This window comes from Anguilla anguilla, chromosome 8, assembly GCF_013347855.1.
Source record: "Anguilla anguilla isolate fAngAng1 chromosome 8, fAngAng1.pri, whole genome shotgun sequence".
NCBI lineage: Eukaryota > Metazoa > Chordata > Actinopteri > Anguilliformes > Anguillidae > Anguilla > Anguilla anguilla.
This window is the reverse complement of record NC_049208.1, coordinates 3,066,673-3,136,542: the sequence shown is the minus strand read 5'-3', so window position 1 is coordinate 3,136,542 and position 69,870 is coordinate 3,066,673. Positions and strand designations below refer to the sequence as shown.

General features: G+C 44.6%; 1 protein-coding gene across 1 annotated transcript; it reads left to right on the top strand.

Annotated features, from left to right (window-relative positions):
- The first annotated feature begins 37,863 nt into the window (after window positions 1-37,863).
- Window positions 37,864-46,117, top strand: LOC118234404 (Krueppel-like factor 6). The gene is made up of 4 exons (XM_035430915.1): window positions 37,864-38,256; window positions 40,300-40,900; window positions 42,140-42,263; window positions 43,259-46,117. The coding sequence occupies exons 1-4, from the start codon at window positions 38,035-38,037 to the stop codon at window positions 43,308-43,310; spliced, it is 999 nt and encodes a 332-aa protein (XP_035286806.1). The 5' UTR covers window positions 37,864-38,034; the 3' UTR covers window positions 43,311-46,117.
- Window positions 46,118-69,870: the final 23,753 nt, after the last annotated feature.

Genomic DNA, 69,870 nt, shown 5'->3' with positions numbered 1-69,870 from the left:
ACAACAACTACAGCCTTGTCATTTTATCTATTTATTTATTTTTTACTGGCACAGCTGCTAATACCTGCTTCTCATAAAGTAGCGATTGGAATTCTGGGATTTGCCTGTCATACGGAATGACTGGGAAGCACCCCCCCCCCACCCCCCCACCTCACCCCACCTCATGATCCACACTGTCTGTTAGCCTCAGATCCAGTCACTAAAAGGCACATCCAACTACCCGGTGACAGAGAGCACACAGCATCCCAGCTTCACGTCACTGAAACCTCACTACTGTCTGTCTGTGATGCAGGTCACGGCATTACCACAAGGGGAGGGGAGGGGGGGAAAAGAGATTTTATATGTATATATATATTTCAACAGCATCTTCACAGTAAATCAAAGCATTTGGAAAAATAAGAAAGAACAGCACTCCCAGGCGTGAAATAAATTGAACAGGAAAGTAATTAGAGACAGAAAATTAAGCACGGCGAACAGATAAACAAGCTGCATAACCTATGAGTCTGGGATGGCTCTGTTTTGTATGTAAATGTGTGCCGTTCAAAAAAAAAAAAACACGCTTTCCTTTTAAAACGTACTTAACCTCTCCAAGCTGAAAGCAGTAGGCCCTGTTAACCCCCCCCCCCCATACTCCCCCCCCCCCCCCCGACATCAGCAGGATCCATTCATTTGGGATCTCCATCTTGCCCAAAGCCAAATTCTGCCCGTGTATTCCACAGCGCATAGTAATGCGCTTTTTAACCACCACCACCCCCCCCCCCCCTCCCCGAATTTACAGCGCACTCCTGCCGAGAGAACATCCTTTTAACTTTTAACAGACACGGAGCGCACCTCTTCCCTTCAGGTACATGAAAGAGCGAAAAGCATTTAAAAAACCCGAAAAAACACGAGCCCCCTTCCTGCTGACACAGCTCCCGCTTGCAGAGCGTACGCGCCGTCCCGTACCTATGGCACCCGCGAGCCCGCCGGTCGGCCAATCCCGCCAGTCCGCCGGTCCGTCAGGGGAACGAGCTCGTTAAAATGAGATTACGTTCAGCGAAATCTCTCTTTTTTATTTAATAAGTGTTAGGAGAGTTCATATGAGTCCACACTGGATGGAATGGTAAAGTGTACTCCATCAGTGTTGAGCTGAGCATTTTGATGTGCCCCTGACATTACTCTACGTGTAGAAGAAACATCAGGCATTAAGCATCAGTGATGTCCATCCATCCATCCATCCATTATCTATACCCCACTTATCCTGGGCAGGGTCCATCCATTATCTATACCCGCTTATCCTGAGCAGGGTCCATCCATTATCTATACCCGCTTATCCTGGGCAGGGTCCATCCATTATCTATGCCCACTTATCCTAGGTAGGGTCCATCCATTATCTTTACCCGCTTATCCTGGGCAGGGTCCATTCATTATCTATACCCGCTTATCCTGGGCAGGGTCCATCCATTATTTATGCCTGCATATCCTGAGCAGGGTCCATCCATTATCTATGCCCACTTATCCTGGGCAGGGTCCATCCATTATCTATACCTGCTTATCCTGGGCAGGGTCCATCCATTATCTATACCCACTTATCCTGGGCAGGGTCCATCCATTATCTATACGTGCTTAACCTGGGCAGGGTCCATCCATTATCTATACCCACTTATCCTGGATAGAGTCCATCCATTATTTATACCCGCCTATCCTGGGCAGGGTTCATCCATTACCTATACCCGCTTATCCTGAGCGGGGTCCATCCATTATCTATGCCCACTTATCCTGAGCAGGGTCCATCCATTATCTATGCCCACTTATCCTGGGCAGGGTCCATCCGTTATCTTATACCCGCTTATCCTGGATAGAGTCCATCCATTATCTATACCCGCTTATCCTGGGCAGGGTCCATCCATTATCTATACCCGCTTATCCTGGGCAGGGTCCATCCTTTATCTATACCCGCTTATCCTGGGCAGGGTTCATCCTTTATCTATACCCGCTTATCCTGGGCAGGGTTCATCCATTATCTATACCCGCTTATCCTGGGCAGGGTCCATTTATTATCTATACCCGCTTATCCTGGGCAGGGTTCATCCTTTATCTATACCCACTTATCCTGGGTAGGGTCCATCCATTATCTATGCCCGCTTATCCTGAGCAGGGTCCATCCATTATCTATGCCCGCTTATCCTGAGCAGGGTCCATCCATTATCTATGCCCACTTATCCTGGGCAGGGTCCATCCAGGGGGGTCCATCCAGGGGGGTCCATCCAGGGGGGTCCATCCAGGGGGGTCCATCCAGGGGTACTGGAGCCTATCCCAGCATGCATTGGGTGAGAGGCAGGAATACACCCTCAACATGCCGACAATCTATCGCAGGGCACACACACACCGTTCACTCACACACTCATTCCTACACTTTCAAACCAACAGAAAGCCCCACAGGACAGCTACAGTAGGAGAGACCGACTGAGAACGTCTCATCAGAATCGGTGTGACTAAATAATGAGCTATTTTAAGACGTGCATACAACGCCGTCAAATTATTATCATTTTGCATTATGAGCCTGTCATCCTGAAATAGAGAGGCTAGCATCAAACATAATGAACGATAATGATCATTTTGTCTGTTACAAATGGGATCTTGAATGAATATCGGAAACATCGTAACCAGGGCCAGGACGCTAATTTTCGTTTTTACTGCTACGTGTCTCGACGTGTTTTTATTTATTTATTTATCTATTTATTTATTTTAAAGTAACATTCGGCGCGTTCTCTCCTCGTCAAACGAGCGTATCAGCTGAACACCGGCCTGTACCGGGAAAGGGCCCCATATTCTGCTCAACGAAGTTAGCGGTTACAGGGGTGAAAAAGCATTTCTGTATGGGGAGCACTATTTTATCATACGCGCAGAATAACAGAAAGCAATGACAGGGTCACTCGATTTCAATCCATCGAGCGGTTTTTAAAAAAAAAATGGGGCGAGACACTTCAGACCTTCAGACATTATGATCGCGTATGATCTGCAGATCATACCCAGAAGCGCCGGCTCTCGCGCGGCTATCCTCAGCGTTGTGAACCCACAGTCCTGAAATGCTTTTCAGCGTTTTTTAAATATTTTTTTTTAAGAATCGGAGTGAATCCTCAGAGAAGGTTGGCGATGACATCATCCACAGGGGTACTAACCATGAGCATTTAATACCCCCCCCCCCCCACATCTTACATGGCTACATTGTATGAAAAGGCCAGATAGCAACAGAATCAGAATCAGAATCAGAATCGGGTTTATTGCCAAGTAGGTTTACACATACAAGGAATTTGTTTTGGTCAGGTGGTGCGTAACAGTGAACATAAAATAAGATAAGACATGAGATTAGCCAAAATGACTTAGCTGTGTTTTGTCCTTACTATCTTTATTTCGGAGAGAACACCTGACCAGCATTAATATTTCTGCTCTGACCGAAATAAAATATGCCAAAAACATATTTTGAAATAAAATATTTTTAATCAAGATACTGCAACATGTAACAACATAGGGGAGAATATGAAAGCTGCAGCCTTTTTAGATACCCCAGCTATGTTTATACACAATGCATCGCAGCACTTCCTGTCTCTGTACGGATACTGACACACAGAAAGGTGAGAGACAGTCCTTTCCCATCGTCAGCTCAGCGAGTGTGGTCTGGTGCTAGCGCTCATATCTTAATGTCCCGCTATCTTCTCGATCCCTTTTGAATTCATCACCGTGCATTATTACTATTAAACAGATGCTAATGGACCTCTGTTCTCAATTTCGCTAATGCCCGCCTCATTAATTATGCATAAGAAATACCTTTCTTTTGGTCGAGGGGTGGGGGTTGGGGGGTTGGGGGGGGGGGGGTGGGTTAGCGAGCGCCAAATTGCTTCCCGTGCCCCGTAAGGCTCATCTTGCGGTGTTTGACTGTTTCATAAATGATCCTTTTGAAAAGAAAAAAAAAAAGAATTTTTTGTGAGCATATTCTTACAAAAAAGGCATTAGCCGGCTTTCTCTTCTAATTCGCAAATGTGGTCTCGTTCTATTTGTCCACCGCCATTGCCGATTTAGTGACATCCTCTGGAAATTATTATTCCAAGGTAATGATGTTTACTATGAGAGATCATGTGACGTGTTGTCATGAGCTGAGGCCCGCTTTAGGCTTAACGGCAAGGACACAGAAGAAGAGAGAACAAGAAAATATGACTGTTATCATTGCAATCATGATTCAAACACATCGGCACTAATGTTGCGGTGCACTGGTAGGTTGTTGTCTTTTCATATTACGTACAGATAAAGTGTCACTTTAACAATAAATAATAATAATACATAACGGTGTCCCTTAATAATAAATTAATTAATAAATAAACTCCCGTCTTAGAAGGCTGTAGTGTCTGCTTAATTGAAACTGCAGGCATGAGTCCACTCACCTTGATGTAAAGGCAGCCTTCCAGGACTGGAGTTAGACCTGCAGACGCTGCGGCCCTCCAAGACTGGAGTTAAACCTGCAGACACTGCGGCCCTCCAGGACTGGAGTTAAACCTGCAGACACTGCGGCCCTCCAGGACTGGAGTTAAACCTGCAGACACTGCGGCCCTCCAGGACTGGAGTTAAACCTGCAGACACTGCGGCCCTCCAGGACTGGAGTCTAACCTGCAGACACTGCGGCCCTACAGGACTGGAGTTAAACCTGCAGATACTGTGGCCCTCCAGGACTGGAGTTAAACCTGAAGACACTGTAAACACGTGATATTTATTTTTGGGATTCAAAGTACACTTAAAAATCATTACAATAAACTACATGGTAAATGCCCCCTCCTTCAGTCAAATTAGTCCCTTAAGGAACATTAATTAACATTAAAGGAAACCTCAGCCTCATGGAGACTGGGCAGTAATGTAAGAACAACAGATGGAAAAGGTTTGGAGGTCAAAAGGTCATGTGAAGAATCCTATAATGTGAAAATCCTAATGAAACACAAGAGGAACATACAGTTCTGATAAATAGCACGTTGGGAAGAAGTCACAAAAAAAACCCACATTGTTGGATATTGATTGCTCAACCGCCACCATCTGTTCATTTTAATTCCAAGCCATGATCTTGATAGATGTAAACATTTACGAGGCATGTTTTTTGCCTGAATGTTTATCAGACGATTGGGGGTATTTTTCAAGAGCTGCGTTTTTCAAAGAAAAGAAAAGGACTGCGAACAGCTCATTAGAGAGTGACTGATGACTGTCTTTCCTGCGAGCCCAATGTTATAATGGCATCTTTGGGAATGCCTGGCATGCTAAATTTGTCTTCCAATTTCCCCTTGAAATACACACATGCAGAAAACATGATACCATCGCTAAAGACAGAGGCCTTATCTGCGACTGGCTCACATCAATAATGCCAGAATCCTGACGATCCATCTGCGGTGTGCGTGTGTGTGTGTGTGCACGTGCATGCGTGCGTATGTGTGTGTGTGTGTGTGTAGGTGTGTGTGTGTGTGTGTGTGTGCGCGTGTGTATATGTGTGTGTGTGCTGGTTTTCGAGGGGGATGGGGGTAGGGAAAGACAAATTTCATTATTGGAAGTCTGAGTGTAAGTGAACACAATGCAAAAAATAAGACAAGAGAATTAGTTAGCCTTCTGCAACACCAGTCTGAGAATGAATGCTAATTGCGACATAAAAATGTCATTCTGGATGAATGGAGAATCTACCGCTCTTTGTGCACAGAGTTAATTGTCATTTTTTATTCACATATTTTTTTAACGGCAGTAGTAATATGCATTTCTTTTGTTTCCCGTAAAGAAGTGAAAACTTTGTACAAATACCGTCTCTGCCATGACAGACCTGAGGGCATACTTTTGTTACACAAGTAACGCGATTGTATGAAATTAAATGAAATAATACAATTTCATGCGTGTGTGTGTGTGTGTGTGTGTGCGCACCACCCCCTCCCTGCCCCATCCAACCCCCCCCCCCACCCCCCTCCCCCCCCAAGAAGCATGATTAGCTCTCTGCAACAAACTAAAAAAGAAAAAAGAAAAAAGAAATCCAAGAAAGTTTAAAGGCTCGGGATTCAATTAAGATCTGTCCTTAAAAAATCTGACTTATACTGCCGGTATAAATTTCACAATTGTTTTCTTCGCAAACACAGTCAAATGAATTTTGGCGATGACTGAACTTGCTAAACTATTTGAAGGGGGTGGGGGGGGGGGGAACCCTGTCTCTTACGAATATTTCTGGGACAAATTCTGGATAGAACTACTGTAGCTTGGAGGTGCAGTGGTGGAAAAATCCAGGTTCAGATAGTAAAAGTTCCTCCTCAGTATTTTTCTTCCAAGCACCTGGATTTGCTAACTGGCACAGTTCTTTGGCTAGAAGGTAGAACTAATTTGGGGAAATCAGCTGGCATTTAGTTCATTGGCAGAAGACACACACGGCAGGACTTTTACTTTCTGACCCCTGAACTTTCCACCTACATGCTTCAGAGCTAAAGTTTACTGCTTTATAAGTCTTTATCTTTTTCTTTTTTCTTCTTTTACACTTTCATTCCTTTACTTTTTTCTCCCATTTTATGCAATCATTTAAAAAAAAATGTTTTTAACTGCTTTTATTCCCTGTGTAAAGCAGAATTGCCATGGTGTTTTAAAGGCGCTATATAAACAACCTTGCCTTGCCTTATGTAAAGTTCGGAGCAACAGTGTCCTAAATTCTGTAGAGGGAGGAGAGCTGTCCGAATTCGGGAGTGATGTGTGACTGGGGGTGCAGCGAGTCGAACCCTGGAGCCGCACAAGTTTAACGGATTATAGTTTCCTCTCTAACGCCAGAGCTGAACAGAGATTTACAGCACGACACCTTTAAAAAAAAAAAAAAAAAAAAAAAAAAAACAACAAAAAAACTGGATTTATTGGACGTTTTCCTGAGAAAATGCAGATACCAGTCCAGCCAGATTTTTGTACGTCAACCATTTAAGAAAACAAAAGCGCAGTAAGGTCTGCTTAGCACTTCAAACGGTCCTGTGCCAGTGAACCGAGAAACAGCTGCTCAGATCACAGAACTTTCCCATGAAACCGTTCGAATACATCACTGGAAAAAACATTACATGACAGGCATTTAGCAAACGCTCTTATGCTGGGCGACTTACACAACTTTTTACATGGTATTTACATTGCATACATTTATACAGCTGGGTATATACTGAAGCAATGCAGGTGAAGTGTCTTGATAGCACTGTACTCCCTTCTACCTTACATTACAGGCCTTACACATTACACGGAGCAACTTACACAACTATTTTTTTTTTTTTTTTTTTTACAAAGCATTTAAATTGCATACATTTATACAGGTGGAGCGATGCAGGTTGAGTACCTTGTTCAATGGGTACAACGGCAGTGTCCTTCCCGGGAATCGAACCTGTGACCTTTAGATAAACGCCGTTGACCGCAGGTGTTAAATTTGGCTCCTCTCCGCAGTGAAACGCAGCACGTTGGTTTGCGTGAATCCACTCACATTTCCCTCTGGCTGTTGTTCTGTTTTTATCTGGGATTTAAAAAAAGCAAACATGACTATCAGCTGATTTTCAGGCAAATCAAGGAAATGCGTTCAGATGACCGGTTTTGCGTCAAAGGCAAATCATAAGGGTGACACAACGTTAAAAAAACACCCGGCAACAATGTTCCGTTACTTCACCAAAGTGATCTGATGGTGTCATTGTTTAACAACTCGTATTTTAAGCACCTTTAGTCCGAAGGAGAGGTGCACCTAGAGGAACACGGGCAGTCCCGAAAAGACCCGTTCAGGACCTGCAGCGCTCCTGTCCTGCAACAGTCCTTCTGACTCTCAGTGACAAGACTAGCAGCCATTACTGAACTGGGAAGAAAAGAAAAAAAAAGATTTATTACCACGACTTTATATATGGTCTGATGTTTTTGCGCTATGGTATGATTCATCGTGTTCTCTGCTGTCACGATGTCTCTGTCCTTATTCCTTGTCGACAGCAGACCCAAAGGGGCCTTTCGTCTAGCGACGAGGTGTACATTTCTCGCATGCCGCGAAAAGGTAGATAGTCTATCGGCGTGATTTATTTGTTTATTTCTTTATTTATTCATTTATGATTTATCACAGAACCTGGTAATAATAGGACGAAATTGCAGACAATTTGTTGCACACGATGAATATTTTCAATGCGTTAATCTCCACCCCCCCGTTCAATAATGCGCTTATGAACGACGTGGGTTTTAAGCATTTTACAGCGATTTATGAAATCTGGAGCAAAGCCGCGGCTTAAGGCTGGATCTGGATTACGGGCGATTCAAAGGCGGTAATTACCCTGACACAACGCAGCGGGAATTACGGCGTTATTGTGGAAAATCAATTTGTCATGAAATAGCGGAGATGATATTTCTCACGCGGATAAATTTTGAGACATGTTGCCTGACAGAGGGACGCGAAAATCTCAAATAACCTGTTATGTGAAGAGCCAGATGTTTAATTGGACGGATAAAATAGAGCTAATGTATGTCCTGAAACGTAATTGGGCACGGTGATGTAGCAGCAGAATCTCACTTGAGTGTTTTTTTGTTTTGTTTTGTTTTTTTGAGCTTGCTTAAATAAAGCACTGATTGGTGGTAATTGCTGACTGCCACCAGTAGGGTTGATAGACAACTGGTATTTTGCCGTAAGTATTACAACATAGCGTTCTGTGTAGACGTGCTCAGTTCCACTTTCACCCATATTCTGTTCCTTTAAATCAAACCGAATGAAAATGTTGAGAGACCACGAAGAGAAAAAGAAAATGTAACTTTAAACCTGATATTGACGCGAGCTTGACGCCAAAAAAATTCTTGTGGTTTGATTGACGGGCCAAAAACAACCCCCCCCCCCCCTTTTTTTTTGGTGGAATGCGTTCCAGAACATTCCCACAGATCGTTTGAATTTATTATGGTTAAGATCCACGCATAGGAATGGCTCTGAGCTGATATGCTTTCGCCATCTTTGGGCATATTTTGTGCCTGTGACCTCTTAAGTAAGGTTAGAATAGGAACACACACTTTCGTTTTTTTTTTTTCTGTGTTGCTGTTATTATTTCTGTGGAGTTTTGTGAGAACTGTCCGTCACGGGGACTGGGCTAATTACACAGCAAGCGCACACTGTGTTATGATTTGTCTATAAATCCTTTATGAAATGCTTTGTTATATCAATCAAAATGGGGATTGAACACAGGGGAATAAATATAAGGAAATTGTATTAATTTTTTCCTATATAAGGCCTTAGTATTAATGCTATACTATATAAGTCCTTAGTGTTTAATGCTATACTATATAAGGCCTTAGAATTAATGCTATACTATACAAGGCCTTAGTATTAATGATATTCTATACAAGGCCTTAGTATTAATGCTACACTATACAAGGCCTTAGTATTAATGCTATACTATATAAGGGCTTAATATCAATGCTACACTGTATAAGGCCTAAGTATTAATGCTATACAAGGCCTTCATCGCACATATTCAGAGTCCAGTTTTGGAAAGGTTTCAATGAGAAGAGTACCGAAGATCTCAAAGCTGCACAGAGTGGCTGCAGGTATCAAACTTGTGAAGAAAGACTGAAAACGCTTAATCCCTTGGAGCTCAGCAAACTCAGGGGATGCTTGATTGAGGTTTTTTGCATTTTAAAAAGGATTAATAAAATTTGCGCAAAGAAGCCATTTCAGGTCGAGTCCTCTTCTTCATCGAAGCAAGAGAGCATAGTCTGAAAGTTCCCACCACCCCCCCCCCCACCTCCCCCTCACACAGATTTATAAATGAATGGAACAAGGTCAGCTTTAATGGGTTCAGTAACAGGCTGTATAAACTGTGTGGTTCTTTCAACTATACCTGGGTGCTGGATTCTTTTTTTAAATGGTGCATAAAGGTCAAACATTTGCCTTGAACTATAAAACATGAATACATACAAAGTAGATGCATTGTAAACATATACATAGATATTATAATTCTGTCATTAGTGGTATGCATGTTGGCCATGTGCAGATGCGATTTAATTATAATATTTATCCATTTATCCATAATAATATATTTTGGGACACATGCAGGTAGTCACATGCAAGTATTCAAGACTGACAGTTATCATTTTGTCATGAAAACATGATAGAGGACAGGTGTCAAAAACATTTAAAGAAAACTCTAATACCATTCCTACGACAATTTCCTCCCAATTTTATAATTAATCCAAGGGATCGTTATCTGCGTCTCAACAGGTACGAAATGTTTGTTCCTTGGGGTTCACACCTGTTTGACGCCGTTGGCCTTGATCGGGAGATGAAACCGTTTTTTTTTTTTTTTTTTTTTTTTTTTTTCCCCAGTGATGTGTGATTTGTGATTTCGCAGATGATAGGTGCGATTTGGTGTGTCGCTGGGTAACCCGCACACACCTCCTGCAGCGCGGAGCCAAACGCCGACGGGCTGCATGCTGCGGCTGCACAGGAGGAGCCGGCTGGCTTCACCGCGGGGATCGGCTGCGTCGCTGTTGGGGGCTCCCTGGGGGAACGGCGTGACCTGTTTTCCACGTTCCCCCTCCCGCCCCCACATCCCCCACACCCTCCACCCCCCCTCGCACCCACCCCCCCCACCCCCCCACCCCCCCATCTTTGCCCCACGGCTTTCTCATGGTGCAGTCTCCAGCCAGGCATGTGACAACTAACAAATCAAAAATTACATGAAGTCTGATTCCCTGTTGATTTTTTAAACTTTTATTAAATTAGAGGGGGGGGGGGGATCAATTGCAATTTCTGTAGGTTTGACTAAATTGCTGAACTGGTTAAAATCATACAGTCCACCGTATTTAAATTTTTTTGTACTTCACCCAGGGGGCAAGCAGAGAGGGTCATATTCACAAACACTGTTACGTGTCTAAAACAAACAAATCAGAATAACTGGACACACAAGGTTCTTTCATGACACCGATGATATATGTTTTTTGATTTAAGTTTTTTTATGAGGCCGGTCAGCCAGTCGGGTGACTTTCTGCAGCTAAAGCGCTGATTCTTAGTGCTGTGATGGGCCCCAGGGGTGCTGGATCCTGACAGTTTAAGTGCCGAACTGTGATTGGCTGCCCTGCAGGCTGGACGCATACACTGGGCGCGGCACCCCCCAGGGAGCGAGGGAGTCGGTGGGTCTCAAGGCTCCGCTCTGTTGCGCAGCTCGGCTCCTCAGGGGGAATGGGTGCCGCCGCTAACTCGCCGCTAACAAAATGCTAATGCTCCGCTAACACACCGCTAAACAAATGCTAAAACACTGTAAACGCACTGCTAACACACTGATAATAAAATGCTAATGCACCACTAAAGAAACACACCGCTAACCGAACGCAGCCCTCCAATGTGTGATGACTGACTGCACAGCGCTTGCCTAAAGTTTTAGAGGACACTGCAGCAATGAGATGGGCCTGTAACTCTGGTTCACCATCCCAAACAGAGCTGCAAAACAGTAAAAGCGCGTGGGAACAATTGCCTTATATTTTTCTTATTTATTCTGGCAATCATTTACACAAATGACAAATACACCTAATTTATTTGGTTGGTAAGCTTCTTGATCCAAGGTGACTCTACAGGCTACTGGCAGTTTATGTAACACAGCATTTATACGGTCATTGCCCGGGGCGTTTCTTCAAAGCTGCTTCAACAAGCTCATACTACTCACACATAAATGAATGCTAATGCTATACAAAAGGACGTGGAACAATTCCAGCCTTTTCCAACCCCTCGATTTCAGCCACATAACAGAAACATAATCCACTGTTCTCCGACTCCTCTTCCTCAGCCTTATCAACACTTCGGGATTAAGTTTCCTCCCCAAAAAAGGTTTTCCATGCAGTGTATCCACCCATATTGTTTCCTCTCCAGGCAACCATGGTCTCCTCCCAAATTTTTACCTTTGAGCTCTCACCCCTTCTCCTTCTCCACCTCCACTCCCTCTCATCCCCCCCCCCCCCCCCCCCCCACACACACACACACACTAGTCATTTTTTCCGGCCTTGTACCTTTTAATAACCTCCCTCTTCATCTCCTCCTCCAAAAAACCAGCTGTTCTCCCTCAGACCTCCAGAAAGATTGCTGCGTATCAATTCTCAAAAGGTCAACGCTAGATGCATTTAGTACTCCAAAAACCAGGGACCAGCCCCTCTAGGCCAGTTCCTTTCGAAATTTAGTTTATACTCCAAGAACTACAGAACATGCAGTTTGCATATGGCTGGCCTCCTGCTGCAGGATGTTCTCAGTCCTCATGATTCGGTCTCTGCTGGTGGTGTCCAGTGGAGGGGGGGATCTTATTTCATTTTGTATATTATATACAGGGGTGCCTCAAGGATCAGACCACGGCCCCCTGCTGTTCTCCCTAAACAGCTGCACCTGAGGCTGAGCATCACTTCCCAAAAACTGAGCCATTGTTCTTTTTTCCTCTGTGACACAGGTTTCAAAAGAGCTTACCTGACTGATGTTTCTACCGGTATAAATGCCTGTATGACTTTGTCTACCTCCCTGTGAGGTCATCCACTGCAAATCTCTTCCCATTTCTCTTTCTTTTCCTGTCTTTCTGTATGTATCTTCTCTCTCGCTCTCCCTCTCTACCTTTCTCTCTCTTTTCTTTCCCTCCCTCCCTCCCTCCCTCCCTCCCTCACTTTACCTCTCTCTCTTTCCCTCCATCCCTCCCTCCCCTTCTCTCTCTCTCCCTCCCTCTCTTCCACCCTCCCTCTCTCTCTCTTTCCCTCTCTTTACCTCTCTCTCTTTCCCTCATCCCTCCCTCCCTCTCTCTCTCTCTCTCTCTCTCCCTCCCTCCCTCCCTCCCTCCCTCCCCTTCTCTCTCTCTCCCTCCCTCTCTTCCACCCTCCCTCTCTCTCTCTTTCCCTCTCTTTACCTCTCTCTCTTTCCCTCATCCCTCCCTCCCCCTTCTCTCTCTCTCTCTCCCTCCCTCCCTTCCACCCTTCCTCTCTCTCTCTCTCTCTCTCTCTCCCTCCCTCCCTCCCTCCCTCACTTTACCTCTCTCTCTTTCCCTCATCCCTCCCTCCCCCCTTCTCTCTCTCTCTCCCTCCCTCCCTTCCACCCTTCCTCTCTCTCTCTCTCTCTCTCTCCCTCCCTCCCTCCCTCCCTCACTTTACCTCTCTCTCTTTCCCTCATCCCTCCCTCCCCCTTCTCTCTCTCTCTCTCCCTCCCTCCCTCCCTCCCTTCCTCTCTCTCTCTCTCTCTCCCTCCCTCCCTCCCTCCCTCCTCTCTCTCTCTCTCTCTCTCTCCCTCCCTCCCTCCATCCCTCCCTCCTCTTCTCTCTCTCTCCCTCCCTCTCTTCCACCCTCCCTCTCTCTCTCTTTCCCTCTCTTTACCTCTCTCTCTTTCCCTCATCCCTCCCTCCCCCTTCTCTCTCTCTCTCTCCCTCCCTCCCTTCCACCCTTCCTCTCTCTCTCTCTCTCTCTCTCTCTCTCCCTCCCTCCCTCCTTCCCTCCCTTCCTCTCTCTCTCCCTCTCTCCCTCCCTCCCTCTTCATCTCTCTCTCCCTCCCTCCCTCCCTTCCTCCCTCTCTCTCTCTCTCTCTCTGGGCCTGGGACTCGCCCTGCACAGCTACCTCCCATTCTCAGCTGCACCTGCTTACTTTTTCGAGGACTGTCATCCCTCCACCCCTCCCAACCTCACCGCTGCTCTCCACAGCTGCTGAACCCCTGCCCTACCCCCCCCCCCCACCCCTCCGTCGGCCCCCCACTCCCAACCATCACACCGCCATTCCCTACTGCCCAGTCTCCACGGCAACACTGTCCAGCCCTGTTCAGTGATGAACTCCTCCTCCCTCCCTGACTGCTCCCAAAACACCCTTTGTCTATACCGAGCATCTGGATCCGATCAATGATGGTCCTTAACTTTGACTTACAAATAACTTCTTGATTAGGAATGAGTTACGTAGAGTACTTGATCTATTCCGTTAGAGTTGAGGTATTGCCAATTCATTGTGTTTGTTTATGTTTTTGCACTTCAGAGTGTTTCATTAATCAGTGAGGGGGGGGAGGGATTCAGCTGGCCTGGATGCCTATGTCTCATCACTCACCAGTGACCCCTACTGGCCAAATCACACACTGACGGCCTGCTTGCTCAAGCTACATGTGAAGAGTCTCCCATTGACTCATGTCTGCGCAAGCTCAGTTGTGGACTTTATGGCGGGCATAAAGAAGCATCGACTCGGCATCCAGTTGTGTTAAAGGAGGCCGCTGGCTTTGTCTGCGCTCCCTAAGATCGACGCCGGAGGTCACAGCCGCGTATTTCATTTTTATTAGTCCAGGCAATACTCTTTCCACGTTTCAAAGGAAGCGTTGTACAGTTCAGGTCCTCCCGCGCGGAGAGAGAGAGAGAGAGAGAGATGTATTAACTCTCCCCTACAGCAGAACATGATATGTGACGAGCGCCGTGCTCTACAAGGCCCAAAGGTGCTGTTAAGACTCAAAGGCCGAAAAGCACTGGACAAAAAGGAGCATCGCTGTGATAAAAAAAATTACCTCCGGGCACGAGGAGGTCTGACGCTGAACAGTTTTGTCCGTTAGTGCGGGCTTGTAAGAGCAATAGTACAGTAACGGTGATCTCAATCTTCAGTGACCTGCGGGGACGTATATACATCTATCGGTTCGTGGATGATTCGACATTTTCATACCAGTAAAAAAAAAAGACTCTTCAAAGACTTTTCAAAAGCCGCTGTTTTCTTATGACGAACGTGGACACGCATTTAGCATTATTCAGCCTTCGAAACTGTGGCAATTGTTTTAAATTAAAAATACCGAATGTGTTCATTTTAAAAATACACGTCCGCGATTACCTCGCCGGCACACTACGCCTCAGGGATCGCGGGACAACACTGTTGGCGAAATGCAGGCTATCAGGTGCGCCGCCTGCGCTTAGTAAAATCCCAGAAGAGGCACTACGGTGGACTTATTGTCCAAATAAACACCGGCTACGTTTGCTGTTTGATAGCGCTCACGTTGTCCAGTATCAGATGTCCGATTCCCAGCGAAATTCCGACTTCACTCGAAACTGGATGGATCTGCGACAGACCGGAAAAATCCGGAGCGCTGACGGTGTGACAGTGCGTGCGCGGGTTGTGAGACCTGCGATGAGACCCGTTTTTTTTTTTTTCCTTTTTTTTTTTCTCGACAAAAAGCGGCAGACGTGTCGCGTCTTGAACCGGGCCGCGTACACAGAGGCCTGTTATTCCGCTGCCAGAATGCAGGTGGGGACACGAGAGAGAGATAGAGAGAGAGAGAGAGGGAGAGAGGGAGAGGGAGAGACAGAGACAGAGAGAGAGAGAGAGAGGGAGGGAGGGAGGGAGGGGGAGAGAGAGAGTGTGTGAGAGATAGAGAGTGTGTGAGAGAGGAAGAGGGAGAAGGAGAAAGAGAGAGAGAGAGAGACAGAGAGACAGAGAGAAAAAGAGAGAGATTGATTTCAAAATATTAATGAGGAGCCTGGAACAGGTCCATGGGAAAGGAGCAGGGGCCCCTAATAAAACGAGAGGCCGCACCGCGCCTGGGAAGCGCCGCTCGTTGGCGACGCGCTCGGGGGACGCTCCGGGATCAATAGCGGTGATGGCCAAACCGTTTTTTTTTTTTTTTTTTTGGCGGAGGCGCAAGCTGTTGCGCAACGTGCGCTAAGCGCCTCGTTACACATTTGGCCCTGCTGCTGATCTCGCAGGCCTGATCTCCTTTTTTTTACCGCTCGCCCCGGGTCTGTCTTCGGCGTGCGGCAGCCTATCTTTGATGAGAGAGCCATTCTCTTTGAACGCCGCCCGGCTCTCCTGTCGTCTTCAGTGCAAACTTGCCGTTGAAGCCCTTGGCTGTGAAGGGCTGCGCAATAGGGGGGGAAAAAAAGTGGGCGGCAGTGTAGTATAATGGGTAGGGAGCTGGTCTGGTAACCTAATGGTCGCAGGTTCGATTCCCCGGTAGGACAATGCCGTTGTACCCTTGAGCAAGGCACTTAACCTGCATTGCTTCAGTGTACATCCAGCTGTATAAATGGATGCAATGTAAAAAGTTGTGTAAGTTGCTCTGGATAAGATGTAATGTAATGGAAAAGAGGTTGAGACAGAGTGTACGAGATTCACGCTGGGTCAGTGTATGAGATACGCTGGGTCAGTGTGTGTGATACGCTGGGTCAGTGTATGAGATACGCTGGGTCAGTGTGTGTGATACGCTGGGTTAGTGTGTGAGATATGCTGGGTTAGTGTGTGTCTAACGCTGGGTTAGTGTGTGAGATATGCTGGGTTAGTGTGTGAGATATGCTGGGTCAGTGTGTGAGATATGCTGGGTCAGTGTGTGAGATATGCTGGGTCAGTGTGTGAGATACGCTGGGTTAGTGTGTGTGATACGCTGGGTCAGTGTGTGTGATACGCTGGGTTAGTGTGTGTCTAACGCTGGGTCAGTGTGTGAGATATGCTGGGTCAGTGTGTGAGATATGCTGGGTTAGTGTGTGTCTAACGCTGGGTTAGTGTGTGAGATATGCTGGGTCAGTGTGTGAGATATGCTGGGACAGTGTGTGTGATATGCTGGGTTAGTGTGTGTCTAACGCTGGGTTAGTGTGTGAGATATGCTGGGTTAGTGTGTGATACGCTGGGTCAGTGTGTGAGATATGCTGGGTCAGTGTGTGTGATACGCTGGGTCAGTGTGTGTGATACGCTGGGTTAATGTGTGTGATACGCTGGGTCAGTGTGTGTGATACGCTGGGTCAGTGTGTGTGATACGCTGGGTCAGTGTGTGTGATACGCTGGGTTAGTGTGTGTGATACGCTGGGTTAGTACGTGTGATACGCTGGGTTAGTGTGTGTCTAACGCTGGGTCAGTGTGTGTGATACGCTGGGTCAGTGTGTGTGATACGCTGGGTTAATGTGTGTGATACGCTGCGTCAGTGTATGAGATACGCTGGGTCAGTGTGTGTGATACGCTGGGTCAGTGTGTGTGATAGGCTGGGTCAGTGTGTGTGATACGCTGGGTCAGTGTGTGTGATACGCTGGGTCAGTGTGTGTGATACGCTGGGTCAGTGTGTGTGATACGCTGGGTCAGTGTGTGTGATACGCTGGGTTAGTGTGTGTGATACGCTGGGTCAGTGTGTGTGATACGCTGGGTCAGTGTGTGTGATACGCTGGGTCAGTGTGTGTGATACGCTGGGTTAATGTGTGTGATACGCTGGGTCAGTGTGTGTGATACGCTGGGTCAGTGTGTGTGATACTCTGGGTTAATGTGTGTGATACGCTGGGTCAGTGTGTGTGATACGCTGGGTCAGTGTGTGTGATACGCTGGGTCAGTGTGTGTGATACGCTGGGTCAGTGTGTTAGGTACGCTGGGTTAGTGTGTGTGATACGCTGGGTTAGTGTGTGTGATACGCTGGGTTAGTGTGTTAGGTACGCTGGGTTAGTGTGTGTGATACGCTGGGTTAGTGTGTCAGGTACGCTGGGTTAGTGTGTGTGATACGCTGGGTTAGTGTGTGAGATACGCTGGGTCAGTGTGTGTGATACGCTGGGTCAGTGTGTGTGATACGCTGGGTCAGTGTGTGTGATACGCTGGGTCAGTGTGTGTGATACGCTGGGTTAGTGTGTCAGGTACGCTGGGTTAGTGTGTGAGATACGCTGGGTTAGTGTGTCAGGTACGCTGGGTTAGTGTGTGAGATACTCTGGGTTAGTGTGTCAGGTATGCTGGGTCAGTGTGTGAGATACACTGGGTTAGTGTGTGTGATACGCTGGGTCAGTGTGTGAGATACGCTGGGTTAGTGTGTCAGGTACGCTGGGTTAGTGTGTCAGGTACGCTGGGTTAGTGTGTGAGATACGCTGGGTTAGTGTGTGAGATACTCTGGGTTAGTGTGTCAGGTACGCTGGGTTAGTGTGTCAGGTACGCTGGGTTAGTGTGTCAGGTACGCTGGGTTAGTGTGTCAGGTACGCTGGGTTAGTGTGTCAGGTACGCTGGGTTAGTGTGTCAGGTACATACAAAAGGAGTTTGTGTCTCGCTCTGGATTAGCTGCAGTCATACCTCACAAATTTAAGTCATGGCTTCAGGCTCTGCAGTTACAATAGGGCCCACCTGTGCCTTAAGTGCATCAGTAAAGCATTTAATTACAGGCTTTGATCTGTGGGACAATAAATCATATTCCTATGCAGTAGTTTAAATTAGTTTTTAAATTAAAAAAATTTTTTTTTTAAGAATCATGCCAAACAATGGCTTACGACCTGTTCCTGCTCTGACGGTTCAAGGGCACATTTTGGGAATTTGGGTCAGAAACGCGTCGAGGAAATGCACTCCATCGCTGAAATCCCAGCGAGCGAATTTTAAAAACGAGCGAAGGAGCAACACAAAGCGCTAATCCTGCAATGAATATTAAATGACGCGCGGGATCGAGGCGGTCGAGCCGGAGACGTTTTTTTCGACACCGGTCGGCCCTCGGCTCCCCTCAAAAAAGCCGTGGAAAGAAATTAAAACAAACAAACAAACAAACAAACGAACGAACGATACCGATGGAAAGCGCTAAAACAGCAAATCGCGCTCGCGTTCGCCCGCAGCCCGCACGCGCGACCTCAACGGAGCGGCCTTTTCGTTTGCTTCGACCTTTCCCGTCCGGAAACGCGGTCGGGAGCGACGCGGCAGACGCCGGCTCGCTTTAAACGCAGCTCGCTCATTAGGGCAGGTCGGCAGCGCTGGGGGAGAGAGCCCTGTGCCGGGGGGGGGGGGGGGGGGGGGGGGGGGGGCCTCCTGTGCGAACCTGCGCATCTGACTGTGCTGTAACTGGCGCAGGCTGGCGTTGGCATCATCCTCCTTTCTTTAAGCAGGCCGCGTGGTTCTTTGGCGGTACTGGTGTAACCTAAAGGTTGCAGGTTCGATTCCTGGGTAGGACACTGCCGTCGTGCCCTTGAGCAAAGTACTCAACCTGCATTGCTTCAGTGTATATATCCAGCTGTATGAATGGATGCGATGTAAACGCTGTGTAAAAAGTTGTGCAAGTCTCTCTGGATAAGACTGTCTGCTAAATGCCTCATGTCTCCTGTGCGAAACCTGCGTGTCTGTCTGTGCTGTAACTGGTGCAGGCTGGCAGTGACATCATCATTTCTTTAATCAGGACGCGCGGTTCTTTAGTGGTACAGGTGGTGAACACAGCATGTATTAGATTAGCGCTTTATTATTATTTCACCTGTGCCTACATTTCCCAGGAAGCCCTGGCTGGCCCTTCCTCTGGACTTCTCTCTGACTCTCTGATGTGGTGCATTTTGGGATTGATGCAGTGTATTTTTTGGGTTGTAATAGACACCGGTCAAAAGGAATGCAACACACACACGCACACACACACACATGCACACACACACACACACACACACACACACATGCACACACACACACCCAGAACAAGTTACCTTGACATTCAGTATGCTGAATGCTTCAGTATTTTCAGATGCTGTTAAATAAGAAAGTCTCACATCTCTCCCTCCTCACATAGTATCCCCTGTAACCTGCCTGCCTGTCTGGCCACCCATTTGAGCCCCCAGAGAGATCTGCAGGAGTGGTGGTGCGTTGAGGCCAAACTTTTAAAGAAAAACAAATACAGAAACTTTCATTCAGTCAGCCTTGCCAAGTGCAGTGCAGTCTAAAGATAACAGACACTGATAAAATCTAAAGATAAACACAATAATAATAAAAGCTGCATTTCATCCAGCAGCCGTCAATCAAGACAGAACAAACAGAATGGCGAATGCGTATTTGGAGGTATGGATGGGGGTATGATCGGGTGATCGAGTGCGTATTTGGACGTCTGGCAACTGTCCTGCTCCGACATGTCGGAACACCCCCTGCCCCTTACCCCCCCCCTCCCCCCTCACCCTCACCTGCTGACAGACATCTTCATCACCCATCACTCGCTCACCGTCCTCACCCCCCCCCCCCACCCCCCCTTCTCAGCAGACGAGCCGCCCGCAAAAAAAAAAACACGTTCAGAAAATTCAAAAAAGTCGAGAGATTTCATCTCCGAAAGCATTTGGCGCATCGGGTACATTTTTAATGAAGTAACAAAAAAAAAAAAAACATCAACGCGCTCGCGTCCATGCTCACTCCTTATCTCAGCCTCCAGGAAACCAGCGTGGGGCAGCACTCTGAACACAGAGAGCAAACAGGGGGAAGGCCCGGCTCTCCGATCCTCAGAGAACAGCGGTTACATAATGCCCCGGTGTTTGGACGGAGAGGAGGATGAGTCACCGCGAAGGCCTTTTTTTCTTTCTTTCTTTCTTTCTTTCTTTCTTTCTTTCTTTCTTTCTTTCTTTCTTTCTTTCTTTTTTTCTTTCTTTCTTTCTTTCTTTTTTTCTCCCTGGCCGCTTAAACTGAGGCGTACTGCAGCAGTGGCTGATGGGAAGGAATGGCCCGTTCCACAACGTGTTGCGGCAGCTCGGCACAAACGCGCGCCGGCCGGCCCGGCTGGCCCGTCTCCGCCAAGCCCAGGCCGCTTGTTTAAGGCTTCGGGTCGAGCGACGAGCGTCCGTCGTCGTTGCCGGGCTACGGTTGCCATTGACACGGACCGATCGCCGCGAAGCCGAACGCGAGGCGCTCTGCACACAGAGGGGGGGGGGGGGGGGACGGGGCGGTCTGGGGAGAGTGCGACGGATCCAACGAGAACGAAAATAAAACGAAAAGAAATGATAAAAACGAAATGAGGTGGCGATTAAATGCGACTTTCTAGCGATGAAGTGATAAAACTTTAATTTGTTATTGCCTTTCTTTCAGGGCATCTGAGCTCCCAGAAATAAATCACGGTGAAAATAAGCACATCTTAATGCTGTTTATTTTAACGTGCCGTGTCCTTCCATCAATATAATGAATCTGTCTTTTCAGGTAATCTTTAATGTATGCATAATAAAGGTGCTCAGTGTTAATTCAACTCTTAGAACAGTGTTCACATGAGCCCAGGAGAAGCACGTACTGCGTCAGAGTTGATGTAATACTGATCTCTCTGCTCGGGCAGCCACAGGTGATTTTTCACGTTTTTATGGCATAAAGGTGTTTGTCAGCGTTGGCGGCTGTGTGACAATGGCACAGCTTCTCCGACAGCTCACTTAATGTGATGCAGCACAGGCAGTGCAGCTGTGTGCCCGTTAAACAGCCTGGCACTGCCAGGGCATCACTATGGGTACATGTGTACCAGTTTAACAGCCTGGCACTGCCAGGGCATCACTATGGGTACATGTGTGCCAGTTTAAGAACCTGGCACTGCCAGGGCATCACTATGGATACATGTGTGCCAGTTTAACAGCCTGGCACTGCCAAGGCAGCATTCTGGGCATATGTGTGCGAGTTTAACAACTTGGCACTGCCAGGGTATCACTATGGGTACATGTGTGCCAGTTTATCATCCTGGCACTGCCAGGGCATCACTATGGGTACAGGTTCATGCTTACACCCTTGGCTTCGTGGCCAGTTCTCCAGCGGGCGCCTACATCAGCGTGACCTCAGCGACTGGCGCTGCGCGATGGCGAGCACGTTCCCGGAGAGCGGAGAGGTCAGCTCGTCTCAGACCGCGAGAGACAGGAACTGCGTGTTACAAAAGGTTGCAGGTTCGATTCCCAGGTAGGACAATTAACCTGCATTGCTTCAGTATATATCCAGCTGTATAAATGGATGCAGTGTAAACGCTCAGTAAAAAAAAAGTTGTGTAAGTCGGTCTGGATAAGAGCGTCCACTAAATGCCTGTAATGTAATGTAACAGTAAACGCACAGCAAAACCCTTCAGTTTTTAATCAGCTCAGACAGAGCTCTCGTACACTCCAACAGTGAACGTCTACTGCGTTTGCTCATCCATACACATGAAAGGGTTAAGATAATTAACAATGAGAATTAATGATGATAAAAAATGATGACAATAACTATCTAGGGTTATCATTTGTTGATGGACACTTGTTCCAGTGCTGTATTAAGCTGGCACTGAAGGTGTAGGTAAGGCCATGATGCTGGCTAATGTTTCACCCTGACATTTCCATGTTGTATTGGTAATAGATTTTATGGGCGGCAGTGTCGTATAATAGTACAACGTTGTACCCTTGAGCAAGGTACTTAACCTGCATTGCTTCAGTATGTATCCAGCTGCATAAATGGAATGGAATGCAGAGTAAATGTTGTGTAAGTCGCTCTGGATAAGAGCGTCTGCAAAATGCTTGTATTGTCATGTAATGTAAACAATGTTTCTCACGATTGGCTGGAGAGCTAATCTGGTGCATGCCACTGTAGGGCAAGCCAAAGCAATCTAAATTCTTAAGTTCACAATTCAGTCATTTGAAAACTACTTTTAACCAAAGTGACTTGCAAGCAAACACCAATAGACCTATCAACAGGCCGGGCTTCAAAAAAAAAAAAAAAAAAAGTACCACGATCAAGGTTCACCCTTCAAGACCCATAAAAATTAAGGGAAGGGATAGTTTTTTAATTATTATTATTAAATAGTAACATTGCGGTGTGGCCTGGAAATGTGGGTTCTCAACTAAAGGTTCTCAACCCTGTTGCTGGAGATCCACAGTACTCAAAATTTTCATCTCAACCCTAATTTGGCACGTTCAATTCAGCTCAATGAGATTTATAGCTGTTTGCTTTGTTAGAGTTGGAGTGAAAACCTACAGGTCGATAGCTTTCTAGGAACAGGGTTGGGCAGCCCTGCTCAAGCTGTTGAGTGAGGTGTGTTTTGTTCAGGTTGACGTGAAAACCTACATGATGGTAGATCTCCAAGAATGGGGTTGCGCAACCTTGCTCTAGCTATTGAATGAGGTGTGTTTTGTTATAGTTGGACTGAAAACCCACAGGACGATAGATCTCCAGGAATAGGGTGGGGGCAGCCCTGCTCCCAGAAACAGGGCTGGGAGTCACTGTTTGACATTTAAAAAAAATTTTTTTTTTAAAACGCTGGTGATGGATCCACAATCAGTCATTTACCATTACATTACAGGCATTTAGCAGACGCTCTTATCCAGAGTGACTTACACAACTTTTTACATAGCATTTTACATTGTATCCATTTATACAGCTGGATATATACTGAAGCAATGCAGGTTAAGTACCTCGCTCAAGGGTACAACGGCAGCGTCCTTACCCGGGAATCGAACCTGCGACCTTTCGGTTACAAGCCCAGTTCCTTACCCACTGTGCTACACTCCGTCCACTCCGAGCCACCATTGCTTTGGGTAAGAGAAGAGCGAAGGTTGTGTGTCACAGTTTCCAGGGCTCTTGAGGACACGATGGAACATCTATTATTCTTTTTATTATTCTATTATTCCTGTTAGCTTTCACCTCAGCTGTAACCTGCTTAACCTCCATTCCGTTTGCTGTGATAGATCCCCTGTAGCATTTCTGCCACATTCCATTCTACCGCTACTTTACACCAGGCCGGCCAGTGGAGGAGGGGCTCCCCCTCTATAGCCGGGTTCCTTCCGAGATTTCTTCCCATCGGGGAGCTTTTTTCTCGCCGCCATTTGAGGGTTTTCTCTCCACTGGGAGATTTTTTTTTTATTTTACCTTATTTGCTTGCTTATTTGCGGGTTCAGGTCTGGTGTTTGCTCTGCTTGCTCTTTTTGCTCTATCTCTTGCCTTGCTACTCTGTAAAGCGTCTTTGTGACAGTTCCCGGTAAAAAGGGCTACAAAAATAAAATTGAATTGAATTGAATGGAACAACTAGCTGCACAGGATGAAAAAGGAAATGCCCTTATATCACACCTCCACTGTACTCAACGGTAAAGTCAGAGAGATGATCAGCATGCTCTCCCAACACAAGGCCACTTGCTTATTTGGGGGTTCAGGTCTGGTGTTTGCTCTGCTTGCTCTTTTTTTGCTCACCACATGAAATGCACCTTTGCGAAAATCACTTTGGCTAAAAACCATCAGCTAAGTGACACAAATGTAAATGATAAATTTGGGAGGGGGGGGGGGCAGCAAAGGGGGGGGGGGGGAATCCAGCGGCTCCGAGCAAGCGCTAACGAACCCGCGTCCCATTGACTGCCCCCAACCCCCCCCCCCCCCCCGCCCCCGGATGAAACCACGGGTGTGGGGGGGTGTCTGGAGCAAACATAAACTACGCAAGTCAGAGTACCGATTTTCACATTAAACATCAAGGACACCTGGACAGTAATTGCAGCCCAATTACGCTCCTGGCCGAGCCCTGCAGCACATCTCCATTTAACCTTGAGATGGGCAGAGGTCGCCAGCATGTGAGGATGACTGACTCAGGATAGAAACGGGGTGCGGGGGCCGGGGGGGGGTGGGGTGGGGGGGGGGGGAGGTGCTGCTAATTATGCCACCGCCAATTTGCGTGCCTGTTAAGTACCCGTCAAACGCTGTAGTCCTGTGAGTGCCCTTATACAGCAGAGACATGCAAAGGTGAAAATGTGAGGTTTCGCTTTGGCAGGAAGCCGCCTGTGGTGCATCTGCTCTACGGCGCCCCCTACCTGTAGCGCTGTAACCTGTAAAAACGTAGCACTTCTGTTGCTGTTTCCCTCCCAGGCACAAACAGACAAGGGAACGCTTGGTCCAGGCAGATCAAAGTTAGATTCCAGAATGCAATGACTGTGTGTGAGTGTGAGTGTGAGGGGGTGGGGTGGGGTGGTGCCTGTGCATGTGTGTGTGTTTTTGTGTGTGTGCGTGTGTTTGTGTATGTGTGTGTGTGTGTGTGTGTGTATGCCTGTGCTTGAGTGTGTGTGTGTGTGTGTACCTGTGCGTGAGTGTGTGTGTGTGTGTGTGTGTGTGTGTCTGTGATTTAAACTGGTTTTTCATGCATGTACTTACACCGGATGTGGTGATGAAATTCTGTAGGACGGAAACCTCCTCAGCCCAACGCTCTCCAGACACTCTGCATCTGATAACCAAGCAGTCCGCGCATCTGATAACAACACAAAGTGCTCAGTTTCTCCGAACGGCCCGAGGAGTACTCAGAGAACGTTGCCTCAGCAGGGTGAACGTTAACTCTGCGATAGCCGCCGCGAGAGAATAACAAGTCTGCGTTACGGTCTGAGATCTGATTAGCCTTCGCTACGTGACTGCAGCCAGATTACAGACTGATGAGAGCGAGAACGGTTCGTTTACGGCTCAGACGTTCAGCCCCCCCCCCCCCCCCCCCCCCGCTGGGGGCGGGCGATACTCTTGCACAAAAAAAAAAGGTACGAGGCAAACAATGCCGGCCTCCTGTGGGTAGCAGCGCAACGATCTGCTTCTATATTTGGACAATCCAATATATATATACCACGGTGCTGTCTACGAGTTGGAACTGAGCCTGTTTTTTTTTTTTTACTGTCTAAGGATTAAACTGCAAATCCTACCCCCCCCCCCCAACTCGACCCCTCCCCAAAACAGCCCCCCCCCCCGCCTCCCCCCCACCTTCTCCTGTACTTACAGCCTCATCCTGCAGACGCTCGCCATTTTACCGCCATCTTTACGTCCAGAAATCCTGATGAGTCGGCTCATTAGGAGGGAGCTGTTTTTGAAAGTGGCAGGCAGATAATTGCAAAAGGACAAAAAAAACAAACCGTGTGTGTGTGTGTGTGTGTGTCTTTAAGGACGCATCGGAAATCACAAGCATGAGGTGCTTTTGGCTTCATTTCCCTGGAATGTTCCGCGGTGGCAATTAGGCACATCTGAGTCGGGCCTGTGGAATTAGCTGACTGAACCGAAATTACTTTTTTTTTTTTTTTCCTCTTCTCAACATCATGTGCCGTTCATCTTTTCCTATTTTAATGCTCATAACTGGAAACTACTACCATTCTGGGGATGGGAAGGAGGGGGGGGAAAAAAGTTATTCAGTAATTTCAAGGGAGTCGGATCTAAATTGGTTTTGGACTGAATTTAATAAGGTGTTGGGTGAACGATAAACAAAAAAACAACAAAACAGAATCATTAAAACCTAAATATACTATTTCTTGTCGCACGCACACACATTCACACACAAACACACACCAACAGACACACACACACATGCACATGCACATGCACATCCACAGACACACACACAAACACACACACACACACACACACACACATGCACACGCAGATGCACATCCACAGACATAGACACACACAGGCATGCACACACGCGTACGCACGTACACACACACACAAACATGGGGAAGATTTAAGAATAAGCAATAAGGTGGATCCAAAAAAAAATATGACAGTGCCAGCACGTTTCTGCTTTTGTCATCAACTATGCAAAACAGTCGATAAGCGCTGTGGCTCAGTCATTATTTTACCGGCAGACCATTCGATGTTTAGGTCTGATCCCAGGAGACCCAGTCATTACAAATGACAAAAGGGTGTCCTTGTAGCACCAGCCTATGCCTTTTAAAGGGCGCAATATCTTTAGACAATGAGTTCATACAAGGGTTACAGGTAGGGGATCTTCATGTGATGCTGTACCTAATCACGTGAAACAAGCAGCAGAATAAACAGTTAGCGCGCTGTAGGTCCAGGAAGACTTTTGAACAACCTATATATCGATACCGAAATCACTGGTATGCAGTAGCTTAATTTTATTAGCTTTGTATAAACCGATATATATATATATATTTATATCAGTCTGTGAGAAAATAAATGTAAAAATTAGGAGTAATGCTGGGTTTGGCCAAGTTCCCAGCAGAGTAATTTATAGACCACATAGCCTGTAATGCAAAGGTTTGCAGCCTTGGTCCTGTTTGCCTTACTGTGTCTCTTGGCTTCTATGAAAATAGATTGTACAGCGGATAGCTGTAATTCAAATCTGACGGCAGGTTAAATAAAAATGCTCCCCCCACCAATATACATTCAGCTGTTTAATATAAATTCTAAGGGCACCACCTATGTGATTTGATTGACAGATTGCATAAACAGCACAGATTGGTGTAGAAAAAAAAACCCTGCAATGGTCTGCTAGATTAATTTACAAACTAGACTATTGCTCATTTTGTGCATGATTATATTAACAAATGAAATGCAGCCTAAATTTCCCCAAAGAATTTAATTTCTCAAGACTGAGTCTCAAACACTCACTTCAGAAATGCCTCAGAGTGTTTATAACACATACATAACATGTTTATAACCTCTCTATAAGAGTGACATAACTGCCGCATTGTGTATTCACCATGACTTATTATATGCTACACAAAGAGAACATACTTAAAAAAAAAAAAAAAGATTGAGGATCAATCTTCAAATAATTTATGGCATGTGCTTCCATGTGGCCTGTCAAGCGTACAGTAATATATAATTGATACTTTATGCATGTATTGCACCATTCTCGTGTTGCAGTTATTAATATGTTATATATGCATTATAAAAACCAAGATAAACATCTGCACTGATTGTACAGTAGTGCGGTCGACCGCACAAGCACATGCATGCACACACACACGTACATGCACACACATGCACACACACACACACATGCACACATACCTGCACACACACACACACACACAAACGTCAGTTCTAAGATTTGACTGTAAAGATGCGTGAAGTCATCTTTGCAGCAGAAAGAATATTCTCATACTTATTCTTCTTCACATTCAGTGTGCAGCCACACAACAAATCAAACACATTGCATCCTGGTCTTGTGATAGATTCATTAGTTACTGTCAGCTCTGTATGGATGCTCAACAAGTTATTTGCATATTTTAGAGGCTGTCTGTGATTTGTGTGTCACAGACACATACATACTGCACCATTATCTCCTTTCTTTTCATTCGATATGATGCATTTTTAGCCCATATGCAGTTTAAACGGAACAAACACACACACGCGCGCGCGTGTGGGCAAAAGGAAGCTCGATAGGCTGCTTGCGTGTTAAGCTGCTCTGCGCATATTAAATTTTATGCAGACATAATTTTGTTACGTTTGTGGCGTTAAACTGGCACGCCGATAAATCCAGTGCGCTCCGTCAAAGACAATGCGCTCGGCTGTCAATCACACGGCTGTCACAGCGAAGGTGGAGCCGCACTTTGGTACGGGGGGAAATTTGCGTGGGCGGTGGTTGCAAAAAAAAAACACGATATAATAGCGAAACTACGTTCTTTTCCGACTCTCGGTTACAGTAACGCACACACAGACACAGGCGTACGGCCGGGTGTGTGTTTTAAGGCTTGTGTAACGCACACACACACACAGGCGTACGGGCGGGTGCGTATCTTAAGGCTTGTGTAACGCACACACAGACACAGGCGTACGGGCGGTGTGTGTTTTAAGGCTCGTGTAACGCACACACACACACAGGCGTACGGCCGGGTGTGTGTTTTAAGGCTTGTGTAACGCACACACACACACAGGCGTACGGGCGGGTGTGTGTTTTAAGGCTTGTGTAACGCACACACAGACACAGGCGTACGGCCGGGTGTGTGTTTTAAGGCTTGTGTAACGCACACACAGACACAGGCGTACGGGCGGGTGTGTGTTTTAAGGCTTGTGTAACGCACACACAGACACAGGCGTACGGGCGGGTGTGTGTTTTAAGGCTTGTGTAACGCACACACAGACACAGGCGTACGGCCGGGTGTGTGTTTTAAGGCTCGTGTAACGCACACACACACACAGGCGTACGGCCGGGTGTGTGTTTTAAGGCTTGTGTAACGCACACACAGACACAGGCGTACGGGCGGGTGTGTGTTTTAAGGCTTGTGTAACGCACACACAGACACAGGCGTACGGGCGGGTGTGTGTTTTAAGGCTTGTGTAACGCACACACAGACACAGGCGTACGGGCGGGTGTGTGTTTTAAGGCTCGTGTAACGCACACACACACACAGGCGTACGGGCGGGTGTGTGTTTTAAGGCTTGTGTAACGCACACACACACACAGGCGTACGGGCGGGTGCGTGTCTTAAGGCTCGTTGGTCACCGCCGGAGACGCACGGTTCAGCTTACGCGCTGTGACACGTCGGACGGGTCGTTTACTTTTACGGCCCATTTCAATAACAAACGAGGCCCTGGCCCGGGCCGGACGGGGGGAGGAAGAGCCCCTCTGACAGCGCTCGGGTGTTTGAGTCACCTCCGCTCGGCGAGGATTCATCTTCCCCCCCGACCCCCCCCCGCTTCCGCGCACAACGCAACAGATAACGGATGAAATAAATGAACAATCCATATCCGACGGTCAACACTTTGTCTCGCGACATTTCATTTCTGAATCGTCGGAACAATTTGGACACAAAAGAAGCTTAGTATTGATTGTACAGTCATTCGTAACGCCCCCCCCCCCCCCCCCCACCCCCCTTCCTCCTCCTGTGGGCTTTTCGGTTATGAGTTATGTGGAAGAGGGATTTTTGGTCTCGGGGGGGGGGGGGGGGGGGGGGGTTTGTGCTAAAGCTGATTTGTGGCTTTTTGATTTTTTTTTTTTTTTTTTTTTTTTTTTTAAACCACTGAACCTTAAGATTACATTTCACACATTTACAGGAAGGATCAAGCTGACGCTTGTGAGGAGTCTGGTCAAGGCTCTCGTGTTCAAAATGTTAGCGCAACATGCGGATCACCCAGTACTTGTTTATAGTTTTGTTGTTGTTGTTGTTGTTTTACTTTGTCCCTTTTTATATATTTGTATGTATTTTGTTCTGTGTGGACCCCAGGAAGAGTAGCTGTTGCGATGGTAACAGCTAATGGGGATCCCAATAAACTAAGAAACTAAACTAAGTACTCCTGTTATGGTTGCAGTAGCTCATTTTGAAGATGTTTTTTTTGTGTGTGTTAGTAACACTGAGAACAAGATTAAATATGGTGGCCATATGTCTTTGGGTCAGTGAGCCTTGGTCCGCAGTTTGCTTTACTTAAAACCATAGAGTGTAGAAAAATATGGACAAAGTCACTGCGATGTCACCCATTGACTCTCCATGGGTTTGGTGAAAAGCGTTTTTGAAGCCTGGGAAGTGTAGTTCGTGGGCGCCGCCATGTTGTACAAATTGGAGCCAGAGCCTGCGCAGTAGGGACATGAAGTCCAGTTGTCGACTAAGCGCGTGAGATACAGTGACTCAGTAGTGATGCAAACTGTCCCTGATTCGTCCAGGAAATATTACCGGCTTGTCCAAATAGCACAAAAACTTAACAAATCGGCATATGGAGAGACATTAGACGAAGTAAAAATGCCTATTGCAACTTTTTCTTGAGGAAAAAAATGATTGACTTACCACATATTTATACATATTTTTGCCATATTGTTACCATTGACTTACACTGAAACAGGTGGCTGAAACACCTGTACTGGAGCCAACCGCACTGGCGCTAGTGAGCAACGTCTCTCAACAAGAGGAGCCAGGTTTTGGCTGCTTGCCTGAAACCGAACCTTACAGTTATCAGAATTTGCAGTCTGCTGAAAGCAAGCAAGCAATGAATTTAAACAAGAAAAATCTGTAGAAGTGCAATGCCCAATGCATACAATACAGATAAATATATTATGTGCGGATTCCCACTCTTTAACAAGTGACATTCTATTTTGGGAGTATTGCAAAAAGAATGCATTTCTCATCAAAAAAACATAACGTGGCACATTCTCTCTTTCATCATGTGTTCTTTTGTTTTTTTGTCTCCCCACAATAATCAGTCATTCTTAATAAGCTGTCTGATTGAGGCTTGCATTCATTATCTCACAGTGCTGATGTTTAAAGAAATTGAAGTAAGCCCCATCCAAATGCACAAAGTTTGCTTCTCCGCAATGTGTGTCTCAGATTTATTTATTTATTTTATTTTTTTGTGTGTCTGCTTGAGGGACTGCAAAAAAATAAAGAAATAAATAAAAAATTAACGGAAAGAAATGCCGTTACCATGCCAACGACATCTAGTTCCTCACACCATGTTGATGCGTCTAATTTGATGAAGGCAAACAGCACTTCCCATTGTGAGGCTGGTTAAGAAATGTATTTGAAGGAGCACAGCACAAAAAAAAAAAAAAAAAAAAATGACACAAACATATTATAAATTATTATGAAGTATTTATGAAGGATGACTGTGACGTGATCTTGACAGCCCGACTCTGAGGTACATACTGCACATGGCACTGGTTTCAGTCACCATTCCTCTGCTCAGAATGAACGCCTATCACAGCACCGCTCAATACCAACTGCACGTATTGACCAGACCTGGGTCAAACACATATTTGTTTTGGATTCCAATACTTTTCCGTGCTCTATCGATCTTGCCTGGTGTAACTGAGCCTGCCAATATGACCAGAAGGCGGGGTTTTGCACTTTCTGAGAGTATTTCACTGGCTCCAATGCACCAGACAAGATCAGTAAAGCGTAGAAAAGTATTTGAATCCAAAACAAATACGTAGTTGACCCAGGTCTGTTATTGACATAGCGCTACCCAAACCCAGGCGCAATACTGTTGGTCCTCATCCAGGAAGCCATGCCAGCAGAAACACACTTTTTTTTGGGGGAACTTTTGTGTATTTTTTTTCTCATTAAATCAAACTTTTACAGTATGGATCAGACTTAAATGTCTGAGGGGGTCTTTTCATAAAAGATGAACATTGTGATTGACACCATTTTCAAGTGTTTTTTTTTTTTCTCTCTCTCTCTCTCTCTCCTTGCATCCCAATTTTTTTAGGTTGCAAAAATAAGACTTAGCCCTTAATGCAACCCAAATGAGAATATTTCAACAGCTGCACCACAAAAAAAGTGAATGGGGGCACAGCGGGGCGGGGGGTGTATCAAGTTAGATGTGTTTTATCAAATCCAGCACCAAGCATCGGCACAGATCTGAACGGAAATTTGGTGTGGGTACTCGATGAGGAACAGCTGAAAGGTCATCGTAAGGTCAGAAGGAGAAAGACCTGCTGGTCAGACAGTGTTGACATCCTGAGCTTGACCTCAACAGGGAGACTTAACGGACAGAGGAAAGGACACCGATTCTAAGTGCAGCCACCTTTAAGTCACCCTTTATAATCTGACATTCTATATCTGGTCTTGGCTACAGTCGGAGGCGACGTGTGATGTCATCACAGTGAGCGTTAACAACTCTGTCCGTAAGCTTTCTTGGAGCGTGGCAAGTCCGGAGACTGACCAGGCAAACTCGATTTGCTCTCTTAGATCATCCTGACATTGAAACGACACTCCAGCAACCAATCAACAGCCTCCGTCCTCGTGTTTCCAAAACAGTATTACACTCAGTGCAATTCAATTTTCTGTCATATATATTTTGATAAAATATATATGGATTTTTATTTATTTTGTTGCTAGTGAACTGATTCTCACATTATTGAAATGTCAGCATATTTTAAATTGAATTTTTATGAGCTTGTGAAAGTGCAGAACACATTTTGTTTTTATTTACTAATAGTAACGCCAAACACATCTATGACCTGCATACTGAACACGTTTATGTCTTAAATTAAGCCATACATGTTAGAATACCTTTTTGAAAATATTTTGGGAAGCACTGTCATGACATAGCCCCATCAGCAGTGTCCTGTCATGACATAGAGCTCAAGCATTAGTATCCTGGCACCCTTACTAAAATTATTTAACGCTATTCTGATGTTAAATCTCAGTGTGGTGTTGATTGGTGGTGTGAGGTGGCAACCGGCTTCATGACTATGTGACTACAAGGAACAACCCAGACTTCAGACCACCTGATGTGAATCTGAGTGCGTTAATTCTAATTCCTTGACAAAAGCAAATCATTGTGTTAAACCTAGAGTGCCTAGGGGGGAAAAAAACTTAGAAATGTAGTGGCATCCCTGTAGAAAAAGAAAGAATTGAACACAGCTTGCCTGGTCCACTGAGGCACTACCAGAGACTGCTCTATCTGTGACTGTTTCCCTGTGCTGAGTCCAGGGACCCATCATGCACTGGGGTTTAAATTTCAGCTGATTAAATTACGTTTTATGGGTTGCCAGCTGAGGTCACATGACAGCTGTCTGTCAGCTAAATCCATTGTGAAACAACCATTAAGACACGTATTCATAATATTTAAACAAATAAGCATGAATAAATTGTTAATTTATGTTTTATTATTTTCCCAATAAATATTTGCTTTAATAAGGATTAGAGTTAAACCCCAATTAAGATCAATTAGTCATTAATTTGATAAATGTTTTGTGCCTAGAATATTCTACTGAACTAACAGAATCCCTTCTCTGAAAAAAAAGAAAAGAAAGAATAAAATAATGAAAATTAAAAGGTAGATCTTAACAGATGTAAATGGAAAAGCATGCATTTACATTTATTACAACAGAATACCTGCATTAAATACTCAGTGCCAAGATCGCATAGAAGATCTCTGGAGACGTTGAATGTGGAATTTAATTATCAGCTCATTGAAGCCTGATTAATTTGAAGTAGTCTGAACAAAAAAAAAAAAAATCAGCATACAATGACTCCCCAGAGTCCCTAAGTGTTTGAAATCAATGCTAGGTCACTGTGTTATTAAGCATTTATGAAACATGTATAGCACCTTCATTAACACAGAAATCCTGCTCGCTCAAACTGGGCTAAATTTAATATCTACATTTTAATTTAAGGAAAGACAAATGGCCTAGGACTGTGCATACATATTAATGCTATCATACATTTGAAATTAGTTTCATTAGTTAAAAGGACATTCTTACATGCTGCATCGTGTAAAATTGCTGACAACCTCCTCATGAACAAAAGAAAATGAAAAAATATGCCCTAAAAGTAGAAAGAAGGGCAACTAGACTGTTACCTGCGTTAAAATGTTATTAGGATTATGAGGAAAAGCAAGTAACAACAGGAATGATAAAATATTTCCAAAACAGTTTTGTCTACAAAAGTGTTCTGTTAGTAAACAAAGGGGGTGGGGTAAGTGGAAATGATATGAGTAAGATATCAGTATGATATCAGTAAGACATCAGTGAGACATCAGTAAGATATCAGTATGATATTGGCAAGATATCAGTAAGATATCAATATGATATCAGTAAGACATCAGTTAGATATCAGTAAGATATCAGTAATTAAGATATCAGTAAGATATCAGTAATATGTGGAATAACTTGCCAGGTCATGTATGCAGAGACCCTCAGAGGGTTCGAGTCCAGGCTTTACGCAGTGCAGGATACTCTCTGGTCTGAAGGTAAATGGCAGTCCTGGAGGGGCTGAATGGCCTGCTATGCTCATTACGCATTTTTATGCTCTCAACAAAAGAGCCAGTGTTGCGTCAGCAGACCTTCAGCAATGTCCATTGCGCCTGCTGACTCCCAGAAGATGTGAACAACCCAGGCCTGCTGTTATAAGCATGTGCACCACCAGCAAGACTGTCCCCCCCCCCCCCCCCGCCCCCCTTCCTTTCTAATTGAATTATGACGGAAGACAGGTCTGGCATTCTAACAAAAAAAAAAAGAGAGAGCGAGAGAGAGAGATCACCATATGACAAAATCAGCTGCCGAAATCTACAAAAATGCCTACAGCTGATTGGTACAAAAGCGACTCAGTTCTCCGGAGGTTAGCGTCGGACTAAAACCGCGGAGGAACACAAAGAGGCTCTGTTCCTAAAAGTTGTTTATCACAGTTCTCCTTAACTACTGAATGTGCTTGTTGTCTCCACAGACGTTGAATTCATCCCATATTTTTGTGCAGCATTTTATATCGTTCATTTATATTATTTATTACATTTTAGATATATTATACATCGAATTGCAGCTGGGGAGTCCCATTCAGAGTAATCAGTCACGTTTACATGCTATAACCTCATGGTGATATTACTTTATATCAGAGCCTTCTCAAGGTGCTAAACGATGATCTAGAACAGTGGGCTCCAACCCTGTGGTCCTGGAGAGCTACAGGGTCTGCTGGTTTTCATAGTGACTCTGCACTTCATGAATCAATTAGAGCAGCTGATTACACAGTTAACTCAACTGACCTGGTGTCTTGGGTCTCAATTGGGTGCTGATTTTGAGGTGAAAACAAAAACCAGCAGACCCTGTAGCTCTCCAGGACCAGGGTTGGAGACCACTGATCTAGAAGGACCATTTGAATGGCTTCATACTCCAGTACCAATCTCATAGTAATAAAATGGCCATATTTCTCTTATTGATTACAGCAATTCCAGGCGCTAAGTATAAGACATGTCCCATGTTCTTGAAAACCAATATAGCATTGAACTAAAAACAGATTTTTTTTTTTTTTTTTTGTCAACCAATATGGCAAGCGATTATCCTGTGAATGCATTGGCGGTAGCATTTATCCTGTTCCACCACTAGTGGGGGCTAGTGAGCGGCGGTTGCCGAGCGCAGGCTGTGCTGCCCGACGACGGCCTGCAGTCAGGAAGCAGCCGTGTCCTCGCGTCGCCCGGCCGACGGGCAGCGGGGTGTTCAATTTTATGTGATAGAGTGTAGCACAGTGGGTAAGGAACTGGGCTTGTAACCGAAAGGTCACAGGTTCGATTCCCAGGTAAGGACACTGCCGTTGTACCCTTGAGCAAGGTACTTAACTGAAATTGCTTCGGTATATATCCAGCTGTATAAATGGATACAATGTAAAAAAATGCCATGTAAAAGTTGTGTAAGTCGCTCTGGATAAGAGCGTCTGCTAAATGCCTGTAATGTAATGTATATGTGATATACGAGCGCCGTACAGAATCGGGGATGAGGAAAGGCGAGGCGCAGGAATATTCCGGAGAATGTTAAGACCGGCCTTGCGGCCTTGCGTCCTGAGCGGGGCTGTTGAGGCCCGCTGGCACGCACTGGGAGGCGGGTCGAGGGACAATCGCACTGTTGTGCCTAAAACCACACAGCTTAAGCTGGACGGCATAAACTGTACGAAGGCACTGTCCGGGATCGAGGAAGAGCAGGCCGCGGCAAAGCAGGGGCAAATGCCTGAAATAGAATGGGATAGAACCTGTGGGATCATGTAACTTAGGTGATGTCACTGTATCTATGAGATGAGAACCTGTAGGATCATGTGACTTAGGTGATGTCACTGTATCTACGAGACCACAACCTGTAGGATCATGTGACTTTGGTGATGTCACTGTATCTATGAGATCAGAGTCTCTAGAACCATCTCCCTTATGCAATGGCACTGTATCTACGAGACCACATCCTGTAGGATCATGTGACTTGGGTGATGTCACTGCATCTGTGAGATCGAAATCTCTAGGACCATCTCTTAGGCAATGCCACTGTATCTATGAGATCAGAACCTGTAGGATCATGTGACTTAGGTGATGTCACTGTATCTACGAGACCAGAACCTGTGACTTAGGTGATGTTGCAGTATCTATGAGATCAGAGCTGGCTCGACCTAATAGGCAACATAAGTGGTTGCTTAGGGCCCCATGACCACCAGGGGGCACCCCTAATTATGTGGGGTTGTGCCTGCAAATCAGATCCTGCTAAGGGTCAATCAAAGGCTTTGGCCAGCACTGTATGGGATGAGAGCACGGTTAGAACCCACCTAATGCAGGAGCCATTATGAGCTCACTTCCTGTGTAAGGAGCACTTACCTTAGCCAGATATAGGATTGCACAAGAGGTTAAACGGCTTTCGCACGTGTCAAAACAACTGCATGTGTGCTGTAAGTAGCATAATGCATTTGGCAAGTGCTGCCCACTTCAAAATGGCCTCCCCTCCCATTAAAAGACAGTGCGCCCTGTCCCTCTGAGTGATGCATGCCTATCCCAATGCATGCTGGGATAGGCAGCCCCCCGTGACCCTGACCAGAAATAAGTGGGTTGGAAAAATGGATGGACGGAGCTCATGCCGATTCTTAGCTGGCCCACAAATCTGAATTAAGCTAGTATACATAATATTGTTCCCTCTTTTTTTTAAAAAAAAAAAAACCTATATATAGTGTAGGGAAACTTTTTGCACAAGTACAACTTCAACAGCATAGCTTCAATCCAACATCCAACGGCAAATGTACTTGGTGAGAGATCAAGTGTGCGGCGTGAGCAAGCTCTGTCTTGCATCTCAGCAAGACAGAGCTTCGCTGGTTTAATTGCATGAGGTGAGAGTAGCTTGTTTTTTTTTTTTTTTTTTTTTTTTTTTTTAATTCATCTACAAATTGGTACCAGCTTCCTTTTCCCTTGGAAGTGTGTACATCCGAGCCTAATGCTGCAGAGATGTACTGTAGTCCAGGTTACGGTATTGATTGACACTGCATTACGAACGTGGCTCTTTAACCCAGGAAGTGAACTAATGGATGTATTATGAATTGATTCGTATTTCGCACAGATACTTGAGCTTTGGTGGATGCCTGTATCCGCTGGACCTGCGGTTGGCCGTTTGGAAGTGCAATGTATTTCTCTGATAAGTGGTGTGCCACTTCTGTCTTTCCCCCCCGGGGAAATGTGCCGTTCTGCACACTCAGTAAACATAGAAACGAGTCCCTTGAATGCTTGTGTCTCGGGCAACTTACTAGTAATATCAGGACAGTTGCCTCAGCTTTTCGTCTTGAAATAAAGCCATCCTCTACGGCTTTATTAAACGCCATGCCAATGTTATATAAGAGTAATGTCTACGTATGAAAATTTAAAAAAAATAACAACTGTTTAATTGCTGGTATAAACGTGTGTTTAAATTTTATATTTCCTAGATGACATAACATTCGCCTGGACAAACTGAAAGGCAGACTGGGTTCTCTTTCTTTCAGGAGCGAACTTCAGCGGGAGCGTAGCTCAGAAGCGCTCCCTGTGGGTCTCAACCGCAAGACAGCAGCGGAAACATAAGCTACATTACACACTACACAGAAAAAGTAGCATGAACGGCGTTTATATACTGTTCTAAAAATAGGGCTCATACCGTCCAATGGTAATAAACGAGCCTCCAGTCAAATTCACCAATCGCAACATGAGCGAGGGCGATTGAATGTCAGGAGACGTTTATGATTGGCCATCTGAGGATATGATAGGCGGGCGTTTAACCTATAGGATATTATTGGTCGGATTTCCAGCAGCGTAATGTGATCACGAGGGGAGGGCTGGTTGCAAGGTTTGAATAGGGAAGTTTACAGAGCGTACGCTGTGCAGTAAGTTCAGTGTTTTCCTATAGATCAAGCCACAGTACTTCAAGACGTTGCTGGCTGTTTCTTGGACCGAGAAGATAGAGCAACATCTTGCGAATTCCTGTGCAGCTGCGTATGCACGCACGGCCAGGTCATTTACTTCAAAGAATACAAAAACGTTGCAAACATTTAAAAAAAGAAGAAAAAGAAAAAACAACCTTGATCGAAATTGTCGTAACTTCGTTTTGGATTGAAATGGATGTTATTCCCATGTGCAGCATCTTTCAGGAGCTTCAGATCGTACACGACACTGGCTATTTTTCAGCTTTACCGTCTCTTGAAGAGTACTGGCAGCAGGTAAAATAACTTAAACGTTATAAACTTCAGACTGGCGTTGGAACGTGTATTAGTATGGCGAGTTCGCAAGTGTCCTGTTTTTGTATCGCTGCGAATGTAATTACGCAGCTCGCTGGGCGCAATCGTTTCTCCTGTCATACGTGTAACGATCTTTGCAGCCAGTTGGTTGCCTGTCATTAGTTGCCTATCATTGTGGTGCTTGTTATTGTAGCGACCTAATTAATTTGTAGGCTACGCCAGTCACTCCGCGTTAAACACTTCCAGTTACCCGTGCGTACTTCACGATCAGTGGCGAAAAAACATGCTTGAACTCGAGGTTCAAGCAAAAGTTTATAGCCAGGCTGCCAAGTGTAGCCAGTTCCAACGCTGCATGCAGTTCAGATTTAGCTGTGCAAATTTGTAATACGCACCTTCACCATGTTTGCTTAAATGAATGACCTAATGACGCAACAATGTTTCAAACGGCTTTGATGTTGTCAGCGTGCCAGTTAGCTGCCTAACCGACTCAAAATATACAACAACAACAACGTCTAGCGAGTTCGCTTGGCAAGCTTAAAGTTGCTGCTGTTAAAACACACAAACGCATCGCAGTATGGCTATTTTACGTGCGTATGCTACATGCCAGTTCTTGCCGTGGAGAATCGCTGTCAAATGTGTGTATTAATTAATTGCGAAAAATAAGCAAAGGGTCAATGGAACAGTTTGTTGTCAAGGGAACATTTGCATTTTGGTAACGTTAGACCAGTTTGAATGCGGACGTTGCAGACTGAACGTTGCCACCGCATTCGGGGTTTATATAGGCTAGTGTTTTCCTTAAAGAAAAGTGTTTCGACTGGTGCGTGATTGAAACTGATTCGCATCGCAAGCTCGCTGGTTTCTTCCAGGCATTTCGAAACTGGGGCACGGAGCCAAGTTCTTCGCTGCCCCCCGAGGCATTTAAACTCCATCCTCTCTCTCTCTCTCTCTCTCTCCCCTCTCAATCTCTCTGTCCCTGGTTGAAAATGTATGCAGCGTATTATTGAATCAACACTGTCAGGTGGTCTTACTGACCCGCGTCGTGTATTTTCAGCACGATTAATTTATTGAGTTTTAAACACAAGGGATTGTTACTTGTCATTGTGATTTTGCTCGGCAATAACCTACGTTAGAGTGCAGCACTAGTTAGTTGTATGTTTGTTGTAATCTTACTTTTTCATTTTACTGTGTAAGGATGGACGATTGCTGACCATGGAATATGTATAGGCTATGTGTAATATATACGATTGTACTAATAACATATTATAAATAAATTAATTATTTTATAGAGAGTTGTTGCGTGGGGGAGGGGGCTGCATGTGCAACGGAATTTAACTGGCTGATTGTCAAGAATTGAGGAAGTTCCCCAGTTTCCTTTTAAAATAAAATTTGTTCATGGCTGTCTTATGGGTCTCGCGGTATGACTGCATCATGTTTTATGGACCAACTGGCCCCTCGCGCGCCGTGTTATTGCAAGCCATGCCACTTAATGCATTTTTTAAAATCCACATTATGCTGAATAATTAATACATTTAAAAAAGATCTACAAGCACATTCCTTAAGCCTCTGGAGAGCTCCATGGCGTACGTAAATTGGATCACTGCGCACGACGGTCTTCTCCAGGAAAGGGCATTGGGTTCTTTACTGATTGATATTATTATAATTTTCTTTATTTTTAGGGAGGGAGGGAGGGAGGGGGGGGGGCAGGTACATTCCCTTCATATACCACTCTTCATCTCAGTGGAAATATTGCATTCCCATGCACTCTCCCGTGTTATTGATACTCCTTCTGTAATCGTATCCATTTTGAGTGCAGTTATGCAATTCTTTTTTTTTTTTTTTTCCTATTTTCTCTGTATAACGGTTGCTCTGCTAAATTAACATGCCGGGTAACCGTAACGTGACGTTAGTTCTCGCGCTGCGTCTTCTGGCGAAAATCTCCGCGTTCTGATTCCAGGGCTTGCGCTGCACTTACTCACGGGCCTTTTTCGTTTCTGTTTCCGTTTCCGTTTCCGTTTCTCTGGCTAGACGTGCCTGGAGCTGGAGCGGTACCTTCAGAGCGAGCCGTATGTCACCGCGGCGTCCGACATTAAGTTCGACGGCCAGGAGGGCCTGTGGAACAAGCTGATCTTGGCGTGCGGGGACAAGGCCGCCGCCGCCGCCGCTGCCGCCGCCGCGGCCGACCCGAAGATCCCGCGGGCGAAGGAGGAGGACGGCGGGGACGCGCAGAGCCTGGAGGCCGGCGGCTTCACGTCGGACGCCAGCAGCGAGGCGTCGGACAGCTCGGAGGAGCTCTCGCCCACGCTGGGGTACGCCTCGCACCCCCTGGGCCACCTGAGCCCCTCCGCCGCCAGCACCCCCCCATCCTCCCCGGAGATCGGCGGCGCCCTGCCGGCGTGGAGCGGCGTGCCGACGGCCCTGCAGTCGCCGGTGAAGATCCGGGCGGGTGGCGGCGGCGGCGGGGGCGGCGGCGGCGGCGGTGGGGGGCGGAGCCTGGAGAAGGGGGGGCTGTGCCACGGGGAGACGTCGCCGGACGGTCGACGGAGGGTGCACAGGTGCCACTTCAACGGCTGCAGGAAGGTGTACACCAAGAGCTCGCACTTAAAAGCACATCAGCGCACGCACACAGGTAAGCGGGACACCCCCCTCTCCCCTCTCCCCCCCCTCTCCTCACATACATGCCTAATACCAGCACTTGCACTGTCATCATAACATGGACTCAGTCCTTGGGAGGGAGGGAGGGAGGGAGGGATGGGGGGGGGGTGACACACGATCCAGCCGCTCGTGTTGAAGCAGACCCTGGCAGCAGAACAGCGTCCCGTTGCCTAATCCCCTGTCCAGTCCTGAAGCTGGCTGCACATAAGAAACATCTCCTGGGTTAGTTGTTTTTCTTTTTTTTTCTTTTTTCTTTTTTTTTTTTTGGACCAATCGGACGCCAGGGCTCCGCCCCCGACGACGTGTTGCAACACCTTGCAGCTTTCAGTGCGCTCACGGTCTAAAAACAGCCTCGCGCCCGTGTTCTGAAGGCGTGTTGCGCAAGACGCTATGACTCTCGCCGGTGTACCTGGAATGTGACTTCACTCACAGGTGGGGGTGGGGGGGTTGTTGGTGGGGGGGGGGGGGGGGGGGGAAGAGACGCACCGTTTGGATTTGAGGACACAGTTTGTTGGGTTCCGTCACGGGGAAAGAAAAGCTACCGAATCCTCTTCCGCCCCCCCCCCCCCCCCCCGAGTGTGTGAATCAAAGAGGATTCGGGGTTATCTGCGTGGGACATCTCTGTGTTTTTTTTGTTTTTTTTTTCGCTCGTCCCCTGGAATGCAAGGACTCTGTTTACGTCGTCCTCATGCATTAGTGGTGCCGCCGCATTCCAGAAATTTCTGACATTCCGGAGGCTAACTGCCCTGCAGGCTAATGCGGTTTCGGACCCATCGGATAGGAGAGATGGGAGGGCTGACCCTCAAAATGAATCATTTGTTTTCTTCCGACTTTTCCCGTGTAATTTTAAAGATTCGACCCGCCCTGTTCTGTCTTTGTATTTGAAGTTTTTGGACTTCTCGGTGCCGCTCGGGACGATGGGTTTAGCTTTTCAGGCTCATTAGCGAGGCCTCCCTCCTCCCCCCCCCCCCCCCCCCCCCCCCCTTCCTAAATTGCTAGCATTTGTGAGATGACCTTGTTTTGAAAAAATGGCACGCATGTAAAGTATGCGCACTAGTCTGGCATGATTGAGAGTTTGACGTGTCGAAATGACTGCTGTCGTTCAGATCCGGAGACAGCGAACGCCCTGAACCGGACGGAAAACACGGAAGCGTTCTGCGTTCACGTTTGTTGTTAACAGCGTGGTTGTGTGTGTGTGTGTTTCCCTCCCCAGGTGAGAAGCCATACAGGTGTTCATGGGAAGGCTGCGAGTGGCGGTTTGCGCGTAGCGACGAGCTAACGCGCCACTTCAGGAAGCACACGGGCGCCAAGCCCTTCAAATGCAGCCACTGCGACAGGTACGCTATGGCTTTAGCGCACGCCTGCGTTCGCGTTTCGCTTCTTTAACGGTCTGAGCGTAAACCTTTAAACAACGTATGAAATATTTTGAAATTTAAAAAAAAAATCTAAAATTTAGTTGAGAATACTCAGTATTTCAAGGCGACTTGCAAAATTTTCACTTGACTTAGATTTAAAACATTTTGAGTTCACATTATGTCAGCTGAAATTCATTAGTTGAGAGAACTTACATTTCATTGTTAGAAAAACTTAAAACCTCAATTTAATGTTTTTCTAACAATTAAACGTAAGTTTTCTGAACAAAACAACTAATAAATTATAGTTGGTTTAACAGCTTAAAAAATCCAAGTTAAGCTCAAAATGAGAAAATTTAAAAGTAAGCTGCCTTGAGATATATATAAGTGTTTGTTGTTTTTTTTGTTTTTTTACAATGTGTCATTCTTCTTTCCTCATTCGTGTGTGACCTGTCTGGGCCTGTGTTGCTAGCCTGCCTTGGTAAATACCACAGCAGATGCTGTCAGGCTGTGGAAGCGATAGGAGAGCTTTCATACATCCCCATTTGTGGGCGGTGCTGCAGTGAGCTGTCAATCATTGACTCACTTAAGCCAATCAAAAGATTTGGCTCTGAACGGCATCAAATATTTAACATTTTTACATTTGGCATAGAGAAACTTGCACTGATTGCTTTTTTTTTTTTTTTTTTACATGCAGTCCATTTATAGCGCTGGGTATTGATATGAAGAAATATCAGGTTGAATAATATCAGGTCAAGTCTACAGCAGCAATGCTCTTTTTAAGAATCAAACTCGCAGCCCTAGTTACTAGCCCATTTCCTAAATTGTAATGCTGAACAACCACCCGCAATGATTGGTTCAAATCGCTGAGCGACGGAAAGCATATGTAGTTCCACCCTTTTTTTTTGGTGAAACTCATTCTCCCATCATGCTCTGGGTCTTGCTCTGACCATTTCATTCCTGCTTTTTTTTCCCCTCAGGTGTTTCTCCAGATCTGACCATTTGGCACTTCACATGAAGAGACACCTCTAGGCGTGGCAGGAAGGGGAAGTGCGCGGAAAGGGGGTTGGGGGGGTAATCCTCATCTCCTGACCCAGCTTCAAGGTTAAATTACCCCTGAGAGAGGATTCAGGGAAGCACGCCCCAAAAAAAAGCATGCCGTTTAGCACCATATGCAGCGCCCCCTAGTGCCACAAGTAAAAAGGGGATGTTCTGAAGGTTCCGGAGAGGGAAGCAAGAAAAAAGAAAAAGGAAAAAAATTATAATTATAAAGGGACAGAGAAAAGCTGGAAGAAAAAAAAATGTCAAGAAAGAAGAAGAAGAAGAAGGGAAAATTCTTTTTTTTTTTCCCAAACGTATGGGGCATGGTGCTGGGGGTTCAAAAACTTGCGTGCGTGCGTGCGTGCGTGTGTTTGTGCATGTGCATGGACGCGTGTGTATGCATCTGTGTATGTGTGTACGCGCGTGTGTGTGCGTGTATGCAGGTACGTGTGTGTGTGTGTGTGCGTGCGTGTGTGCAGGTCTTTGTCAGAGCACAGAACCTGGACATTCACCTGTCGTCAAAAACGCCTCCTCTGTGGCTGAGGGGACCTGTCATCTGGCTGTGTTAGCAGATTCCATCCAGCAGGGGGCGATACATTCTTGAATGGGGCTTTTTTTTTTTTTTTTTGGTGTTTGGTGCAGCTACTACGTGTGCAATCTGTTAAGTAGCTTGTTTTACATGCTACAAAGCTCATTTGTAGTCCGTTCTATAAGCTGTGTACATAAAGATATAACACATCTATAGTGTCGTTATAACAGACAGGTGTTGCATGATTCTTGGGTTTGTACACATCCTGCAATCTGTAATCAGGACTGCAAATTCCAATAAAGAGCAGCTATATACAGATGGTTTAAATGTTACAATATTGTACTTAAAAGCCTTGATGCTCTATTTTCTTTAAAAAAAATTTAAAAAAAACATTTTTTGTTGGAGAAGCCACTATTGCTTAGCAACGGATTCCCCCCCCTCCCCCCCCCCTATGAAACTATTTGATTTCAAATATTAATGCCTTGAGGACTAATTCTTTTTTCCTCATCTTTTCTACCTGTTAATGCACTGTTGACCTTAATGGTGCCTTATACAAGTGACCTTGTCCTGTGGAATAGATGAATACTTATGTATCAGTTGGGGTGTGGTTCTTCCCCTCCAGTAGTCCGGAGTGATTGAAAAGCTTTAGTGAGGCTCTGTTTCACATGACGTTGCACCTTTTTCCTTATCTATAGCGAGGGTTTTTCGGGCCTTATCGTGTGGCTTTCGAGCGCATTTGAAACGTTCACTTTATGTGTCACAGTAATGTCTTCTTTTGTTTTGTCACGCCATTTGTAAAAAAATAAATAAATAAATAAATAAAAAAAATGAACCTAAGGATCTGGGAGCAACACTCACTTAAAAAAAATAAAATAAAATAAATACAAATCTAGTTGAACTAATCGAGCTGAGGAAAAAAAAAAAAAAAAAGAACGCAGCGAGCACTTAAAAAAAAAGAATTTTATTTTGACGGATTTACTACTGTGTAGTGTAAACTGTATGTACAGTTAGCGATTTTTGTTTTTGCACGATACCGTGCAGGATAAATTCTAGTTCAGAGGTACACGATTCTTTTCGCGGGACGCTAAACCGAAGCGACGGATTTCCTCGACCGAGTTTTGCGGAACGCGAGAGGTATTGTAATTAAGAAGCGTCGTCCTGCCAAGTCCTGTAGTGCGCCGAGCCTAATGAAGGCCTAAAGGCTTCGCTGGCACCGGCGACTAACAGCTGACTCTGGAATTTGGTTATTGATCTGTCTGGAGCCTGTTGTTTTAATATACTCATTAAATATATGCCGAGCAGGTATCCAGAAAGGAAGAAAATAAAGTTGCCCTTTGAATGAATGGCTTTAGTATAAATTTGCGGATATAAAATTTAATATATATAACGACTAGCGTAAGAAGTGTCTACGTGTATAGGTTGTGAACATAGATTGTTTTGTAAAGATGCTTCTATTTTGCAGGGTAAGGGACCAAAAATGTAAAAAAAAAAAAAAAAACTATTACAAAAAAACAACAACATAATTTTCTTTTTTGATGTAAAGGTCTGAAAAGATAAGAATCATCATATTTCGATGTTGGTTTAGAGTTGCAAACCGATATGGCTCAGTTTGAAGGACTGTGTAACACACAAAAAAGAAAGCTGTACATTTTTCTTCAACTTCAGAAAGATGTGGGGGTTTTTTTTTCTCTTTATTTTTGTGGTGACTTGTGAGGTTTCATTGGCCACATAATAGGTGGAGCTGCCATAAGTTGTCCATCACAAACGATTCAGCCAATCAGATGGCTCACCGCTGACTCACCACACACAATGTTGTCACCGAAAGTACTGTGTGACTCTGCCTATTTTTGGTTGCATGAAGCTTCACAGTTACATCAGTTTTTTTTTTTTTTTTTTTTTTTAATGCACATTGATATTTTCAACGGACAAAATAGTGTAGCACAAAAAAAAAATTGCCATACAGGTTGGTCTCCTGGAGGGAGAAAAAATGCAGTGTATTGTATTTAAAATGGCCGCCAGTTCCCTATGGGTGGTAATCGAGCCTTAATCAAGCCAACTGTTTGTTTGCGACGTAACCAACAAATGTTTATTACAGAAGATGTTCATTCTTTTAAACTCTGCCCTGTTATCTAAAGAATCTTTGTAAAAAAATGTTTTTATTATTTTTGTTTTATTTTTTGCTTTTCAGATTTTTTTGAAATTGCTTTGCAAAGTTGGTTATTTCTGTATGAATGTATTTTTTATTGGAATAACAAAAATTCTTATCAGGCTTCTGTGTTTTTCTCCATTTTGTTTGTGGTCACTGAATGTGTGTTGGCATACACTGGGGGTGAGCAGGAGGGAGATGGGGACCAGAGCAAGTAATCCAGGTTCTGCAGTGGTGGAGATGTTTCTACTTTTTGTTTCAGTCTGGTCTTGTTTGAATGTTATCAGTTTAATTAAGAGTTTGAGGCCTAACTGCTGGTCAGGGTCAGTTTTGGGCTAGATTCTGTCTCATTTGAAGGTTGGTCTCATGGTGTGTTCTTGTTCATTTTGCCTAACAATTAAATAAATTCTCTAGATAAGGGGTGAAATGGGGGGAAAAAACAGGAAGAGTGAATCTAACCCAGACAGGCAGTATGCTGGTCTCTTACTGGTCCTCATTAAGACTGTTAAAATTCATTTGGGTTCTTAAACTTGGTTCCTGTGATCCACAATGTGGACCCCCCCCCCCCCATTCCTGCTGGTCCCTGTGTTAATTGGGCTTTAATGGAACTGTTATGCTAATAATGAGCTTTATGTTAAAGCTCTGCGTTTCTTGGGCCTCCCCTGAATTCTTCATTGAAGAAACACACCGCTGGAATTTCACCTGACCCCAGTCAGATTGTAATGATGAAATTCAGTTGTTTCCTCAAGGTGTTGTAGTTCATGCCCACCACTGTGACACAGCTTTGTCTATTGTGTTGAATTAGTGATAAAAATGGCTTCGTACTCGGGCCCCACTGAACAGCCAGTCCCTTTTAATCAGTAAAGCCCATTATCAGCCTGTCACTAAACTTGGGGCTCATTTGAATAGAATAGCTTGGGACAGACCTCCTTTGCACATTCGCTTGTGTTAAGCCCACGCCCGTTCAACAAACATTACATTACAGGCATTTAGCAGACGCTCTTATCCAGAGCGACTTACACAGCATTTTACATTGTATCCATTTATACAGCTGGATATATACGGAAGCAATTTCGGTTAAGTACGTTGCTCAAGGGTACAACGGCAGTGTCCTTACCCGGGAATCGAACCTGCGACCTTTCGGTTACAAGCCCAGTTCCTTACCCACTCTGCTAAACTCCGTCACAAACATGCGTCCGTGGCAGAGGCACAGCAGCCGATGCGTGTACAGTGATGTTAAGCCTGCGTGTTCAGTCACCGGCTCCGTTAGTTTTACTTGCTTAATTTAAGTACTGCACACAAACGCGGAAAAAAGGGCGACATAATCGCGTGGGTTCCCGGGACCAGGTCCGAGCGACGCGCTGGATTAGCTCATTATCCTCTCTCTCTAATTTCTCACGGCTCATTATTGTGTCCCCCTGTTCAGACCCTTGTCATTTCCCCCCCCCCCCCCCAAAAAAAAATCTCTGCTCAAATGCGGTAATTTTGAAGCCGACAAACCTGTCGCGCTTCCCCCTCCTTACAGCGGGGTTTTTCTGGCGAACCTGAACCGTTAAAAAAAAAAGAAAAAAAAAGAGGCTTGTCTCGTCTGCTCCTGACGGGACAGGCGCCGGTTTTTTGGTTCGGTTCGGTCGCCAGCGGAATAATACCGGCTAAAAAGTTGCCCGGCGGGCGGGTGGATAAATGTGTGCGATGAAGACGGAAAGAGGCGTGAGTGACGACGCTGTCGCGCCGCGCGGTTTCGGGCGTTTAATCTCGGGGGGCGAGAGGATGACGTCGGCGAGTGTGACGCCCGCGGCGAGTGTGTCGGGGGAAATGGCTTCTGGTGCAGCTCGGCCAGCGGAGCGCTGTGATTGGCTAAAGCAGTGTGGCGCAAAGGTGACCACAAAAAAAACTCAAAAAAAAAAAAACTCTTTGTCGGTGACCGGACCTCGTAATTAAAGCCTGCCCAGGTCACGTAGTAGGGCCAGAAAACTCGGGGGATTTTCTTGATACAGTGTTAAGATACTATCTAGTTTGCAGGTAATCAGAGCACAGGGCACAATTTAGTCAGGAAAATGGCAAGCATTGTTGGGCTGAAGGGCCTGTTCTCGTCGTTATGTTATGTTATTGTTATATTTCCTTCCGAAACATTTCGTGTTATGTTTTGTACGGGAGCACCCGCATTCCGCGAAGAAAGTGGAAATATTTACTTAGCAATAATTTCTGGCAAAACACTCCAAAAGCGGCCTATTAAAATATTTCTTCAAAAAACACAGGATGTGTGCCAGGGGCCACAGCGGCCAGCTCACAATGCATCGCCCGTCATTACAAATGTTGGATTTGTGTCATGGGAATTTACTGGTGAAATGAGGTAAAAACACAGAGAGCATTTAAGGCAAGGATGTGGATCGAGGGGGGGGAGAGAGGGGGGCGGGGGGGAGAGAGAGGGGGGCGGGGGAGTCTGTAATTGCACCCTGAGCTAAACTGGTTGCTAAACAGAGAAACTTGACCCACCTATACCGCAGGAATGTTCTGCAGTGTTTTTTTTTCTATAGATTCTTGGCATTAAAAAAGAACATATTTTTGTCGGTTAACGCTACCACACAAAGTTTTTTTATTTTTTTTAAAAATTCCTTTGCATTATATTTAATGGCAGAGGGAATTCATAGCAGAGAGAACACGACTGAATTTACTTGTATTGTTTGAGAATTAGTGCCAGACCTGGGAAAACAACATTCCCAAACAACATTCCCAGACCAGTGAGGGAATATGCAACTGGTTTTCCCAAAGCATAGTTTCAGTTCACTTGTTTGTTAGTTGTTGTTGAAAATATTTGAGATACATAAATTGTTCTAATCTAAAATTTCACTTCCATGCGTTAATTTACATCAGAGGTCTGCAGAGATTGAAAGTACCAGTTCTAGATTAGCATGTCACTAACTGCATAAGCGGCTAAAATCTGACTGGACGATTTCAATATGCCGCCCAGAAGCATATGCAAATTAAAAGATAATCACAATATCAGTAAAAACATTGACCTTTACTGTACTTATACATCCCCAATATCACTTTCACATTTTGAAAAAAAGAAGAGAAAAAACCTTTGGTCAACATAAAAATTAAGTGGCAGGATACTTAAAATAGATAAATAAATAAATACACTGAACACCTGCAGATTTGCAGAAAATGGTAAGTTCACTTGGCTTTCATTTCATTAGATGTGCTCAGGGAATTTCAATTAAACAGACTGAATATTAGGATGAGTGTACTGTATTCCAAGCCAGTGTTTTTCCTTAATAGCAGCGAATATGACACCAGAAAGATTAAAGATCGGAGAAGACAGTCAGGACTGAAGAGGTAAACGATCAGCGTGATCCAGGCTAAGTATCACAATGACTGTCCCTCATGCACCATAAGAGAAGTGACAAGTTTTTCTGGCCGAAAATTCAGATTTAAATCAATATTTACCCAAAATATCAGCCTGAGCATCCAAAAAGGCATTACAGTAAGTCTAATGGACAAAGTGACGTGTGATTAGACAGTTCACCAGAACGGACTAGGCAGTAAGTTCACACGTTTCTATGTAGCATTATTTTCACCACCTAAAATATACAGGCTTACAATTGCAACTGTTAAAATGAAACACTGAAATGAGACAATCAGCATTGACTGGAATGTGTTTAATCAATCAATCAATCAATCAAGTAATCAATAAATCAATCAATCAGTCAATCAAATTTTATTTATATAGCACCTTTCAGACAAGTAAATGCAGTTCAAAGTGCTTCCCATAGAAAAAACGGTTGACCTGGCCACAGCTGACGGAGGTCACCTGGAGTAGACGCCTGTGCCTTGCGCAAAGAGAACGTAGTGACATCATCAAGGTCATGTGAGGTCAAGCCGGAAGAGAGGCAAACCACAGGGACAGTGCTCGTTAAACCGTTTCTTAATGGTAGCTTTTCCCTTTCCACGTTTTCTCGCGTCTATTCAAATTCTTTAAAAAAAAAAAAGAAGCAACCTGGCCTCGTTCGACCGGCGAACACAAGAACATACCGTCGTCGCTGCGCATACCGGTAAGCTTTTATCCGGCACTCAGATGTCAAAACGACAATCAGGCGAAGAATGGGCTTTTAAAAAGTGCGGGGTGCGCGCGCCGATTGCTGCACCGTGCTCTGTCACAGAGCCAGAAGCGACGGTGCTCGGAGGGGCGTGTAATTAAACCGGCTTGTTTAACGGTTAGCGAATCGCTATTTCCCACAGATTGCAGCAGCTGTTTCCTTGATGGCTTAATGATGTGAGCGGGTTTTTACGAGGCTGGCGCGGGCTGCTGACCAACAGCGGCGCTCAGGAAAGAGCGCGAGCGCTTTTCTTTCTTTTACTTAGTGGCCTGTTGAGTGTAGATTTTCAATGGAAAATAAAAAGCGACTGATAGTTTCAATAGTCCATCAGTCTCCCGTTAAGGAGGTGGTTGAAGTATTTGGACAGTGGACACGATTTTTGTTGTTTCGGCTTTGTTCTCCAGCACATTGAATTACAAATGAATATAACGCTTAAGTGCACAGTATATGTTTGCGTGAAAAGTGCTGTAATTTTTACTTGGTGAAACCGAAATGTATAAAAATTATTATTTTTTCAATAAAATCTGAGAATCTGCATTTTAACCACATGTGAATTAACATAACATAATGACGAGAATAGGCTATTCAGCCCAGCAATGCTCGCAATTGTTTGATTACTATTCTAAAGTTGTGTGTAAAATTTAGTACAGAGCCAAATCAAGAGAAAAATATGTCTTTGTCTCAAACAACAAATAGTTCACTGTTATATATATATATATATATATACATTTATAAATACAGAATCACACATACAGGAGCTTCAGTTTTTTTTTTCTAAAGAACAGCAGGGATCTCAACCTCCAATCTTTGAGGGCCGCAGCGTCTGCCAGTCTCGTGGTACGTCTCTGCACTCAAGCGCCTGTTTTGAGTCATTTTATTGGCCAGAGCCCCTGGACTGGAGTTTGCAACCCCCGGTCTGTAGGTCGGTGGTACAGTAAAAATCCTGCATCCTGAATTTACCCTGCAAAACTTCAGTATCCTAAAGTAATGTGACACGCTCATTTTTATAACTGATCAGAAATCTATTGCCGTGTTTCCGTATCTTCCCCTTGACTGTGCTTTACAGATTTCACTTTACAGAGGCCTGCTTTGTAGTTATTATATGCACCTGAATATACAGTGGGTTTGCTGTATGAGAAATCCAAATGCCATGATAGAGCTTTTCGGTGCTCTGTTTACTTTGGTCTAAAATGTGGGCTTCTATTTTTAATTTTTTTTAATGAATTCATTTCATCAGAAAACTTTTAAAAAAATTTTAGGCTTCTGCTGTAGACTATTCATATCAATTCACCTTCTAAATGCACAGAGTTTCTGTGGGGATTGTGGATATTCAGTGCTGTTTGAAAGTAGTTTGCAGACAGATGCAAATATGATTTGAATGAAGGGAGTCACCACATGATTGAACAGAAGAAAAACCAGTTTAGCAGTTACCTCATGCACTAATGACACAGTGACTGTTTTTCAGACATGTTTTTTTCTTCTCTTTAATAATTACCTGTCTCTCTCTCTCATCACAATAGTGTAAAGCATAATTCTGTACATTTGGAGACACACTAATCTAACCATGTGTTCCATGCTGAAAAACAGGTAAAGGTCTCAGATCCTCTAGTTAGCCCCTAGATGAGCAAGTCTCATTGATTGACTGATTGACCATGTTGGTCACAAACCTACACCCTGAGTTGGGTTCCCCCCTTGAGCCTGGTTCCTTCTGAGGTTTCTTCCCATATGCCACAGGGAGTTTCTTCCTTGCCACTGTTGCTTTAGGCTTTACTCCTGTGGGGGTTTAGGCCAGGGTTGTCCGTGAAGCGTATTGTGACAATTGTTTGTGAAATGCGCTATACAAATACATTTTGATTTGATTTGAAGTCTTCTGCTTGCTTACAAACATGGGCCATTTTATTTTAGTACCATACCATCTGTAGGTGCTCTACACCATCTTTGAAGGACGCTAAATACAACTGATGGCAAATTGAGCGTAGTGTGATTGTTCGATGGTCGATCTGTCCTTTCAGTTTACTTCTCAGTGAGAATTCCGTTCTCTGGTAGCTCAGCGCTATGATTGGTTCATAAAAAACTGAGTCACTGACAGCACGTAATTCACTATTTGAGATCAGGAATCTTTGGTATTAAATACAGGTAGAATAATCTACGGGAGTATTGCAGCACACACTCGCTTCTACTTTGTTTGATCTCTCCATCTCCCGTATCTGATCTGGAAGAGTGTGCTGGTATGAGGGCCAATAGGAGCACTTGGCACGCACGGTATGCTGGTATTTTGATCAAAGGATTGAATCTGTCAGTCACAGAGAGAGAGAGAGGATGGAAGGGTTTGGACAGTTGTAAGCCATACTAGCACAGGGGAGGAAAGCAATTTCTTTTAGGATTTCCTGCCTTTGAAATCAAAACCAGAGTTGTCAATAAGCAGGCAAACAGCACCTTTGTCCACGTTTGGTCAGTGAGCCGAGAGAGAAAATGAAAAATGGGAAGAAAAAAAAACAAAACAAACAAAAGTTCTGCACACCACACCGCTCCTGACGCTACATATGTTAAAGGGGGGAATGAACAGGCACTCAAAATAATATTTCCAGTAGTCACAGGTCCCAAAATGAACACCGGCAATGACACCGTCATTATCGCAAATCCTCCCCCCCCCCCCCCTTCCCGCCGTCCCGCACACCCCCTGGGGCTCAGCGCAGATTACATAAATTACATAAATTTGTGTGCCGTGACAGATTACAGGCTTGTGAGGGCGAACGTGACTCAGGCTCTCTCAAAATGTACCGTAGCGTCGGCAACTGGAGGGACGAAAACAAAAAGCCTCATTTGCTTTGTTTTTTCCCCCCCCCATCAAAAAAAAAAAGGGAAAGGCTTTCAAAACGTCTGTCTCATCTTTTCTCTCCCAACCAAAAGTACAGTAGCTGCATTTGTCACCATGACAACAGGCCGCTCTTTATTTATTTTTGGCAGGGAAGATGGCAGTCCCCCACGGTACAGTACGGCGCACGGTTTGTGTATGTTGCCGTTCTGTGGTTACAATGGCCTTCATTTGATTTTTGCAATATCTTGACAACTCTCAAAATTTCTAAAGATTTATAGTGTATACAAGAAGGATTTATTGCATACAAGAAGGATCCTCTCCCTCTGTAATTTTGTCACGTACTATGACACAGAGATTTGCTGTTTGAATCACCTTTTTATTAAACTTCAGGCCTCATTTTGTTATGCTGCACACCAACTATATATTACTAAAGCTGCTATAAACATGTAATAAGCAGCTTCATTACCAGCATATAACATTGTTATAACTCATTCACAACTGTGTGTGCAGGAATTCATGCACCAGGGGTTGTTCGTCAATCAGACGATATTGTGTGTTATGTCACAGTTGAAAACAGTGATTTACATGGTCGACTCAGTTGGCGAAGGTACTCGCTACACAAAAATCTATCTCGAGTTTTACACCGTAAAATGTCTTATTCGCGTCAAGACTGGATCGGATATTCTCTGTCACTCAGTGAAATGTAACCTATCACGGCCGAGTTAACACTACAAAGTATGTGTTGCAGCATACAGGCTGGACTGCACAAGGTTCGAACCGGAGCAATCTCACAAGGCAAGCATGACAGCAGCAGTGTAATATAATGGGTAAGGAGCTGGGCTTGTAACCTAAAGGTTTGATTCCCCGGTTGGACCCTGCCATGGTGCCCTTGAGCAAGGTATCTAACCTGCATTGCTTCAGTATATATCCAGCTGTATGAATGGATGCAGCGTGAATGCTGTGTAGAAACTGTAAGTTACACTGCGCCTGTCCTAATGACGGGGACTGGTGACAATGTAAGAGGGCGGAGGGCTGTGCGGTTGGGAGATTAGGCGGGTATGTTCCAGACTGCGATTTAAAAAAATTAATTAGCAAAAGTGTAAATGTGAAATCGGCACAGAATGCGATTTCTGGGACGTATTACTGGACGCCTAGCACTTGTTTATGAACTTTTACTGCAGAATGGTTATTGAAATGATCATTGATGTGTTGTATGGGGGAGGTGTGAAGCAGTTTCTTTTTTTCTAGAGTGTGTGTGTCATGCGATTCAAGCAATGTATTTGAATGATTTGTGAAAATTTATGCAATGATGATATAGGCACCATAAAGTCCCTCTCACTGACTCACCTGTGTGGATGAAATAACTCAGAAGGGACTGGATCACCTGTGGAGTTGCCATGGTTACAGCAGCAAGAGCATCAGTCGCTGCTGGATGACCAGGTGAGAAGAATTACATTTCAGCTTCTAAAACAAATGATTGATTTTCTTCCTCTATTAATAAAATGGTTAACAGTATAGCAAAAAATATGATTATTATTATTATTATTATTATTCACAGCAAAAGGTCACAATTGTTTTTCTTAAAATAAACAACACATAATAGTGCAAAGTTGAGTAAATAAATAATAAATGTACATGTTGTGGTAAATACTGTGTCTGTTGCTTTCAGCATTGTGCATTGTGGGAAAGCTACCCATAAAGGACGTTTAACTGTGGCTCCGGCAGCGAGAGCAGTGATCTCAGATTGATGGAACCCGATAAGAACACCCATCTCTGGTAATCTAAGACTTTTATTATGCTGCTGATGGCCTGTTGTTTCACACGTGTGATGTCACTGCTTCATTTGATTGCACAGCTGCTCAGTCTTGACCCATATTTAACTGCAGCCCTGTTGCATTGTGGGTGTGTTTGCGCTCCTAGCTCGTGCCATCTGAAGAAAGGACATGTCTGATCAATTTACTGTCAAAGTAAACCCGATAATTCAGTCGTTTAGTGTTCGCTTCAGCTGGGGGGAAAAACATCAATGATTGGTTATGATATGGTTTCATTTTGAAAAACTGCTGTGACTTTTATTGTCTGTTTTTTTATTATTGCATTTGGGCCTTAGCGTGTTTCTTTGCCCTTGTAGCATGTAAATCGAGCGCTCCAAAAACATAACTGAGTCATGCTGAAAGAAAATAATAAAAAATAATACGCCTGTAAATTCAACATTTTCAGGATAAAACAAAAAGATGTCAAAAAGATTAATCATTAAAATCTTTTAAACCTGCAGTTTCTGCATTAAACCCTACATTTAAAAAACAGTTTCTGCTCAGTTAAGTGCTCCGTGAGCATTTTAAATAGTGTAACTCTTTTTTTTTACTCCAGTCAAAGAGGGACGAAGTGTCCTCCATCGCAGCAGAAGGCACTCTGTAAGCATTCGTTTGGCGTAACTTTCACCGTGCGCACGGCAGCTAGGGACGAGTCACCTCAGGCGTCCTAGCAGAGCTCAGAGGTCACGTTAGGTTTCCGTTTAATTCACAGGCTGAGCTGAGACGCGGTTAATTTCTGTTAACTTTTTTTTTTTTTTTAACCTAAATTTGACTCCAGGGCAGCGGAAACTTATCGTACCCCCCCCCCAATCCCCCCCCCCCCCCCCCCCCCCCCCCGGCGTGAGTCACTGCGCCTCTTTGGCGGACCTCCCCGAGAGCGCCGTTTGTTTTTTCGACGTCTGGAGATATTGGAAGTGAAGCGAAACAATGCGTGTCTGGCCCCCCGAATTCGAAACTGCCGAGAAGTTCCACAACAGTCGGCCATTTGCATTTCAATTGTGTGTGTGACCGATCGGCCTGTCGTGCTCAATCACGCGCCGCCCCCCAGGCTCCCCCCCCCACCCCCCCGCCTCCCCCCCAGTGATTAAACATGCATGAGGCTCACGTGGCACATTCCACAGTTTGGATAATTTATCGAATTTATCGAATTGCAGTTCCTTTCGGGGTATTTTACGTTTCCCGCAATGCACATTCCAGCAATACTGAGGCAAAACTCGAATTCAAAGTGAGTGTGCTCTATGACACTTATCTGCCTAATATGTTGTGATTATTGTATGAAAATATCAGCAGATATTATAAAATCCCTCTCTTTTGCACTTGACTGAACAAACGCGCTTGTTTTCCAGGAATGGGCGAAGTGATCTGTGTGCTCGTTGGTTTCTGTGACGTGGCGTTACGATCTGCCGCGTTGTGTCGTGAAGCGAAAGCTGCCAGTGTTTGAAGAGATTTAGAAAGTTTGTCTACAACATGTTTGTGCGTGGAAACAGGTCACCCGAGATTTATGCAGGCCTTATTGGACCAAATGCATCCATATGCTTAAATAATGCATGAAAATCAATGTCAGTTCATTTAGGTGACGTAAATTGTAAGTGTGGTCTAAATGTACATCCAAATGTGGTTGAAATCTAAATCAACATGTGAAAAAAAAAAAATGTATTTGGCCAGGGCTACCATGGGAAGGATATTTAACTTTTATTTCAATGGGCATCTGAATAAATAAATGATGAATAATGTACATTTTGAAAAATGCAGCAAGTTTGCAAAGTACACACATTTCCTTCAGCTCATTTTTTAGCTTGACAACAAATAGGTGAAAATGATATTCCTTTGCATTTTGGGAATTGTTTTTTGCTTCTTCTTTTTTTTTTCAAATAAAGTTGGAAAAAACAAACTGTTTAGGCCAGTCACAAAGAAGCCACATTTCTTCTTCTTGAGCTTAATCAGGTCATTTAAATGCTATTCTTACTGCTTCTCTTAATGTTTGTGAGAACCAAGAACCTGGCCATGAAACGACATCAAACAAACTTTGATTGTTTGATGAGTTCAGTACACTATAAATATTCAGAAATGGTTCTTTTTTTTCTCCAAATTAAACTAAAAATAAAATCCATGAATATGCATTGAAATCGTTATCAAAACAGGTCCCTGCCTGTCTAGTATATATACTAGATTATATTGATAATTTTTTTTATTACCATCACCTTTTAATTAAGCTCAGTGCTTTAGACGAAGGATCAAAACACCCGCGAAGAAGAAAACAAGATTGAATTAGGCCCGACGAGAAGTAATCGCCGTTAAAATCAGTCTCTCGGTCTCCCGCGTGCCGCGTAAGATAACAGCGGCTCCCCGCACCGCCCGCGAACGTCGAAAGCAAACTTCAAGGTCCCCCGGTTCGTATAATGGGGAGGAAATGAGGTGGAGGTAACGCTGTCGCGCTTCGCCGCTAACGAGTTTCCTCGGTTTCGCCGCGGAGCGGAGCGTTTTGGGGGAAGTACCCCCGGGTACGCTCCCCCGGGGCTTTAACCTGCCAGGACGGAATGCGGCCGTGAGCGCCGCTGCGGAACGCGACGCGGTAGCCGTGGCGATCGCCGCCGTCCGTTCCGTCAGAGCCGCGCTGAGCGTGCGCACGCCGTGACGCACTGTTCCGTGTTATACAGGTCCATACTCACACTGTTCCGTGTTATACAGGTCCATACTCACACTGTTCCGTGTTATACAGGTCCATACTCACACTGTTCCGTGTTATACAGGTCCATACTCACACTGTTCCGTGTTATACAGGTCCATACTCACACTGTTCCGTGTTGTACAGGTCCATACTCACACTGTCAGAGTTCAACTCCGAACATGTACGTGTCCATCTCCACTGACCTCTAAAGACCTGAAAAACCGTCTCACAAAAATCTGTTTTTTTTTTTTTTCCGACTTTCGGCTGTGTTGTCTTCCCCCCCCCCATGCAGAATCTTAGAAAAGCACATTAACGTTGCCACAGTTTGATTGCATCTGAAGAATATCTTAACTGCAAGATGTTGATAAGGGTCTGCTGTCAGTGCAGCAGCCGTGTTGATAAATAATGCATCGCATGCATTCAGAGGTTAGCAGAACGCTTCTCTAATTTGCTTCCAAATGATTGTTGCTCTCAATCGCATTCCTGCTTTGCCAAAACGTCTAATCTATTACTGAAGCCATTTACAATTAGCCCATTAGCCTGGCCCAGATCCACGATATTTGGTTCCCAGTGGGGGGATGAGCTTGTTCTTGTTGTTGTTGTTTTTCATAACAAGGGGTCAAGCACTGCGACGTGATTGGTTCCTGTCTGTGAATTATTAATGCCCACTCGCTCAAATACAACATGAATGCTTGGGTGAGGAATGTGTACGGTAGGAAATTAGGCTTTTGTCATGGGGGTGGGGGGTGGGGTAGGGGGATAGGGGGGGTGTGCTTAAGAAGGATGATGCATTCCCATGGTGTTTTTGAGCCACCCACATCCAAAACAAATCCATTTTTGGCAAAGCCCTCATCTGGCCCTTTTTGCCCGTCTGTCTCTCCAACGCTGCACCATTGTTCAGTGTGTAAGAGACAGCTCTTAACGCGATAAACGATTGTGCAGCAAGCAGAGAGCAAGCAAGCCCTACGGCTGGAGAACACTGGGATTTACACATGCCTTAACTGAACACTCTAATGCTGATGTCACAATCACTGCCGGTCCCTGGGAGCTGTGGGGTTCTAGAACACTGGCTTAGAATTCTGAAAAAAGCATTGCTATCTATAATTCTCTCCTGCCTGCTCTGTACAGACATTTTATGCGTATATGGTCTTTTGTACAAGGCTTGTCTGAAATGGTTTGGTTTGCAGGGCTGCAAATGAGACCCCTGGCCTCAGTAGGATACTCTGATTAAATAAAGGTTTAAATAAATAAATAAATAAATAAATAAATTCAAAAAACAAATTCAAAAAACTTACTCTTCAAAGAGTTAAGGATGAGCAGCCAGGGCGAGGAAAGAAGATCAGTGTCTGCTTTAGTTTCTGGTTCGGAAGAAAGAACTTGAACAGTAGCTGCTATCTGTGCTCTTTCATCATAATCATAAAAACAATGCATTGGATTTGTCTCCAGTAATGGCAAAATCATATTTTTGTTATGTCTAATACTGGGAATGCCAAGGATGATAAATGTAGACCTTTCCTAAGATGGCAGAGCACCTGATGCTTATAAGGTTAAAAACTATCAACATCATATGTTAGGCTTAATGTAAAATGTGTTTTTGTTGTTGTTGTTTTGTTGTCTTTAGTGTTTTTTATTTTTTAGTGTATTTTATTTATTCATTGTAAGAGGCAATAGATGGATTTGACACAAAATGACACAAAAAATGAAATATGGTAAATACATGTGTATGTGTGTGTGAAGAAAATTTATGATTTTCTTCATCCAGAGAAAAAACTTTGAAAAATGATAATATTTTTGCTTTTGGTTGGTTTTGGGTTGGAGCGATATTTTCTACTTAAAGTAACACTAAATCACTGCTCAACAGTGCTGAATTTTTTCCTCTTACAGCGAGCCCTCTTCGTTTTCTCGAATAAAAAAAAAAAACGGTAGATTAAGAGTCTGAAAGATGCACGCGCGCGAGAGGCTGCTTTGCATGTTGGGTAGAAACGTCGAGCTCCTGCCTTCAGGGAGAGCGTGGAGTGGAGAGAGGCCGCCCGCCCGTCATGCTCCGGCGAACACCAGGCTGCCCGTGACCAGGGTGGTCCTTCACCCTGAATACTGATCAATGGCATCGCCGAAAATTACCCACAATCCACTTCTCCGTTCCTCTTCGTAAGTACAGCCTAGTGTTTTCAGCTTGGTGTGTCTCAATTCTGTGCCCGCAAAGGATTTTTATTTAGTTTTTTTTTTTTTTTTTTTTTTGCGATTAGAAGGTAACCCAGCACAAGCGCGGTTTTTTCGCCTAATGCGCCGCCGACTCTGAGAATGAGCTTCCTGCTCCAGCCGAACTGGCTGTTCAGAGAGGAACCACTTTTGCAGTACTCGACGCCGGCTCTTTCATTTGGGGGCAAACCGGACTGAATCGACAACAAAACAGCGTTTTTTTTTGTTTTTTTGGCCGTTCAGTTCAGAAAGCAGTTAGCAGCTAGCTTCTGTGTGAATCAAATACAAGGTGCATAAAATGTCAATAACAGCTCTAAGCAGTCGGGTTAGAGGAACCTGTTTGCCACAGAGCATTCTGCCATTATTCACAAAGCAGAGGATACATATAATTCATTCCTACACAGATTCCTGGTTACAGTACAAACAGACATTTAAGGACATTACATAAGGGGATTCTTCATTCATTATTTATTTCCTTAATGAGTGGCTAATCAGTATTTCTTAGCACCCCCCCTCCCCTCCCACACACACACACGCAAACATACATATTCACAAACAGCTGTTTTTCAATTATAAAAATACATATGTATAATTAATTGCATATTACAAAAGAGTCTCACATTGTTTGTACAAGTGAATATACAGATCATGACATAAATATTTCAGGCAAACATCTGTCTAATTTGTGCAAAATGATTATCGAGTCAGACGTCGGTAAACAAGCTCACTGGCGAAGCCCGGTGAAGCCATTTTAACCGTCAGACAGGCAGACCTCGCCGTCTGCATGCTGACTAATGCCAGCGTCAGGTAACGATGGAAAACAAAAAGCTTAAAGGGAAGAAAAACAAAACAGAAGTGTGGCGTTGCATGACAATAATCCCAAATCGAAAAGTCAAAGCCAAGACAGCTTCTGCACCGCACAGGAATAGGAAATGAAGGCCTTGCAAACCTAGCAGTCTGCGGGGCGGTCATTATCAGTGATTTGTTGATTTTGTGACGCAAAAAGTGTGCTGTCTGCTACGTCCCCCAGCCCTCTTGCTGGTGCCCCTAGTGGCGATCGGTTCCTTTGCTTTTCCTTCGTCCATTTATTTAATTGGACGATTGGCAGCACCTGATGGAAGCCCTTTATGACGAGCCCTGCGATGTCATAGAGGGGAGTCACCGCGACAACCCTCTGGGTTCCACGCTGCCAATGTTCCGTTTTGCATGTCAAACACAAAAGTTGCTAAAAATGCACTTTGTTTTTAGTTCTCCTCCTGAAGTTGGATATTTGAAATCTAATCCCGAGCATCAGCCTCATGCCCGGGCCCATCTCCAGCGAATTCTACTCCATTTTCGCTGAAATTTCACATATGCAATTACCAGGCTGTGGAAACAAATCGAAAATTCAAATAACATTGACAGACAGCGGGAAAGAGGCCTGTTCTGCCCTTCGGAAGGTGCATCTGCGGAAAAAATTACCACGGTAATTTGCAGACATGACTCACGCACACTTTCCAAGCACACAGAAAATAGACGCAAATCCCTCCCCTCACAGCCACTGTGGATGTACGTTTTATTGAGAATAATAACATAAAATAAAACCTCTGTTGAGTTTAATTTTTAATGTCAATTTACTTTTACCTCCACTTTGAGTAACTGTGTTAACTAAAATGGAAAGAGAGACTAAGAGATAGGGAACTTTAAGAGAGAACATCATTATTTATTTTTTTTTTTACAATGAGTAACTACAACTTCTCAAAACAGAGTTCACTTTTTCAATACTATTCACAGTTTCTCGTACCATGTGCAGCTTGGCACAACAGTTAATTTCACACCCAAAATGCACCAAAACTCCTAAAATACTGCAAAATATGTCTCAAAATATGTCTTAATGAACAGAGGTACAGTGATACATCCTTACAATGCGTATGCACAGTCAAGCCTCTCCATATCAAGGCTCACGTATGCCAAACCAACATTGACCTTCAGACAGGGATTGAGGGATTGTCTGCCCCAGTGCATCCTGGGAGCCCTAAAGAGCAGTTGGATTGGTGTTGTTCGCTTTTGAAGGGGCTGGTGGGAACTGTAGGACAGGAAGGAAGGGACCCACAGGTGTGTCTACAAATACCAGCACTAAAACAATAGAGCACTCCCCCAAATCAGCCCCCCAGATGTAATGTGTTTACAATGTGTGTGAGAGAGTGCGTGTGTGTGTGTGTGTGTGTGTGTGCGAGTGTGAGAGAGTGCTTGTGTGTGTGAGTGTGAGAGAGTGCATGTGTGTGAGTGTGAGAGAGTGTGTGTGTGTGAGTGTGAGAGAGTACATGTGTGTGTGTGTGAGTGAGTGTGTGTGTGTGTGGTTAGGGGTGCAGGGGGGACTGAGAGTTTCATGCTAATTACGCTACCCTAGTGTTGAATGAACAGGCATGCAAGATGAAAGCAGGATGAAAACCATTAATTCTGCAACCAAGTTTCCATTCCATTCCAATCTGCATAAAAGCATGTTTCAGTTATAAAGTAACTGGATCCAACTCAATTTGTGCAGTACTTTGTTTATTTGCATGTCATTTTATTAATGTGATATGCATATAAAAATTAAACAAAAAAAGTAATTTTCCAAATATAGAAAAAAAATATATTAGTGTAGAAGGCCTTTCTTGCCACTTCATTAACAGGACCGTTTAATTATCTTTGGAGCCCTTGCTGCTAGTTAAAATTCACGCTGGTCTCGCGCAAACATTAAACTGCGATTATAACATCGCTCGTGATTGATCATTGCTACATAATGAGCAGCTTACCATCATAAAGCGTTCAGTGATGGCACGCTGCTCAACATTGTCCGCTGCATTTATCTTTAAAGACAACACGCAGCGGCCGCCGAAACAAGGCATTCATTGGAGGATTAAAGCTCTTCACGCACGAGACGAAACTATTTTCGGTCAACTGACCTGTGCATAACGTTTCAAGGATGTTTTTGATTTTCATGCGAGACGACAGACTGCTGTAAAAAAAGAAAAAAGAAAATCAATGTCATGCGCAAACTGGCATCCGCTGTTCACACGCAGATGAAAAAGCTTTCGCGGGAAGGTCAGTGATTGTTATATACGGAAAACAGACTGAACTTGCACTGCGCTCTGGAAAGCAAGAAGAAGCAGTGCCATTGGCCCAGATGTATGGAACACATGAGATTCAACAGCCACGCTCCTCTCAGCCTTCAAAGGACCGCTTTAACGCACACAAAAACGGCAGCATCACTCGCCAGTGAAAACCGTCTTCCCGGGAACGGGTAGACACAAAAGCCGTATTCTCGCGCACACAAAGCCTTGACCCTGACGGCGCCTGTCTGTGGCAGTGGCAGTTAAACTGAGCTCACCGCCCAGTGCTGTTTGCGAGCGTGGTCACGCAGTCAAACACCTGCCAAAGCCACTTACAGTAAATGATGGAGATAGAAAACCGCAGGTCAAGTTATCAGCTAGTCCCAGAAGTACTGATTTCTGTGGCGGCTAAAATATATCTTATCTTCTGTTGGATTGCAAATATTTTCTACAAACACTTCATTTTTTAAATTCGTGACAACAAACAAAAGGAGCCTGAATCCTGACTGAATTTGTTCCATTGTTTGGTTTATTTTTAATTTTTGTTATGTAACAGTGTAATCATAGCTTAATTGGTTATGTCTGTGTGTTCATGAGCAGTATGCCAGCTATTCATGGTGCCAGTTCCCAGAGTATATTCTGAGAGTAAAGGAACGTAGTGGCAGCGTCACTGTTAGCAAGTTAGCTATTAAGCACTTAAGGTTGCTTTTGACCTCTACACTCTTCAAGATCAAAGTCAAAAGCTTTTTTGAAGGTTACATTAAAAACCAAGTTCTTTGCTTCACTGTCCACAGGAAGCCTTTTTAAAATTACTTTAAGATGAATGTATAGCATGCTATGCCGTTACGCAACAATGTGTTAAACGACCCAGATAGCGAGCGACTGTGGGCCGGATCTGGGCCGATTCTGGGCCGAAGTTGGCACCGCCAGGCCGGACTTGGCACTGATCTGGCCCGAAGTCGCTCGCTATCTGGGGTCGATACGACAAAATGCTGTCACATATCCTCTTTGGATAACTCTGACGTAGCTGAAATACGGACCATTGTAAATATAGACTAGTGAACTGAACAGTTACTCTTTTTTTTTTTTGACTGGCAAATACTGGCATGTGACCACAAATGTTTACCCGTGATGTTTAGGCTAGGAAACCTCTAATATTCAAAACCAGGTAAACAATGGACAGTACGCTACACCTGCACGATCAAAGGTCCACACACCAGGACGCTCTCCCTGTGACGCACGTAAAACACATTTCACACCTGGTGGAAAGGTGCGTGCGAATGTTTTTCATTTCTTTTGAGTGTGTGTCCTGCTTTAACCCTCATAAGCTGCACGAGATCAATTTTAAATACGCACATTTATTTGTGCCTCTCTCTCCCTCTATCTGTGTGTGTGTGTGTTTGTGTGTGTGTGTGTGTGTGCATATGCGCTTGTGAATGTGTGTGTGTGTGTGTGTCTGTATGTGTGTGTGTGTGTGTACTGCTCTGCATTACAGAAGAAAGGGTGTCAGAGGTAGCCTAGAGAAATTTAAACGGTACATTTATTTTTTGTTTTGAAACAGAAAAACGTCACAAAGCCAGTGAAACGAGAACCATGCAGACGTGTTTTCATGACCTGACGTTAACATCAAGGGGCAAAAACCCGAATCGTCGCGGGTTTGTTTTGCAAGGCGGGTACACGGTGTGGCGTAATAAGTCTTCGCTGCGTGTCAAACAGGGACTCTCCTGCCTCCGACCCTGGGGCGATGTGGAATAGCACATTTCAGTTTTACATACTGTAGCTATTCACGCTGTTTTGCATTCTGTGGGAATTCTCTGGAGACTTTAGTTTTTAAGGCGTGGTTTCATTTAAATTACTTTTTTTTTTGGGGTGGGGGTGGGGGTGGGGCTGGGGGGGGGGGGGCATTTTCAGTTGGTGCTGTCAGTGTGTTTCTGGGAAGGGTCTGTCCCGCTTGACGCTGGGACGATTTGCAACGCAAACACGGTCGTGAAAAAAAAATGACAGTGGATTCTGAACAGGGCTTTTAAATCTCATAACGTCTGAACGGAGGAGAAAGAGCAGACTGTTGAAAACTTAGACAAACAGAGAGAGGGGTACGGAGGGGTACGGAGGGGTACCGCGCAAACACTCCGAAAGACCTCCGCACTCCTTCTCGTGTTTTTGCGGGAGCTGGAATTTTGCAAAAAACGAGCGTTGGCAATTTGGCAAGAAAAGTCGTGTCCACAGCTGCCACTTTGGCTGCTGCCACCAGAATGAAAATGCACAAATGTACAAACGCGGCTTTTTTTTTGTGTTTTCATGAGAATGCAACAGGCGGGGGGTCACGACCAGCGTGGCTGCGTTTCAAAATGTTACTTTGAACTGGAAACGCTTCACGAGATGCCAGAGCGTGTGGGTATGCAAGAAGTGTCTGCCAAAAGATGTGAATATAGCCTATCTCACAAACACGGCCGCATTCCAGTCTGCATAATAATAAAAACCTGACATTCACTTGCTTTCTTTTTCTAGGGGGGTTTGGGGAGGGGTGGGGAGGGGGATGAGGGGCATGGTTTGGAAATGGAGTTGGAAATCAAGTCCTTTTATTAATCCCACATTCATATGGCATGCCGCAAAATACGTTGGTTTCAAAACAATTACTTGATGACTCAACGTGCAAATTATTTTGATGACAAATTATTTGCTTGGATCCCACTGCATTATCTTTTCTTAGGGCCTTGAATTCCAGGCTACTTCCCTAGCCTCTCTCATAGATCACAAAAGGCCCTTATTATTATTTTTTTAATAACGTTAATAATTAATAATGTTCCGCTACCACATGTGAACACCCAGTGTGTGAGGAGTACACACGTGAACTGAGAAATTAATCCCGTAGGCCTATAGAATGAGAGTGGGGAAATGGTTACCTATGCTATTTCAAGTCATGCATTTTGTTTTCCCATGTGAAAATTGTAGTCCACAAATAATAACTGATGGCTCGATTGGAAATGTTTCTTTTTAATTAATGGAACTCACAGCCAGTTACATGGCTTGGTACAGTTTCCTTTCACGTGTTCCATCTCATTCAGTAGATAAGGGACAGTCTGTTTAACACGCTCTGGTTCTTCAGATTCTGGATTCCATTCATTTAAGGTCACTGCTATTCTACGCGCAAGTCTTCAGACAGTGCACGGGGCCGTGCATGGAATCCTAAAACTTAAAAAAAACAAGCAGAACTACTTTCCACTTCAAAGACGAGGAGGGGATTTGCCAGGGAGTGGCATATCAAACCGCGAAGCACGCGTTTGATGCTCGTAATCTCCGCAGTCGCACAGGCTTCTCCTCCCCGTAACAGCCTGCCATCGCATTGCGGTGTCCTATTAAAGAAACGGATACTGACGAGATCGGCTCTCGCGCATTTCTGCCAGTCCTCGCGCGCTCAACAGCCAGGACATATTTAGATAGTACCTCTCGGGGGGGGGGGGGGGATCCACCATCCCTTTCCGTAGCTTTCAACGGAGATTAATGATCTGTCGAAAAGGAGTCACACTTCACGCAGAAAAAATATATCACAGTAATGGCATTAACCCAAAATCACATTACAAGTGTGCAATATCACCGAAATTAAATATCGGCTTCCTAATTGACGTGCGTGGTAATTTACAAGAAAACGGATATTGTGAGCGACCCTGATTAATTCGTTCACTCCGTTATTTGCATAGATTTTTATTTCGAAGCTTGGATCATTTGTACCGCAATTAAGAGTTGCTGCATGTAGTGTTCTTATTAAACGACTGCTACTTGTGACACGCGTCAAAGCAGTCATCGCCCTGCTTACCAAACTGTACGTTAAGAGTTTCGGTGGTCTCTTAAACCAAGTCTAATAACATGATAGCGATCACATATCTGCACAGAGCATTTTTATGAAAATGGAAGCTTTCCAGAGATGCTTGTCCCAGCATCGCCTGTCAGTCCCTTCAGTCAGTGTCCAGGGGCAACCATTGGTCACCATGGCATCAAAAAAAGAAAGAAAAAAAAACGCTGCTGGCTACTTCTATCCATAGATTGACAGGGCCCCTGGACCAAGCCCTGCATGGATATAGGCTTGTGGAAATGATGTGCCTCTACTTCCTAGTAGTGTTTTTGGAAATTAGCTGAGTAGAGACCATTGGGGCGCATAGTTTTTGGACGGAACAATATTTATGTTAATGAAATATGACGGCATATTTAATATTTTGATGAAGGCTGCTATCAGGGGGTAAGCAGAGAATAAAGTTAAATTTGAGTAGATCTTCATTTTAAAAGATTTAATCATCCCATTGGTTGGACTCATTGTCAATTTTGAAAATGGCAGGTGTGTGGTTTTCAGTTGGATGATTACATTACATTTATTTGGCAAACGCTTTTATCCAAAGCGACATACAAGAAGTGCATACTGAAGGTCATTGAAACAATCACAAAACACAGGTTCAATGAGGTATAATACTCATTATGTAACGGTTATCCATAGCCATGAACACATTAAGTCCAGCTCACACAGTAAGCATAGGCTGGGTCAGAAAGTTATGGTACGTCAAACTAGAATGAGCATGAAAAAGCTACAACGTCAAGATAACGATACAAGTGCAGTGTAAGTGCTGGATGGAGGTACAAGCATAACATCTAAGTGCTAGAGGATCAAGATAGAAGTGATAAGAGCGATCCTAGATTGGGAGTGCCCTGCAGAGTGGTGATAGTTAGTCCAGGTACAGTCTGAAGCGATGCGTCTTCAGACCACGGCAGAATATTGGCGGGGGCCGTGTGGTGTGTAGAGGAATGGGGAGTTTGTTCCTCCACTGGGGGGGGGGGGGGGGGGGGGGGGGGGTGATGAAATGTGAAGGGAGTGTTTTAATTAGGATAACCTTTGTCTGCTTCCGGTTAAATGCTGTTGTTTCTGGATTCGTGGGAGAAAGGGTTTGCAAGGTTTCAGGTTGTATCTCACTGTATACTGATGAAGCGAGCTGTGATTTTACTTTTATTTTTACCCTTGCATTCTGAAGCACGTTCTGTCTGAATACGCTCTCGGTTAGAACCAGGCCTGTCGGCTTTCGCGTTTCCAGCCCAAACTTCCTGAATTGTCGTTTGATTTTGCTCTTAACTTTTGTCTTTTTTCTGGCTTTATATTCCAATAACTCACGTCAATGAGATAAAACGATATGAAAGGTGAAATGCTGAACAGAAATGCAAATATTTTTGTTTCCATAGCGACCAAATTATTGTGATAGGTCAGCTGGTATTTTGGCCATCTCTCCTGGCATTATCTCAAAGTGGCATTGTTGAGGGCATTGTCTTTTTACGTTACATTACATTACAGGCATTTAGCAGACGTACTTCGGCTTCCTTTGCAGACTGATGAAGGTCTGTTGGCTTGGAAACAAAGAAGCGGGGTCATTTCAAATCATCCTGGATACGTGACTGACAGCTACACTATGACAAGGGAAGCAGCCAGTGCTGTTCAGCACACACTGCTGCCATAACCACCGAGATTTCACCACTGAATGGTAAATGGACTGCATTTACATAGCGCTTTTATCCAAAGCGCTTTACAATTGATGCCTCTCATTCGCCAGAGCAGTTAGGTCCTTGTCTTGCTCAAGGACACTTCGACACGCCCAGGCCGGGGTTTGAACCGGCAACCCTCCGACTGCCAGACAATCGCTCTTACCTCCTGAGCTATGTCGCCCCTCAAGAATGGGTCTGAAACAGAAATATTTAACTAAAAGGGATAAAATATTTTACTATTTTACTACAGGGATAAAAGACATACAATATTACACCAATGAAATTAACGATATAGTAACAAAGCCGGGGATGACAGGCATTTAGCAGACGCTCTTAACCAGAGCAACTTACACAACTTTTTTTTTTTTACATAGCATTTTACATTGTATCCATTCACACAGCTGGATATATACTGAAGCAATGCAGGTTAAGTACCTTGCTCAAGGGTACAACGGCAGTGTCCTTACCCGGGAATCGAACCTGCGACCTTGCGGTTACAAGCCCAGTTCCTTACCCACTGTGCTACACTCCGTCCAATATACCTATGAGAGCACATATTATTTCAGCTGTGACCATGACACAGTTCATTGGAGTCGAGCGCATTGGAGCTACCTGATGATCCGATGCCGGATCGTATAAAATGACCCAGGCCTTAAGGAGAAGCATTCTTGCCCTGTAACCTGTTAACGTAATTACTCCACCGTATATTCATGCCAAAACAATGAATCAACCTTCGTGAGCTTAGCCGCAATAAGACTGCCATTCTCTTTTGAGATGCAAATAAATGTTTGTGTTAGTAAGTATAGCCGATTAGCACGTGGATGTGACAGTGAGCATGTAAAATAAAAAATACTTGCATGTGTCATTAATGCAAATTGAAAGCGCATTAGTATTTAATCCCATCACCCACATTTTAAGATAAATAAATACAATTAGTAAAGTGTGAATAATTACATTACAGGCATTTAGCAGACGCTCTTATCCAGAGCGACTTACACAACTTTTTTTTTTTTTTACATAGCACTTTTACATTGTATCCATTTATACAGCTGGATATATACTGAAGCAATGCAGGTTAAGTACCTTGCTCAAGGGTACAACGGCAGTGTCCTTACCCGGGAATCGAACCTGCGACCTTGCGGTTACAAGCCCAGTTCCTTACCCACTGTGCTACACTTCGTCCAGTATACCTATGAGAGCACATATTATTTCAGCTGTGACCATGACACAGTTCATTTGAGTCGAGCGCATTGGAGCTACCTGATGATCCAATACCGGATCGTATAAAATGAACCAGGCCTTAAGGAGAAGCATGCTTGCCCTGTAACCTGTTAACGTTATTACTCCACCGTATATTCATGCCAAAACAATGAATCAACCTTCGTGAGCTTAGCCGTAATAAGACTGTCATTCTCTTTTGAGATGCAAATAAACGTTTGTGTTAGTAAGTATAGCCGATTAGCACGTGGATGTGACAGTGAACGTGTAAAATAAAAAATACTTGCATGTGTCATTAAAGCAAATTGAAAGCACATTATTATTTAATCCCATCACCCACATTTTAAGATAAATAAATACATGTGAATAATTAGTAATCGAACAAATAAAACACATTTGGGCCTAAGTGGGGAATCTTCATTATAACTCGCTGGGGAAAAGTCCAGCAACGAGCAATGATTATTTCCATTT

Excerpts from the sequence above, each read along its gene's own strand:
- LOC118234404 (XM_035430915.1), top strand. The coding sequence starts at position 38,035 with ATGCACGCACGGCCAGGTCATTTACTTCAAAGAATACAAAAACGTTGC. Across the intron at positions 38,257-40,299 it reads TTGAAGAGTACTGGCAGCAG|ACGTGCCTGGAGCTGGAGCG; the intron begins GTAAAATAACTT and ends TTCTCTGGCTAG. Across the intron at positions 42,264-43,258 it reads AAATGCAGCCACTGCGACAG|GTGTTTCTCCAGATCTGACC; the intron begins GTACGCTATGGC and ends TTTTCCCCTCAG.